Below are 72,089 nucleotides of genomic sequence, written 5' to 3' on the forward strand. Positions count from 1 at the left end.
GGACAGGGGAGCCTGGTGGGCTGCCATCTATGGGGTCACACAGAGTCAGACATGACTGAAGTGACTTAGCAGCAGCAGCATGGAGGTGAAATGTCCATTCTCTTAATCGCTACTAGCACTCGGATGCTTCTTATTTGGGAAATTGCCCAAAGCAGCTTTACTTTGAGAAGCTGAGATCCTGAGGGAAAGTGTGTGAATGGAGGCAGTTCTATCAAAGAAGACTAAAGAGCTCCGTGTGGTACCAGAGGAGGGATGCAGGATAGCTATGCCTGAGAGCAGGAAGAGGAGTGAGAAATAAGTGGGGAGAAGAGACTCCAGCATGTGGTGATGCTGGAATTTAGGGTCAGGGAGGAGCCAGTAGAGAATGCTGTATGTCCTGGAGGCTGGAAGAAATTCCAAGATGCCCGAGAGTATTAATAAACTGACAACTTTTGTGTAACATTATTGGAAAGGCTTCTTGTCCCCTACACTCCTCATAGCATATTGTGTGGGTGGGATATTTTGTGCATGGAAAACAAAGCCAATGAGCTGGCTGGATGTCCAGGTTGACATGGAAAAAAAGCAGGAATCGGGGAGACAGAAGTCATTATAGGAACAAAAAGGCCATGCATACATTTAGAAATCTAGGACAGAACTTAAGACCTCCACTGAGTGTTGAGGGAGAGTTTAGGCTGAGCTTATTTAGCTTCCTAAGACAAAGAGACCTCAGCGAGTGCATTTCTTTGTGGTGGTGTTCATAGTCATTGGGCTTTTCTGTTGTCTCAGATGGTAGAGAATCTGTCTGCAGTGCAAGAGACCTGGGTTCAGTCCCTGGGTCAGGGCAGGCCCCCTGGAGAAAGGAACGGCAACCCACTCCAGTATTCTTGCCTGGAGAATCCCATGGGCAGAGGAGCCTGGTGGGCTACAGTCCATGGGGTCACAAAAGAGTCAGACACGCCTGAGCGACTAACACTTTCACCTCCACTTCATAGTCATGGGAGTTGTGGGAGTCGCTTTCTTCAAGTTGCAGGAATACTGTGCGAAAACTAATGAAAATGATGGTCTTCTCTCTAGACCAGAGCTGGCTGATAGAACTTTCTGCAGTGATGGAAATGTTCTTTATCTGCACTGCTCAATTCAGTTACCATTCGCCACATGTGGCTACTGCACACTTGAAATGCAGCCAGTGAACCTAAGGAGCTGAACTTTTAAGTACATTTAAATTTAAGCCATTCCATGTTGCTATCATGCTGGGTACACAGGTAGAGAAAGATTGGTATTTATTCTAGAACTGATTGAGCTAGACTTCCAATTTTATTCTCAAAGCTTTTAGAAATGTTGTTTTGTGATTATTTTTAAATTTCTCTGTATCAGCGTTTCCCTTTTAACATTTTACTTCTTTGATAGTTCCATATTCTCACCTCTTTTCCCTAAGTGAGTTATTTTTATAGTGTATTGTTATTTTAATACAGTTCTGTGTTGAATGTGTTGGAGATTTCTTATGATCTCTTGTTTTCTTTCTGATTTCTAATTCCTTATTTGACTTTCTCTTTATTACCATTCTCTTCTGTTCTCCTTTAGCTCATTTTATTCTTCTTTGTCTTTTTTGACTTAGGTGTTTATTTAATTATGTGTTTCCTAATAATTATATAGTATTTAAGAATTTAAACCTTTTTATGAACTAAGCTTTAGCTATAATAAATTGCTCTTTCTCTTAGATATTTTTGGCTCTTTTATTCAGTGAATTTTTATTTTCACAAAGTATGCCATATTTTTCTTCCCTTTCATTTATGATGGGGTCTTTTTTGTTGACGTCTACTTTACTCTTGATGGTGTCTTTATTATTTTGTATGGCAAAAAAAAAAAAAAATTGGGGGCAATCTATTCTCAAACTTTCAGAATTTTCCACAGTTTATTGTGATCCACACAGTCAAAGGCTTTGGCATAGTCAATAAAGCAGAAATAGATGTTTTTCTGGAACTCTGTTGCTTTTTCCATGATCCAGTGGATTTTGACAATTTGGTCTCTGGTTCCTCTGCCTTTTCTAAAACCAGCTTGAACATCTGGAAGTTCACGGTTCACGTATTGCTGAAGCCTGGCTTGGAGAATTTTGAGCATTACTTAACTAGCATGTGAGATGAGTGCAATTGTGCAGTAGTCTGAGCATTCTTTGGCATTGACTTTCTTTGGGATTGGAATGAAAACTGACCTTTTCCAGTCCTGTGGCCACTGCTGAATTTTCCAAATTTGCTGGCATATTGAGTGCAACGCTTTCACAGCATCATCTTTCAGGATTTGAAATAGCTCAACTGGAATTCCATCACCTCCACTAGTTTTGTTCGTAGTGATGCTTTCTAAGGCCCGCTTGACTTCACATTCCAGGATGTGGCTCTAGGTGAGTGATCACACCATCGTGATTATCTGGGTTGTGAGAGAAGGCTGAGCACCAAAGAATTGATGCTTTTGAACTGTGGTGTTGAAGAAGACTCTTGAAAATCCCTTGGACTGCAAGGAGATCCAACCAGTCCATTCTGAAGGAGATCAGCCCTGGGATTTCTTTGGAAGGAATGATGCTAAAGCTGAAACTCCAGTACTTTGGCCACCTCATGTGAAGACTTGACTCACTGGAAAAGACTCTGATGCTGGGAGGGATTGGGGGCAGGAGGAGAAGGGGATGACAGAGGATGAGCTGGCTGGATGGCATCACGGACTCGATGGACATGAGTCTGAGTGAACTCCGGGAGTTGGTGATGGACAGGGAGGCCTGACGTGCTGCGATTCATGGGGTCACAAATAGTCGGACATGACTGAGCGACTGAACTGAACTGAACTGAACTGATTCTCAAACTGCCCCTGTAATCCTCAAGTTCTGGGTAGATTACCTTTGTTTACACAATTTAATTGAGATATATTTGACATTTAATATTATGTTAGTTTCAGGTGTACAACACAATGATTCAAAATTTGTATATATTATGAAGTAATCACCACAGTAAGTCTAGTTAACATCCATCACCACACATAGTTACAATTTTTTCCTTATTATGAAGACTTTTAAGATCTACTTTCTTAGCAACTTTCAAATATACAATTCAGCATAAAATATAGTTACCATGTTGTACACTAGGTCCTTAGGATTTACTTGTTTTATAACTGAAAGTTTGGTATATGACTTTTGACATAAGTTTTTTAAATTATCTATTTATTTGGCTGCACTGAGTCTTAGCTGAAGCTTGTGAGATCTTTTAGTCACAGCATGGGAGCACTTAGGGCATGTGGGACCTAGTTCCCTGATCAAGGATCGAACCCCTGTCCCCCACACTGGGAGCATGTGGTCTTAAACACTGCACCACGAGGAAAGTCGCCCATAGCTAGACATGACATGCAATCATGTCAACACATTTTTGGAGGATTTCCTTGGTGGTCCAGGTGGTTAAGGTTCCACACTCCCAGAACAGGGGACATGGGTTTGATCCCTGGTTGGGGAACTAAGATCTCCCATGCTGTACAGCACAGCCAAAAGAAGGAATGTTTTTTATTTTGTTTTTAATATAAGGATGTTGTGATAAGTCTTTTTTTTTAATTTTTATTTTTTATTTATTTATTTATTTAATTTTGATAAGTCTTGAATAAATTTACAGCTTTAAAAAAGAAGTATAGTACATATGAAATTTAGCCTCAAACGGAGGTGTGCCATACATGCAATGTGATTTTCTAACTGAAATATCTGATGACTCTGCACCCTGTCTCTAGTACAATTCAAGCCAGCCCCTGTGAAATGCAGTGATTCCTCTGTCAGCTGAGCCTCATTTGTATTTGTGTCCCAGTTGCAGACCAGAGCTCAGAAGCTCTGTGCCACCTAGACAGTTCTAGCACCGGGGATATTAGCAGAGGCTCCTGTAGAGGCTGAACGTGTCCACTACTTGTTGGCTAAAGTGATATTGAAATCAGTGATGCACAGGTGGACCAGGCGGAGTTCCACTCCCACGCCAGGCCTGGCTGCACTAGGTCTTAGAGCTGTGACTGTTTCCCCCAGCTCTTAATCACGGCACACTTGGATGCAATAAAGCATATCGTGTTTCACCATGTGACCCCAGAAACTGTCTCTCCATTTTTCTCTCTCTCATTGTCAATCTCACCTTTGTACTTGCTCTCTTTCTGCAAACCTCATACCAGGGATGGAGTCATGATTCACAATCCTCTTGGATGCAAGGGGAGGGCAAGGTCTGGAACACCAAAAATTGCCAATGATGCCAGGTCTCTCAGTGATGCCAGTTCTCTATCATGCAGGTAAGAGGAACAGAAAATGCTGTGTTTCTATCCTCTTGAGGCCCAAGCAAGAAAAGACCCCCAATGTCAAGACAGACAGTTCAACTCCGTCCAAATTCTTCTTACACAGCTTTCATCTCCTTTTGCCTTTCAACTCTTTTCTCTCATCACTTTAAATGTTTCACTGCCCTTTCTTCTTGTTTGCATAGTTTTTAAGCAGAAGTTAGATGTGATTTTTTTTAATATAAATTTACTTATTTTAATTGGAGGTTAATTGCTTTACAATATTGTATTGGTTTTGCCATACATCAACATGAATCCGCCACAGGTATACACGTGTTCTCCATCCTGAACCCCCTTTCCTCCTCCCTCCCAGTACCATCCCTCTGGGTCATCTCAGTGCACCAGCCCCAAGCATCCAGTATCATGCATCGGTTTGTTATTCTACAGCTAAGGCATTTTTCTCCAGACTGGCTTCTCTCAAGATTGGTTAAGTGAGGCCACAGCTCAGCGCTGTAGATGGGCAGGGCCATTGGCTGGATCTCTGCTCAGAAATGGGGTCCAACAAGATCTGAGGACCAGTCTTTGTATACCCCTCCCTCTTCTCCACAGTCTAGTTCAGTAAGTTCCCCCAGTGACCCTCTTGAGCCCTGGCGAGGTGTTCCCCAATATTGGGGGAGCTGAATGTTCATCTTTGACTCTTTTCCTGCTGGAGAAGCCACAGGCCTGGGGACCTTCTTGGGGCAGTGCTGTACCTGCCTGGAGGTGGTGTGATGCATTCAGAATGCAGGCTTCTCTGTCTCTGTGGTCTGGGGAAGCTTCAGCCCTAACTCCGAGTTCTGGGGTCTTCCCACTGGTGTCTTGTCCATAGCTGGGTAGTTGTTGGTGGGTCTCCTTGTGTTGTGCTGGGGACCACCTGTGTCTCCGCATTAATGATGTCACTTCTGTCTGCCTTTTATCAGTGGGACTTGCTCCAACTTCCACTTGAAATTTTCAGTGTTATTTTTCAGTGGCAAAGTTTGACTCTTTGCAACCCCATGGGCTTGCAGCATGCCAGGCTCCCCTGTCCTTCACCATCTCCTGGAGTTTGCTCGAATTTAGGTCCTCTGAATCGACGATGTTATCTAACCATCTCATCCTCTGTCACCCCCTTCTCCTCTTGCCTTCAATCTTTCCCAACATCAGAGTATTTTGCAGTGAGTCAGCTCTTCTCATCAGGTGGCCAAAGTACCGGAACTTCAGCTTCAGCATCAGTTATTCCAATGAATATTCAGGGTTGATTTCCTTTAAGATTGACTGGTTTGATCTCCTTGCAGTCCAAGGGACTCATTGTATATCACACTCTTTTTAGAGGCTTTTTAGTTATGCCAGCCTTATTTGATCTGTTATCTTTGGGCTGTGGGGGTGTTGGGGGTGTTCATTCACAGTATGAGCTCTTCTTCTCAGCTCCAGAGTAGATCTTTATTTTTAATCATAAAATTTCTCAAACCGATAAATCATTTAAGCAATACAGAAATGAAAAAGATAACGGTCCTTATGCTTGGGTTTGGAATTAACCTGGGACAAGAGGCTGAAATGGAGTAATATTGAGATAACGTCAATCATATCCATCATCTAGTAATAAGCATCAGTTTCACATTTTGACTCAGCTGAGAATGTAGCACAAAAATAACTGCCCTAAACCAACTCCACAGTCGAATAGGAAGCCTTCTGTTGTAAACTTGGCCGTGACAGTAAGAAGATAGAGCAATACTTGGATGGGTTTGCAGAGTTTATCTTTTTTTGGTTGTTATTCTTAATTAAAGGTGACTCTTGGAATATGTGAAAGCTGAGGAGAGGAGAGACTCTTCCAACACAGCTGGGATCAGATCTGCAGATGGCAAGGAGCACAGAGCCAAACCTGCCCTCACCCTTCTGCTGTGCGGGGCTGATGTTCCTGGCTTTCTTTAAGGTGCCAGATGGAAACCACCCTTGAGCATCCCCCTCCTGGGTGACTCACTGGCTCATTAGCCCATGGCCAGCTCATGTATTTATACCCTTGGTCATTTGATCTGGTAAACACTCCAGCACACTGGGACCTGATGGTCCATTTTATTGGCTCCCTCACTGACTATCGAGCGCAGTCTTTAACTGAGGAGATGTTTCCAATGCCTTGTGAATAGTTTTCTTATATAAAGGTAAGCATTTGTTCGAGGCAGTTAGTTACAGGGAAGCAGTGCTTAGTCATCAGTCATACCCACCTATCCCTTCCCTATGTCTGCATCTCTATCTCTGCCCTGCAAATATGTTCATCTGTACAATTTCTCTATGTTCCATATATATGCATTAATATACAATATTTGTTTTTCTCCTTCTGACTTACTTCACTCTGTATGACAAACTGTAGATTCATCCATGCATGTACGTGTGCTCAGTTGCCCAGTCATGTCTGACTCTTTGGGACCCTATGGACTATAGCCCACCAAGCTCCTCTCTGCATGGAATTTTCCAGGCAAGAATGTGGGAGTGGGTTGCCATTTCCTTCTCCAGAAGATCTTCCCAGCTCAGAGATTGAACCCCTGTCTCTTGCATCTCCTGCACTGTCAGGTGAATTCTTTACCACTGAGCCAACTGGGAAGCCCCTAGGTCCAGCCACATCACTACAAATGACCCGATGTTGTTCCTTTTTATGGCTGAGTAATATCCTACTGTATATATGTATCACATCTTCTTTATCCATTCATCTATCAATGGACATTTAGGTTGCTCCATGTCTTGGCCATTGTAAATAGTGCTGCAGTGAACAATGGGGTACATGGGCCTTTTAGAGCTATGGGGTTTGTGTGTGTGTGTGTGTGTGAGACAACAAGGATTGAACCAATAACTTAGTCTGGAGTTCAACTAAATGAAACAGAAGTCTAGGTAATATGAAACCAAGCAAGTACAACTCCTTTTGCCCCAATTATGGACTTCTCTAGGACAATACAATGAGAAATGCCACATGCATTGAAGTAAACAGCAAATGGGGCAAAGGCATGTGTGGTCTAGAGAGTTCCACCTGGAGGAAGGCTAGGGAAGAAGGAAGAGAGGTTTGCTTAGTAGGAAAAGGAGATCATGAGGGGAATGGACTTGGGTTCTAAGTAATACCCAAGCATTTACCAATGTCATAGATTTGAGAGGCAAATTAATACAGTGTTAGAAGGTGTAGATCCCCAGTTCAGACTCCTTGGGTTCAAATCCTGGTTGGGTAAGAAGCCTAATCTTTTAGTTTCCTTCATAGCAAAATGGTAACAGTTGGGGGTGATGACTGTGAGAATTAAAGGATACTTAAAACAGCACTTGATCCAAGGAAAAGTAACTAAATATCAGCTATTATCATTCCCCAATGACTCGGTCATAATCAGTGTAGACAAACTGAGGGTGTTGGAGATACATTGCTTCCCTTGGCTGTTGCTTCCTGGAAGATGCTTAAGGATTAAGTATGATCTGATGGACTGCCTTAGTGGGTTTTGTGGAAAGATTCCACTTACCAGCAGTCTTAATGACTTTTTTCAGCTTAAAATTGTTATTATTTTTGCTGTTCTTTCTGACTAAAGGCTTAGGACAGTGAGATGAGAGTCAATATTTGTATATTGTAACATACACATGATTTGATTTTTGCTTAATATTATAATAAGCCTTCTCCAGTGCCAGACATTTTTATAATGTTAATATTGTTAATTCATTTAGCTCAATATTCCACCAATGGAATTGCTACAATTATGATTTTAAACTTTGGTAATACCAGTGATGACTTTCAAGACACTAGTATGCTTAGCACACTAGTGATGATGAATGATATTTGCATCTAGTAATTTCTAAGGGGCTGCAATCACTTCTCTGGCTTTGTATTATGCTTATTGGAAGACTTAAGTTGAAGAAAGTAGGGAAAACCACTAGACCATTCAGGTATGACCTAAATCAAATCCCTTATTGTACAGTGGAAGTGAGAAATAGATTTAAGGGACTAGATCTGATAGACAGAGTGCCTGATGAACTTTAGATTGAGGTTAGTGACATTGTACAGGAGACAGGGATCAAGACCATCCCCAAGAAAAAGAAATGCAAAAAAGCAAAATGGCTGTCTGAGGAGGTCTCACAAATAGCTGTGAAAAGAAGAGAAGCAAAAAGCAAAGGAGAAAAAGAAAGATATACCTATTTGAATGCAGAGTTCCAAAGAATAGCAAGAAGAGATAAGAAAGCCTTCCTCAATGATCAGTACGAAGAAATAGAGGAAAACAATAGAATGGGAAAGACAAGAGATCGCTTCAAGGAAATTAGAGATACCAAGGGAACATTTCATGCAAAGATGGGCACAATAAAGGACAGAAATGGTAAGAACCTAACAGAAGCAGAAGATATTAAGAAGAGGTGGCAAGAATACACAGAAGAACTGTACAAAAAAGATCTTCATGACCCAGTTAATCACAATGGTGTGATCGCTCACCTAGAGGCAGACATCCTGGAATGTGAAGTCAAGTGGGCCTTAGGAAGCAACACTATGAACAAAGCTAATGGAGGTGATGGAATTCCAGTTGAGTTATTTCAAATGCTGATAGATGATGCTGTGAAAGTGCTGCACTGATTATGCCAGCAAATCTGGAAAACTCAGCAGTGGCCACAGGACTGGAAAAAGTCAGTTTTCATTCCAATCCCAAAGGAAGGCAATGCCAAAAATTGCTCAAACTACTGCACAATCGCATTCATCTCACACGCTAGTAAAGTAATACTCAAAATTCTCCAAGCAAGGCTTCATAGTACATGAACCATGAACTTCCAGATGTTCAAGCTGGTTTTAGAAAAGGCAGAGGAACCAGAGATCAAATTGCCAACATCCATTGGATCATTGAAAAAGCAAGAGAATTCCAGAAAAAACATCTATTTCTGCTTTATTGACTATGCCAAAGCCTTTGACTCTGTGGATCACAATAAACTGTGGAAAATTCTGAAAGAGATGGGAATACAAGACCACCTGACCTGCCTCTTGAGAAACCTGTATGCAAATCAGGAAGCAACAGTTAGAAATGGACATGAAACAACAGACTGGTTCCAAATAGGGAAAGGAGTACATCAAGGCTGTATGTTGTCACCCTGCTTATTTAACTTATATGCAGAGTACATCATAAGAAATGCTGGGCTAGATGAACTGCAAGCTGGAATCAAGATTTCCGGGAGAAATATCAATAACCTCAGATATGCAGATGACACCACCCTTATGGCAGAAAGTGAAGAAGTAAAGATCCCCTTGATGAAAGTGAAAAAGGAGAGTGAAAAAGTTGGCTTAAAGCTCAACATTCAGAAAACAAAAATCATGGCATCCAGTCCCATCACTTCATGGGAAATAGATGGGGAAACAGTGGAAACAGTGTCAGACTTTATTTTTTGGGGCTCCAAAATCACTGCAGATGGTGAGTGCACCCATGAAATTAAAAGACTCTTACTCCTTGAAAGAAAAGTTATGACCAACCTAGACAGCATACTAAAAAGCAGAGACATTACTTTGCCAACAAAGGTCCATCTAGTCAAAGCTATGGTTTTTCCAGTGGTCATGTATGAATGTTAGAGTTGGACCATTAAGAAGCCTGAGCACCAAAGAACTGATGCTTTTGAACTGTGGTGTTGGAGAAGATTCTTGAGAGTCCCTTGGACTGCAAGAGATCCAATCAGTCCATCCTAAAGCAAATGAGTCCTGAATATTCACTGGAAGGACTGATGTTGAAGCTGAAACTCCAATACTTTGGCCACCTGTTGCAAAGAACTGACTCATTGGAAAAGACTCTGATGCTGGGAAAGATTGAAGGCAGGAGGAGAAGGGGCCGACAAAGGATGAGATGTTTGGATGGCATCACCAACTCCATAGACATGAGTCTGAGTAACTTCTGGGAGTTGGTAATGGACAGGAAGGCCTGGTGTGCTGCAGTCCATGGGGTCGCAAAGTTGGACCTGACTGAGTGACTGAACTGAACTGTTGGAAGGAATTAAATAATAATGAACAAATAGCCCCAACATTTTATGGAAAAGAGAGATTGTTCTCCTATGAAGATCGATTTGTTTTAAAATGAACAAAAGGAGGGCAAGACTGTCTGAAAAAACATTTTTTCTTAAAGTCCTAGAACATTAACTGTATGCAAAGATCTCAAACATGTTTTTTACTAAAATAATGGCCATACATAAATCATTGAGATTTACATTAAAGAGCGTGACATATAAAATGGCAAAGTATGAAGGCCCTGAGATTATCACCTCCCACGGGCATACTGAAATTACAGAGCAAGTCTTTGCAGAGCATTTTTTTTTTTCCTCTTTTTTAAAAGTATGTAGTGAATTTTGTTACAATATTATTTTTTTTCAGGTTTTTTGGGTTTTTTGGCCGAGAGGCATTTGGAGTCTTAGGTCCCAGATCAGGACTGAACCTGCCCTCCCTGCCCTGGGAGGTGACATTGTAACTGCTGGATCACCATGGAACTCCCCAGAGCAACTGTTGATGAGAAGCACCAGAAGACTAGTAGAAAATATATAAATATAAACTAAATACATTAAGAAAGAATCACGGTGGGAGGGTGAGAGGGGCAGAGTCATGGTAGAGTCAAGACTAGCCCCGAACCAAGGTGGGTGGCTCTCAAGCTAGAGGATAATTACAATTGCAGAGGTTGTCTCAGGAGTGAGGGGCTAAACCACAGCTAAACCAACCACAACAATAGATGCTTCACTTCGCTGTACAGCCGAGACTAACACAATATTGTAAAGCAATTTTACTCCAATCAAAAATGGTAGATACTACCCAAAAAGGGGGAAAGGGAGGAAAAAAAGTACTGGGATGTAACATACAACATAATGAATACAATGCACACTGCTCCATATTGTATATGAAGGTCATTAGGAGAGTAAATCCTAAGTATTCTCATGACAAGGAAAAATATTTTTTCTGTTTCTTAAATTTTGTACCTATATGAGACGATGGGTCTTCACTAAACTTGTTTCGAGAATCATTTTGTGATGTGTGTAAGTCAAAAAACTAGGTGCTATATGCTTTACATTTATACTATATACTATAAACTTTTACAAGTTAGTGAAACTTGAAGAAAAATCACAAACATGCAATTTACCCATTTTGATGGGTATGTGGTACAGAAAATAGAGTCACAAAAGAATCATATTTGCTTTGCTCAGGCCACCATCTTGGGTTGAATGAACATATCCTGAAAAAAAAAAAACAACTGGAGAATTAACACATTACCTTTGAAGCTTTTAATGTCATTGTCTGATGATTTTAATTTTTTTCTAATGACAAAAGTAATAAATCCTCAAAATGCAAAATGTGAAAAAATACAGAAAGACACAATAAGAAAGCATCATTCACTGATTCAGTTCAGTTCAGTTCAGTCGCTCAGTCGTGTCCAACTCTTTGCGACCCCATGAATCGCAGCATGCCAGGCCTCCCTGTCCATCACCATCTCCAGGAGTTCACTCAGACTCACGTTCATCAAGTCCATGATGCCATCCAGCCATCTCATCCTCGGTCGTCCCCTTCTCCTCCTGCCCCCAATCTCTCCCAGCATCAGAGTCTTTTCCAATGAGTCAAGTCTTCGCATGAGGTGGACAAAGTACTGGAGCTTCAGCTTTAGCATCATTCCTTCCAAAGAAATCCCAGGGCTGATCTCCTTCAGAATGGACTGGTGGGACCTCCTTGCAGTCCAAGGGACTCTCAAGAGTCTTCTCTAACACGACACTTCAAACGCATCAATTCTTCAGCGCTCAGCCTTCTTCACAGTCCAACTCTCACATCCGTACATGACTACTGGAAAAACCACAGCCTTGACTAGCCGGACCTTAGTTGGCAAAGTAATGTCTCTGCTTTTGATAATACTATCTAGGTTGGTCATAACTTTTCTTCCAACGAGTAAGCGTCTTTTAATTTCATGGCTGCAGTCACCATCTGCAGTGATTTTGGAGCCCCAAAAAATAAAGTCTGACACTGTTTCTACTGTTTCCCCATCTATTTCCCATGAAGTGATGGGACCAGATGCCGTGATCTTCGTTTTCTGAATATTGAGCTTTAAGCCAACTTTTTCACTCTCCTCTTTCACTTTCATCAAGAGGCTTTTTAGGTCCTCTTCACTTTCTGCCATAAGGGATTACTCAGAGATAATTTCTGTTAACATGTTAGCCAGTTTCCTTAGATGTTGAGTCTAAATTTCCCTGGGATTGCAGAAATAGATGTTAAGGATAAAGAGATATTAATAAATCAGAAAACCAAACTTTCTCTGTATATAGCATTACTGTTGCTATGGAAACCAACATCTGACCTGAAGGTAACGAGGAAGCTTGCTTGATGAGGAGGAAATGTGGTTAAGGAGGGCTGCTGGGTGGAGGAGCCTTTTCCCTGTGGGAGCTGACTGCACCCCAGACAAGGACCCCTAGAGAAACACACAGGGTACCCAGATGTCAGTGTCAGGACTGAGGGATTGTGAGGTCTGGTGTCTGATAAGAGGCCGGTCTTCCTAACCCACTCACAAAACCTGGCCCCCAGAGCTCTGACCAGACCACGCAGGACCATTTCACCACTGTTATGGCAAAGAAGGTGTTTTTTACATTATCTGTTGAGTGTGTGAGCAAAATAGGGAGAGTGACCAGAACCAAATGGCCTTTTCCAAATCCTTTCTCTTCCATTCATAAATGGCCTCTAACCAGTGTGTGATTGTTATTATGACTATAAATTCAGAAGACTCGCTATAATGTGCTGGTTGAGTTTTACCTGAAAACACATCTCCCTGGCTCTAGTGAAGCTCTCAGAACCAGGAACTCTGAACACAATACAACTTTGCACTGAGTTGCCAATTAGAAAATGATTAGGCATGGATGACCTTCATCCTGGAGAAGTAATTTAATAATAGTATGCTCTGGCTGGGGCCTATTTGCTATAATCCCAACAAAGAAAGCAATTTTACAGCTGAATGACAGTACCCCAAATTCATGGTGGAACCCTCTTTCCATAGCTGTCCAAAGGGTAAAATCCTGACTGAGATTTTTATAAGAGCCTCCGGAAGGTCACTTTCACTGCCAGTTGCAAAATTTATGAATTTTTATTAATCCATCCAATTAAAGAAATACAGTCTCTCTCAAAATACAGTCTAATTTCCTTCTATTTTTATTCCAGTTGATTCTGTTGATGGAGGCCAGATAATAAGGCCCACAACTTTCTTATGATACTGAAAAGCAAGTGAAAACAACTCCTTTTGAAAGTCATTTACTGACTATTTTGTAAACGAGGGTAATTTGTTTCTGAATGATTAAAAAACATAGTAAAAAGGAAAATGTGGGGTCCTAATTAAGAGAATAGCCTGAATAAGACCTATTTTAAGGTCATATCTATAAGCTGTTGTAGCCAGTTAGAAGGTAAGAATTTGAGGGTTCTGTCATCAGCAATGATGGGAGAAGAGCCTAACCTCCCAGGCAGGGCACACTTGTACATGTCATCTGTGTCATAGGAGTCATTAATTCTTCTTTTAGTCTCATCAGAAGCATCAGCCCATTGTCTTGACAGTGGTTTTCAAGGTTCTCCTAGTTCTCTGAGAGGTTTACCACTGGAATCTAGATACACACACACCTGGGAGCCAGTGTGGTATAATGAAATCCACACTCAGCAGGAAACACAAAAGTGAAAGTTGCTCAGTCGTGTCCAGCTCTTTGCAACTGCGTAGACTACAGAGTCCATGGAGCTTTCCAGGCCAGAATACTGGAATGGGTAGCCTTTCCCTTCTCCAAGGGATCTTCCCAACCCACGGATTTGGCTTGCAGGTGGATTCTATACCATCTGAGCCACAAGGGAAGTAGGAAACATGAAAGGGGGTGACAAGGAGATTTGTGTGCTGGTATTTAGTCCCCTGTGTGTCCTTCCTCATCATCCAGGCTGCCCCCATGACTTCCAGATGTTTATTCTTGTTTGGGCCTCATACACCTGCCTGACTCTCTTCCCCAAGCCTGATGCCTTGAAGATCTGGTTGTTAGACCTGCCACCAATTCAGGGCAATACCGCTTGACTAATTCCATAAAAGTAGGGCCTTTGAGAAATCAAACATCGCCTCATGAGGCCATCCTTGTAGATTGTGAAGTGACTTGCGGCCATCCTGTGCCAAAGGAAGCCCCAGGAAGGGCCGGAAAGAATCCGCCTACCAGAGAATGGTGTAGCAGTTATGTGAGGGTTCTGGAGTCAGAGGTGACACGGTTTATTCATTTTCTGTGCAACTGTTCTCTGTGCTGCCAACTCTTGGTCTGTAAAATGAGGCCCCCACCTCAGCTGGTTGGCGGGGGTTGAAAGGATTGATGCATGTGACGCTGTTACTCAGAGACAATGGAGTCACTAAGAATGACGTCACTAACCAATGCTGGTTCCATCCACGTCAGACCCCAGGCTTGAAGGCCCCATTCCCCCAACTTCAAGCTCCTAGGTGCTAGTGACTGAAGCACCCAATATCCGATCCTGTCTGATACTGGACACAAGCTGCTCAAAACCAGGGTCAGGAAACCATCGCTTCAGTAGCTTCCTATCCAAATAGAAACAAAGCCATAACGTTGGACACATACAGAAGCTATATTTGTAAATATAGTTGGAGCCTGAAAAAAATACACATGCACACGTAAACAGGGACATTCCGTGAATCATTTCCTGATTCAAGCATCAGGTCAGCCACTGGTTCCATTGCCCCCTGAATCACTTTAATTTTTACAAAGAGCTGGCTGGTCCTCAGACTTCCCCCAGGGATGGAAGGCTTCGCAACTGAGAGCTATTGGTTCACCTTGCTCTATTGTGGATTTACACCTGAATGATTTGGGGGCATTTCAGGAAAGATCATCTATCCAGCTGTGGCCATTTTTCCAAAGTCTCTAGGCACAAATGAGATCAATTGTGATAATAGCTTTTAGTGAACAGTTTATTCATCTTCATCATCTGTGATTATTGGTAGTTCCTGACAGGGTTTCTTCACCAGGGGTCCCCAGGTTCATAAACAGATATCAGGGGAGTCTGTGAACTTGGGTTGAAGAAAGTCTTTATTTTCCTCACTGATATGCCTCATGTGCCTCTGATTTAAAGCTTGGGAACAATCCAGAGCACTATTGGCAGTATTTGTCATTTTGTCACTAACAGAAGTCATACATATTTTCACACCACACTTTAGTTGCTGCGTGTCACAAAACATCATTTGTGCCCATTGCCACCTCAAAATTAGGATAGTTATATATTAAGCGCGTTAGTTATTTAATGCACTAAACAGATAATTGGGACTTCCCTATAGCTCAGATGGTAAAGAATCTGCCTGCAGTGCAGGAGACCCAGCTTTGATCCCTCGGTCAGGAAGATCCCCTGGAGAAGGAAATGGCAACCCATTCCAGTATTTCTGCCTGGAGAATCCCATGGCCAGAGGAGCCTGGCGGGCTACAGTCCATGGGGTTGCAAAGAGTTGGACAAGACAAAGTGACTAACACACGAACACAATCAGATTATTATTAATATTTGCTGCATTGATTAAGGTAATTGATTACTGGTTATTAAATGTACTCATAATCAGAATTATTTTGGAATTTTTTGAAAACTACAAATGCCCAGACATGGCTTTTTCCCCTCAGAGCTCCAGATATGTTTCTGATGAGCAGCCATGTTTAAAAGCAACTGGACTATATGATGATCTTTATTTTTATCCAGTTTGTTTGGCTTTTTCTATTTCATATTCAGGGTGCCTATTTAATTTAGCTTATGTTTCCCAATTTCTCCACTTCTTCTCTTTTTTGATGTGCCTTCTCAAATCTTTATCAAGTATAGTAGAAAAGCTTTTGTACATATAAATATACATATAATATGTATGAAACTTGTGAACTTTTGCCTAACTAAAATGTTTATGACATTTTGATTCCACTTGTTTGACTTAGTATGAATAGAATGTTAGATTTCTAATTTTAAAAAATAGATATGCAACAAGCAACAAAGGTTTACTGTATCACACAGGGAACTATAGTCAATATCTTGTAATAACCTGTGATAGAAAATAATTTTGAAATAATATACATGCATATGGATAACTGAATCACCTTGCTGTGCACCTGGAACACTGTAACTCAACTATCCGTCAATGAAATGTATATATATTAAGAAAAAAGAAAACACATCTTGTAACAAATGCATAATCACAATCTAGTCATAAGAAACACCAGATAAACCCAAATTAAGTGCCATTCTAAAAATAACTAACAAGTATTCTTCAGAAGTGTCAGTGTCACAAAAGACTAGGGAGACACAGCAACTAAATAAACTAAACCCTGGATTGGATCTTGGAACAGTGGAAGGACATTGATGGAAAAGCCAGTGAAGTTCAAATACAGTGCACAGGTAAGTTCAGAGAATTGCACCAATACCAATTCCTTAGTTTCGATAAATGTACCATGGTCATCTAAGATGTGAACATTAGGGTAATCTGAGTGAGGTGTGTATTAAATGTGCTATACTGTTTTTGCAACATTTCGGTAAGTCTAAAGTTGTTTCAAAATAAAAGCTTAGAAAGAATTACATTATTTTTTATTTGAATAAAAAATAAAGAACCACATCTACTACTCTACCACAGTTTGTTTTTATAATAGTTTGGCAAAAGTATTTTAAAGAATCATTTTCCTTTGAAGTCCTGTGCACTGTACTTCATGATTTAAAATATTATCCTGAGAGGGACCACTGACTCTCTCAGACTTCCAAAAGGATCATGGAGCAAAACGATGAAGAATCACTGATTTAAGACAATCGAAAGCTGCAGACACCAAATGTCAGTGATTGGATTAAAGTCTATGGGAAACCAGTAGCCAGAGGAGCCTCCTCACTTTGGCTTCAGTTTTGAATGAGTTGGTCCAAATCCAAGGTCTTTTCTTTAGCCTCCTTCAGTTCTCCTCGATGTGTCGTGGGGGGAAACTGACCTTGGATGACAGGCAGGACCCGCACACCACTGGGAGCCATACATGGACACTCGTGTCCTCCTTCTTGCCCAGCACCACACTTCACAAGGCTCATCTTTCTCTATCATCCCACTTGTGTTTTGAGCTTGGGTCAGGGTTTAAATTATTAGTCACTTTCTGGGGATATTTGTTTCTCAAGTCAGTTTCCAAACCACCTGAACTTGTTCACACAGGTTTTATCCTTCTGCCATGCAATGATGTAAAAACAGCTTTGTCGCTGTTACTAGCCCCTCTGCAGGTGCTGGTGATGCAGCCAGATCCACAGAGGAAACTAATTGGAAACAACATGTCGGATGCTTTGAGGAACAGTGTTTGTTCAAATGGCTGCGTAACACAAGAGGCAGAGAGGAGAAAAAGCAGTGCCAAGAAAGAAGGGTGGGATGAGGAACGTGGCTGCAGCCTTGGATCTACTGTTAGGCTGGCCACAAAGTCTGCCCCCAAGAAGGGATGGGCATCTGGGCACCACATCTACACCCTTCCCTCTCCACTTCTGACCCAAAGAGGCCAGGAAGCCTTTACTGGGATGAACTCCAGTGTCTCAAAATGGAAATATGGTTTTCAAACAGTGTAGAAACAGTTCTTTTAAAATAATCTAATTAAATGAAATGGGAAAACTATAGACTGCTGGTTTTACAGTAGTGAATTATGGTTTGGCCATCATGTTCAGAAGTACTGTGACATGTGTGCTCAGTAGCTCAGTTGTGTCTGACTCTGCGACCCCATGGACTGTAGCCCACCAGTCTCCTCTGTCCATGGGAATTTCCTGGCAAGAATACTGGAGTGGGTTGCCATTTCCTTCTCCAGGGGATCTTCCCATCCCAGAGATCGAACTTGTGTCTCTTGCATCTCCTGCATTGGCTGGTGGATCCTTTCTTGCTGAGCCACCACAGAAGCCCCTGTTCAGAAAGGCAATATTAGAACAGTGCTGTCAAATGACGTGGGCCTGTCCACAACCCCTCCCTACTTAGTAAATCCCTTCTGTCAGACCTCCAGAGTGTGGATACCTACAGAATTGTGCCTATGTGTGGCCAATTCCGTGTTGTGATGTTACAGCTGTAGGGACCTTTAGTATCCCTGAGAACTACCGAGGTTCACGCAGATTCAGACTGACAAAACCTAAGGGAAGTCTCAAAAGCAGAACTGCAGATAAACACCAAATAAGGGTCTGGAAACATCCAATTCGGAGACCTGGAGGGAGGTATTTGAATGAATGCTGGATGATTTTCTTTGTGTATGAAAAGAGGTTTAGGGCTTTTCCAGGGCCTCAGCAACCTTACATCCCATAGGGTTTTATAACCCCTCTGCGCTTTCTCCAGAGAGCGCAATAGCACCCCACTCCAGTACTCTTGCCTGGAAAATCCCATGGACGGAGGAGCCTGGTAGGCTGTAGTCCATGGGGTCGCAAAGAGTCAGACACAACTGAGCAACTTCACTTTCACTTTTCACTTTCATGCACTGGAGAAGGAAATGGCAACCCACGCCAGTGTTCTTGCCAGGAGAATCCCAGGGACGGAGGAGCCTGGTGGGCTGCCGTCTATGGGGTCGCACAGAGTCGGACACGACTGAAGGGACTTAGCAGCAGCAGTAGCAGCAGCAGCAGTGCTTTCTCTATTTAACAGAATTACAAATGAAGCAAGCGTGTCTTGCATTCTCTCAAGCAACTCTTGAAACTACTGAATGGAAATTTAGGTGGATCACTTACCAAACGCTGCTGCTGCTGCTTAGCTGCTCAGTCAAGTCTGACTCTTTATGACCCCATGAACTGTTGCACGCCAGGCTTCCTTGTCCTTCACTATCTCCGGGAGTTTGCTCAAATTCATATCCATTGAGTCGGTGATGCCATCCAACCATCTCATCTCTATCATCCTGTTCTCCCCCCTCAATCTTTCCCAGCATCAGGGTCTTTTTCAATGAGTCAGTTCTTCGCATCAGGTGACCAAAATATTGGAATTTCAGCTTCAGCATCAGTCCTTCCAATGAATATTCAGGACTGATTTCCTTTAGGATTGACTGGTATGGTCTCCTTGCCGTCCAAGGGACTCTTAAGAATCTTCTCCAGCCCCACAGTTTGAAACCATAGTGCCAGGAAGTGATAACTATTACACAGAGATTAAACTGGACTATAAATAGGAGAGATACTTGGTCCTTTTGACATAGACACAACCTCAGAGGAGCAGGTCCCTCTCGATGCATCAATCACAGCTGTCACTTGACTACACATCTGTCCTGGAGACTCCCTTCTGCCAGCCGACTGGCCAAGCAACTGCTCTTTTGCTCCACAGGGCAGGGAGCGTGCTTTGTTTCCCCTCGTTATTCCAGCCTCTGCACCTGGAACTCTGTGCTGGAAGGGAGTACGGGAGAAATAGAATTAATATGACATAAGAGAATGATTATAAGTTACTGGTACATGCAATCCTAGAGGTTGAGAAGTTCCATGGTCTACCCTAGGCAAGCTGGAGACCCAGGAAGGCTGGTAATTAGTTCTAAGGCCTGGAGACTGCAGAGCTGATTGTATAGATTTGAGTCTGAGCCTAAAGACCTGGTAAGCAAGAGTGCAGAAGGCAGGAGGTCCTTGTTCAACAGTCAGGCAGAGCGAGCACTCAACCTCTCCCAGCCCCAACCTTTCTGTCCTATTCAGGCCCTCAGCAGATTGGAGGAGAGCCACCCACTGACACATAGGGGTGGGGGTTGCATCTGCTTTACTCAATCCACCAATTCAGATGCTCATCTCTTCCAGAAACACCCTTATAGACACACCCAGAAGTAATATTTAGCCAGCTATCTGGGTAACTGTGGCCAGTCCAGCTGACAATAAAATTAATTCTCCCAGAGGGAAGCAGGGAGCAACTTTTCTCCATCACTTGGTCTGCCTGTTTCACTGCCCTTTATGGAAATTCCCTGTCCAGTCCTTCCTCCCCACGGTCTATTGCAGAAGAAAGTGAGAGTTGACCACAGAGAGAATTCACTACCTTTTATCTGTGAGAATTCATTTACCTTTTATCTTTTAAAGTTTGGCCTTTATGTCCAAACTCCAAGCAAGCTGATCTTTCCTATGCTTACTGCTTGGTGCAGGCACTAAAGAAAAATGAGCAATTATCTTTCTGGACCAACATTTCCAAAATGTGCTGGGCTGGAGGTTTAATTTGTCTGAGAAAGATGCCAGCCTTGGTGGGCCAGGCGGACTTTGAGGCCAAGGGATACTATGAAACTATCGAATCGCTTGTTATGGAGGGGACCCCCTCCAGACATCCATGCTCAGGCTGTGGGAGTGCTTCTCTGCAGCCTACATCCTTGTTCTTAGAGGATCCGGGGTGTGGGATGGGGCTGGGAGTGGAGCAGCAGGGACCAGTGAGAACCATGCAAACTCCCCAGCTCCGCCCCCAGAGCTTGAGGGCCACGCCTTCAAGGTGGTAGCGGGCTAACCCTGAGTCGCAAGACTCACCTCTACCATAACCATTTTCATATACATATGTTATATATATTTGGCTGCATCTGGTCTTAGCAGCACTTGGCATGCGGGATCTAGCTCCCTGACCAGAGATCAAACCCTGACGCCTTGCATTGGGAGCACGGAGTCTTAGTGGACCTCCAGGGAGGTCCCAGCCATGAGCATTTTCTTCCTGATATTCTGCTTGATGGATCAGTCATGCGGCCTCTTTGTATGTGCTCAGTCGCTCAGTCACATCCAACGCTTTGTGGCCCCATGGACTGCAGCCCACCAGGCTCCTCTGTCCATGGGATTTTTCAGGCAAGAATGCTGGAGTGGGATGGCCTCTTTAGGCTACAGGATTTTCATTGTTAAATAGTTCTTGGAAACAACTCTCACATCCTGAGCGTGTGCTGAGCACCGGGCATCGTTCCAAGCACCCTCGTGGGTTACCGTGTGTAACACTGATGGCTGCCCTTGAGCTACAGATGAGTCTCCTATCCATTTTACAGACGAAGATGCTAACCTCGTGCCATACCTAAAGTCCACCTAGATAGACAGCAGTGCCCTCCTTGCCAGGCTCCCTGTGTTGTGTGGAAATGTAATCTCTGTCTGTTCAGAATGCCACTGGCTGCCTCCTGCTCCCCCTTCCCCCTCCCCTCTCCTAACGGATTCTGGATTTGTTCTAAGTGAAAACACCAGGAGACCAGGGATTGGCAGCATTTGTACACAGGATGTGTGGGGAGACAGGTTGCAAGGGTTTTCTCTCTCCAGTTTTCCAATCTTGTTTCCCTTTTTCCTTATGGTGTGTTCTTCATCTTGTCCACTCACAGCATCTTTCTCCTTCTCTCTGGTCACCCCAGAACCATAATTGATGCTCTTTCATTACTTCCATTAAAACATCCCCTTGCCAGTAGTATATATATATATATATATATATATATATATTTTTTTTTTTTTTTTTTTTTTGAGCCTCCCTCAGATAGGTCCATGAAAGAAGGCAAAGATCCCAGATTCTATTGGGGGAAATATTGATCTATATGTTAATTATGCACCTCAATTTCCATAATGTGTTACTTTGGTTGCAAACCCAGCTTATGCCAGATCCAAGGTAAGTGGAACAACTGAACACCCTGGGAAGGACAATGATGAGTGAGAGGTTTTAGGACCCTCTGCCCCAAATACAACACCATGGCATTTTGAATATTTTAAGCTAAAGGAGTTTGAGAAAACAGCAGAACCACCCTTCTCCCCTGAAAAAGGTCATAAAATCCTCGTGTGATGGACGCCCTCCCTCTACTCAGAAGAAAGAGCATCTTTCTCCCAAGACAAAAGGACGCCAAGAGGAATCAAAACAAACAGGACATGCTGAGTCTTCCCCAGTTCACTAGCTCTGCTCCTACATTTTAACCTACCATACTCCTCCACGACTGTCTTCTCTTCATCAAATCCAGTATAAAAACAGCAGTTGTTTCTTTGGGTCTTCATTGCCTTATGAAGGCTGCCATGTCATGTAAAACTTGAAAAAATTTGAACCCTTTTCTCCCGTTCATCTGTTTCTAGCATTCTATTAATACATTTCAGACCCAGTCAGGCACCCTACGAGGATCCAGGAACATTTCTCTTCCCACGGGCTCTACAGGATGAACCCACGGCTCAGTAGCCCTGAAGCGTGCTCCTCTGTGCTTGAGTTTCATGTCTCTTTCTCTGATAGTTTTGTTTCTCTCTCATGAGAAGGAAAGCATGGCTGATGGCAGCTCCCAGGCTTTCTATTTAACAACTTCACAGACAAACTTGCAGTGTCCCTTTTCCTTCCTCTGGGAGGATTCACTGGGCCAATCAAAGACTCAAGATAACAACATGGCAGCCATTGGGATCACGGGGCTCTGCAGAGGAGAGTAGGGCATAGGGAACCTTAGATATCCAGGACAGCCCATCATCTTCATTAACATCTCAGCATAATCTCTAAAGTCAGCATATTATTGGATTTATTGAGTATTGAATTATTTTTGGACTGTTAACAAGCATCCATTGCCTTCTCTTTTGATGTTAGCTTTGGCCAGGAAGATTCCAGCCCTCCTGCTACCCCATTTTCTGCATTTGTTCCTTTCCCATGTCTCCCCCACCACACACCTCCCTGGATTGTACTGATTCAAGCTGCCTGAGTTTTTCTTCTCTGAAGACACATTATTATCTCACACCTTTCACTTCATTCTCACTTCCTGCTTCTATCTCCTAATTAGCACATTTTCTATAATTTATTAAGCCAGAACATAATGCTGACAGCATGGTGCCTCACTAACTGGATAAAGGGAGGCAGCAAAGCATTGAGACCAATAATCCCACCCGTTCAAAATCATCTCATCAGCCTCTTAATCTCACCTGTCCTCTGGCCTCTTCTGAACCCCAGGGTAGTGCCTGGCTGGGTCTGTCTCCTGAGACTCCTCACATGTCCTGGCATTTCCTGCAGGAAAAACCTCTGTAGTAGACTGTCTTGGGCCCACCATGCAGCCATTCCTCAGCTGCGGTGAGTGTTGACTGCTAAGGCTCAGAGCTGTCCCCCGCTACCCCCACCCCTGTCTCCACAGAACCACTCTCTGCTAATTCGATGCGCCACTCTAGGAAGGGAACCCAGAGACATGACTGATTCATGCAGAATACAAAATCCAGCCCCATGCCCCAAAGTGAGGACACCTTGGCAATATAACTTAGCTTCCAGAATGTGCCTGTGGATCAGGTCAAGGCTAAGTTTTCTTTGAGACTACATCTTTGTCCCTTTTCTATCCTGTGTCTCTTACCTCATTTGCGGTTTTCTCCTAAGAGACGGTCTTCGAAAAACGAAATGCACTGCAGTCTTTTTCTCAGGCTCTACTTCTAGGGAAGCTGACCTAAGACAATGCCCATTTTTCTGAAATCTCTTTAGTGCCCCAGTACCCTGCCACAAACTGAAGTGCCTGAGATGAACAAAACATTTAGAAATTTCCCTTGCTTAGGTTGGATGTGTGAAGGCTCCTCAAAGCCTGTATTCAATATTTCTAGCCATCTACTTCATTTCTTCATCTTGACCACATGGTCACTGCAGTTCCTCATACAACATCTTATGTGACCTGTGTATACCTAGAGTGTCTTCTCACACGTCACTTCCAGGAGGAGTTGTGTTTAGTTGAGTGTGTTTTCATTTGGAACCTGGAGTTTTGACTAGGAACCCCTGAGGTTCCTAGTGACCACACTCCCTTTTCTTTCCACACAGAGATGTTAGCCTGGAGGTCCAGGACAGGGGAGGCTGATGTTCACAGAGGAAAGAAAGTGAGCGTGGACTTTGGAAATGACAGATCTGTGTTCAAATCCTAGTTCTGTCCTTTATAAAGCTGTAGCTTTGACCAAGTTACTTAACATCTGAAAGTCTCAGTTCAGCTTCTATACATTAAGTATAATGGTATTTGAATAACAATGATACTCTCCTTTGCACTCAGGGAAAAAAAAAAATGGTTACAAAGGCAATCTCCTGCAATGTTATGCGTTGCTTTTGAGCAGTGTCCTGAATCTCAGGTGTGTTTCACATAGAGAAAATGGGATGACACACCGGTGTCAGGCAGTTCTGGGGCATTACTAGCACAGTGACAGCTTTCAGGCCTTATGTGCTTATGATATGTCGGCCACTATGCTCACATACGTTCTCTTGGAATCCTGTCAACAACCTGGCATTGTTCTATCTCCTGCCTCTTGGTGGCTATGGGCAGTTGATCAGCCAATGACCTTGAAAATGTTCGCGACTGTTAACTTCCATCTCAGGAAATCAGGATTTGGGAGAAAGTGAAGGAGTCAGACTGGAAAGTGGAGACGTATGTTGCCTGGAAGGACCAGATGTAATGAAAGAGCTCACCCACTGCACTCAAAGAGCATCTGAACTAAGAGGTTTTTTACTCCAACTGTGCATCCTAGGATCCATTTTTGTTTTCTTTCTGTAGAAATCAGTCTTCATCATCTCTTCAAGACTAATTGGTTCCATCGGTTCTCCTAAAACTTATTTCATCTTCCTTCTGTGTGTCTAGAGACTTCCCTGGTGGCTCAGATGGTAAAAGCATCTGCCTACAATATGGGAGACCCGGGTTTGATCCCTGGGTTGGGAAGATCCCCTGGAGAAGGAAATGGCAACCCACTACAATACTCTTGCCTGGAAAATCCCATGGACAGAGGAGCCTGGTAAGCTACAGTCCATGGGATCACAAAGAGTCGGATACGACTGAGCAACTACTTTCTTTCTCTGTGTATCTAAATCCTTTCCCCAACCTTGCCTTCACATTCAGATTTCTGCCTTCCACAAATAAAATGCTTGGACTTTGGGGGGATAGAACCCTGACTTGGAGGAAGAAAAACCAAAAAGTTAAAAATACCCTCCTCTCCTGTACACATAGGAAACTGTGATTACAATTGCCATTTTCCACAAGGCTAAGAGATCCTGGTTCCCTGGTGCCTCATGTCTGGATCTGAAATGATAGCCAGTTTTTTTCCATATCCATGACTTGTCTTGGCACCAAACACAGCTGTGTAAATCTCCAACCACTAAATTCAGCTCTGCAATTCCCCAGGCTGTTCATTTATTATTAATTACAACCATTATTTATATAGAACTGGAGAGTTTTATGTCAAGGCCGAGGCCCAGCTAGAACATAAAGCTGAATGGGGACCGGTTCAGAGGCAGGGACACGAGGGATCAGTAACCTTGTCCCCCTCATGCCCCATCCCCCCAAGGACAGAGGTGGAAAAAGGAGGCATGAATGGATGTAGACAGGAAGCTGAGGGAGACCCATGCCTTTCATGAGCTTTCATGCTCTGATAAGTTCCCTTTTGAAGCAAAGGGAGCAGCTTGAGTAGGCAGAGATGGCAATACATTCTGAAACTATGATTGGAAGGAAGGACCATTTTATTCATGAATTTATTTATTTGTTCAACAGTGAGTCACTGAGCGTTGATTATGTACTAGGTGTGGGGAATACTGAGATGCACAAAACAGACATGGTCCCTACCTTCCTGGAACTTACATACTGGTTGCATTAAGGCATGCAACTGAAACTAGGGCAGTGGTTTGGGTGTTGGGGTCAAAGAGGGTGGTGGAGTAGAGTGGTCAGGGTGGCAGGAGTGGGCTAAGACACAGACTATTACTTAAGAGCAAACACAGCACAAACACCCTTTTCAAAGAGACCCATTGCATCTCAGCATGGCCATTTGGTAGGCTTGTACTTCTGTTCTAACTCTCTTGGATGAATTCAGAGGCTATGATTCCAACATCAATAGGGTATGGTGTTGTTACTTAGCACACACTAATTTAGCTTTCTACATGCCAAGTACTATGCTTAGTGTTTTATACATATTGATTCATTTAATTGACATAACATTATCTCAAGGTAGATTCTATCAATACTATTGTTTTCACGTTATTGACAGGGAAACTGAGGCACAAAAGCTTAGCTGTCTTGCCGAAGTATGCAGATGGTAAACTTGGCATCCCTGAATCCAGAGTGATCGTTTTAGTCACCTGTGCTTGGATTTGAAGCTGCTGCAGCTCCACTCCCTGAGTCTTATCACAGTAAATTATCACTTGTTCTCCCTCTAAAGAGAGTACCAAATGCTAACTACTTACATAGGAATACAGAGAGACAGAAAGCAATTTGATGGATGCCAGGAGCTGAGGATAGGAGAAAATTGGGAGCAACTGCCTACTGGCTACAGGGGTGGGTTTTCTTTTGGGTGATGAAAATGCTTTGGAACCGACTGATTACACAGCCTTGTGAATGAACCACAGGCTATGAAATGTTTACTTTTACATGGTTAGTTTGATGTTATGTGAATTTCATCTCAAAAGCAAAAAAGAAAATAAGGATGGCCATAGGCTACAGTCCAAAGGGTTGCATAGAGTTGGACACAATTGAGTGACTAAGCACAGCACCTGACAGGATGAGAGAGGGGTGCCCACTTTGTTCCAATGTCGTGATGGATGGATGCTAAGAGAACCTTCACACATCTTGTGTATTGATACGGAGAGCCAGAGGATGCAGGAATTAATTCAGCCTCAGTGGTCAGGGAAGCTTTCACTAAGGTTTCCATTTGAGCTAAGCCATAGCAAAGATCCCTGATGGCTCAGCGGGTAAGGAATCTGCTTACAATGCAGGAGACACAAGAGACACAGGTTCTATTTCTGGGTCAGGAAGATCCTCTGGAGAAGGAAAGGGCAATCCACTCCCATATTCTTGCCTGAGGAATGCCATGGACAGAGGAGCCTGGTAGGCTACAGTCCAAAGGGTTGCATAGAGTTGGACACAATTGAGTGACTAAGCACAGCACAGCAAAGATTATAAATCAGGAGGCTCTGTATGGGACGGGACGTAGTGTAAATAACTTATCAGCAGAAAGGTGACAGGAAGGGGTACAGACTCTGTCAAGTGTTCATGTCCCACTCTGTCCTTTCTTGTAACTATCCAACAGACTCCACCCAATCTTGCCACCAGGGTTGTCTGCATGCCAACAAGACATTTGCCTGAGACTCACCAAGTCACAGTGAGACCCTGTTTTTCACTAGATATGTTGGGAGTGTAAGCGTAAAAGTTAAGAAACTCTGAGACAGATTGGAACCAAGCTGGACAGTCTGCAAACATGCATTTCCATAGATTTTAGAGTGTGGTGTCACTGACTCTACACTCCTCAAAATCAGGATCTGAGTTGTGTAGAGGACTTGAGCCTGTGACTTGGGGAGTCGGAGCCAGTCTGCAGCTCCTCTTGCTGGAGCTTCTCTTGCAGCTCCTCTTCACTGTCAATTGTAGCCTCTCCCTTTTCACTTCCAATTTTGTTGATTTGATTCTCCTCTCTTTTTTTCTCGGTGAGTCTGGCCAAAAGTTTGTCAATTTTATCTTCTCAAAGAACCAGCTTTTAGTTTTATTAATCTTGACTATTGTTTCTTTCTTTTTCATTTATTTCTGCTTGGCTCTTTACAATTTCTTTCCTTCTACTAATTTTGGGGTTTTATTTTTGGTTGTTGTTGTTCTTTTTTCAGTTGTTTTAGGTATACTGTTAGGCTGTCTATTTGATGTTTTCTTGTTTCTTGAGGTAGGATTATATTGCTATAAAATTCCCTCTTAGAACTGCTTTTGTTGAATCCCATAGGTTTTGAGTTGTCGTGTTTTCATTGTCATTTGTTTCTAGAAATTTTTTGATTTCCCTTTTGATTTCTTCAGTAATTCTGTTATTTAGAAATGTATTGTTTAATCTCCATGTGTTCGTGTTTCTTACAGTTTTTTTTTTCCTTGTAACTGATATCTAGTCTCATAGCGTTGTGGTTGGAGAAGATGCTTGATATGATTTCAATTTTATTAAATTTACCGAGGTTTGATTTATGACCCAGGATACCATCTATCCTGGAGAATGTTCCATGCACTTGAGAAGAAAGTGTATTCTTTGGATTACACCTTGCATTTGGATGGAATGCATTTGGATGGGATGTTCTGAAGATATCAATGAGATCCATCTCATCTAATGTATCATTTAGGACTTGTGTTTCCTTATTAATTTTCTGTTTTGATGATCTGTCCATTGGTGTGAGTGGGGTGTTAAAATCTCCTACTGTTATTGTGCTACTGTCAATTTCTCCTTTTATGTCTGTTAGCGTTTGCCTTATGTATTGAGGTGCTCCTAAGTTGGATGCATAGATATTTACAATTGTTATGTCTTCCTCTTGAATTGATCCCTGATCATTATGTAGTGTCCTTCCTTATCTCTTGTAATGTTCTTCATTTTAAAGTCTATTTTGTCTGATATGGAGATTACTACTCCAGCTTTCTTTTGCTTCCCATTTGCATGGAATATATTTTTCCATCCTCTCACTTTCAGTCTATATGTGTCTTTAAATCTGAAGTGGGTTTATTGTAGACAGCATATATATATATAGGTCTTGTTTTTTGGATCCATTCAGCCAGTCTGTGTCTTCTGGTTGGAGTATTTAATCCCTTTACCTTTAAATTAATTATTGATATGGATGTTCTTATTGTCATTTTCTTAATTGTTTGGGGTTGATTTTGTAGATATTTTTCTTTCTCTTGTATTTCTTGACTATATAAGTCCCTCTAACATTTGTTGTAAAGCTGGTTTGGTGGTACTGACTTCTCAACTTTTGCTTGTCTGAAAAGCTTTTTATTTCTCCATCAGTTTTGAATGAGAACCTTGCTTGGTACAGTAATTTCAGCTGTAGATTTTTCCCTTTCAGTACTTTAAATATATCCTGCCATTCCCTTCGGCCTGCAGAGTTTCTGCTGAAAGATCAGCTGGTAAATGTATGGGGTTTCCCTTGTATGTTACTTGTTGCTTTTCCCTTGCTGCTTTTAATATTCTTTCTTTGTGTTTAGTCTTTGTTAGTTTGATTAGTATGTGTCTTGCCATGTTTCTCCCTGGGTTTATCCTGCATGGGACTCTTTGTGTCTCTTGGACTTGATTGGCTATTTCCTTTTCCATGTTGGGGAAATTGTCAATTATAATCTCTCTAAAAATTTTCTCATACCCATTCTTTTCTTCTTCTTCTTCTGGGACCCCCAGGAACATCTTCAGAGGCATCGTTTGCCCCTCAGATCTGGGTCTGAAGCCCAAACAAGGATTATGGGGCCTGTTCCAGGACCTCAGCCGTGTCCTAAAAGATGAAATGTGTTAAGAGTAAGTTTAAGTACTGTTAACCCAATCATGATGAATTTAAAGTTTGTCTTCCTTACAGAGAAACTGTGGGCATCACATGGGCTCCTCAGAGCATGAGTCCAGACAGAGTTGGCTCACTTGTGAGATGATTCCAGGAAGTACCAATAGGAAAGTAAGGAAGTGAGATAGGGAAGGGAGAAAGCAAAAAAGGATGGAATGTTAAAGGAGGTGAGTGATTGGACCTACCCCAAACGAGATGCCAAGAAGTAATGTGGAACAGAAGAGCTACCAACCAAAGGTAGAGGAAGTTGGAGCATTTCCCTGCAGACCCTCCAGTCATTGGCCACTGAAGGTTGCTTCCATGGTTACGAGCTCTTCACCGCCTCTGGCTTTTCCTCAGTGATTGTAGAGAAGGCACTTTCCTGTAGCCAGAAATGAGACATACAAACAAGAAACTGTTCAGGCAGAATCTGGGTGTGAGGACCCCAAGAATATGGGCAGGGCTCTGGCAGCTCTGCTGGGATTCCTGGAGCTGAAGTGAAATGGTTTTGTGCGTCATAAAGCATTGGGCACATTATAACACTGTTTCTGAGTTCACATCATCTGTCTCCATTCACTATCTTTTTTTTCTTGCCACCCCAACCAACAATCATAATAATAATCCATCACAGGCAGAGAACGTTTCTTCCAGTAATACATCACAAGCACTGTACTCAGCTCTATCCATTGATCAGTTAATCGTTTATTCAACTATTCAAACAAATTCATCAAACATTCTCCATAGCCAGGAGCTATGACAGGTTCTGTGAACAATGTCATGTGCAAAACAAGTCCAGCCTCTGTCCTTACAGAAGAGTAGACAAGTTGGGGGACAGGCATGAGCTGAACAATGCTATAAATAAATGTCTGTATACTAGGGTGAGGGTTCTGATGGATAAAGTGCACTTTATGGGGATCCCATCCATTAGCCTGGGGATTTAGAGGAAAGTGCAAAGGAAAAAGGACATGTAGGCTGAGGCTTGGAGGAGGAACAGGAGAAAAGGAGGTAAGAAGTAAACTCAGAACACAAGTATAGGCAAAAGCACATGCAAAGGGCCTGAGGGAAGAACATGGGAAATTGGAGAAACTGGGAGCAGGCCAGTGAGGCTGGAAAATGATGAGTGAGGTGGGGATGTGGTGAGTGCTAGACTTGCAGACCATGAAGGACACATGAAGGGTAAATGTGGTAGAAGCTGCTGCCAAGTTCAAGCTAGAGCCAAGGGGTAGAGAAGGAGGAAGAGTTTTGTTGCATTTTAGAAGGTTGCTCTAGTTCCAGAGTTCTGAAGGGTTGGAGTAGATCAGCCACAATTTGGGAGATCGATGAAGAGATGACCCCAGCAACTTAGCAGCAAGGTAAAAGGAGCCTGTGAGATATGGCAGGGGAAGAAATGGGGAGATGTGAGTGAAATGGGGAGATCTCAAAAAAGGAAAATGCACAGAACTTGATGAGTTCATAGGTGTTGGGAGAGAGAAGAAGAGTTGCCCAGAAATACTCTGAGATGCTGGCTTGCGCCGTTTGCACAGATGGGCATGCTTAACTCTTCAGTTCTTACTCAGCTTCTGGAAACAGATACTAACATTATCACTCATTTACTAAATGAGGAAATGGAGCTCAGAGAGGTTAACAAGTACCCAAGGCCATAGAGCTAATAAGTTTCCAAGTAGGAACACAACTGAAGAGCCAGTAGTTACTAAAATCCATGCTCTGTCATGCTCTGTGTGGCATCTGCTCTGTCCTGTCCACCTCCATCACCTTGCATATGGTGCTGTTGGTAAAGCATCTGCCTACAATGTGGGAGCAGAGAAGGCGATGGCATCCCACTCCAGTACTCTTGCCTGGAAAATCCCATGGACAGAGGAAACTGGTAGGCTGCAGTCCATGGGGTCGCGAAGAGTTGGACACTGAGCGACTTCACTTTCACTTTTCATTTTCATGCATTGGAGAAGGAAATGGCAACCCACTCCAGTGTCCTTGCCTGGAGAATCCCAGGGACAGGGGAGCCTGTTGGGCTGCTGTCTATGGAGTCGCACAGAGTCAGACACGACTGAAGCGACTTAGCAGCAGCAACAATGTGGGAGACCTGGGTTCAATCCCAGGGTTGGGAAGATCTCCTGGAGAAGGAAATGGCAACCCACTCCAGTAATCTTGCCTGGGAAATCCCATGGATGGAGGAGCCTGGTAGGCTACAGTCTATGGGGTTGCAAAGAGTCAGACACGACTGAGCGACTTCACTTTCACTTTTCACTTATGCTGTCTCTTTAATTAAATCACCCAGCACCATGCAGGTGTTGTCCTCTTGGAAGTCAGCTCTGTGCTGGGTTTTGCTGTTGCTTAGTTGCCAAGTTTTATCCAACTCTTTGCAATCCCGTGGACTACAGCACACCAGGCCTCCCTGTCCCACACTGTCTCCCAGAGTTTGCCCAAGTTCATGTTCATTGAGTCGGTAATGCTATCCAACCATCTTGGAAGCCAGCTCTGTCCTGGGTGCAATCCAATAAACAAATCAATAGAACTAATTTGTGCTAATCAGACAAAATGTATCCCCTTGACCTAAGGCTTTCTGACTAGCACCTTTGTGCAAAGTTACAAGAACAGTATTCAGGATTTTGATATCTTGGCCGAGTGGCTTGTGACCCCACCCTTGGGCAGCAGCGCTGGCTTTGCTAGAAAGAGGTTCAAGGTCTGGTCAGAGCTCCCAGCAGACCGCCTTGATCCTAAGATCAGGGTCCAGAAGAAACAATGTGTGGTGTCTGTCGTGTGTGCTCTCTTCAAATCTCAACAGTTCTCGTACTTAAAAGCAGACTCTAGAAATGCACATGGGCTCACCTGGGTTTTCTAGAAGCTGGCAGCTGGTTTGAAGACAAAAATCAGGAATATTGAATGGACTCTGAACACTAGAAGGAAGGTTTAAAACAACACTGAACTATGAAAAAGTAATAGTCATGCTCATGGACCGATTCATTCATGTATTGAAAACACGAAGATTTTTTTCCCATTCTCAGGAATCATCTAAAGCAGACAACATCTGAATAGCTTCATAGTGCTTTTCAGGTCTACTTTATCCTTCTACTTTTCTGTCTATTCATTCTATTAATTTTTGAGAGTTTCGTATTGAAGCTCCAACTAAAAATCTTAATTTATCGACTTATAGTAATATATAATGGAATTATATGTAGTTTTGTTCTGTTATTTTCCAAGTCACCTGGAAATGTGTTATTATACTGTCATAATTTTAAAAACTTAAAAAAAGAAAGAGAACAAAGCAAAGTGAGCAGCATAAGAAATCACAAGGAGGATTATTGTCCAAGTTAAAATAGGAGGCTCAGATGAGCTGACCTTGTTCTTCAGTTAACTCAGGACCACAAACAGTGGGCAAAGGTTGGCTTCTTGATGTTTCAAATATTCTGTGTCTCCTCCTGGAGACACTCATCCAACTGGAGTGGGACCTCAAAACTGGAGTTAAGTACCAAGCCCTCTTAAGTGGCCATAGGTAGCTGAAAGCCATGAGTTCAAAGGAGAGGTATATGTCACTAATACCATTTTACATCACTGATTCTCAGCCTGTAGGAGATGTCACAGCAGATGGCAGCCATTAACACCCCACGAAATTGTCATCGCCTCCACTCTAGGACACACTGTTGGACCTCGGAAGGCAAGTGCTGTCAGATGCAAACTTTATTTGGCTGCTTGTTTTCTCGTGTATAGGTTTCCTGCTTGCTTTTGACTTCTTTGCCTTCTGTGATTGGTTAACTGTCAAAGGATAAAGAAAAACACTCCTAATAAAGCCCTTTTCATGTATTTCATCTTCTGAATAGATGGGAAATGATGTTTATGAAGACACCCACCAGTGGACCCCTATAGAGAAGTTATTTTGTGTCAAAAACCTACACTGATTGAGAACAGTGCAAAAACATTTAAATTTCTTCCCCCCTGAAGCTTGGAAATTATGTTTTTCAAGATCCTTCAGGGGCTTTGATAAATAACATCTAAATCTGAACAATCTTGTGTTTATTATGGGTTCTGATTTTTAGAAATGTAAGTTGTTATTCTAGGGCCCTGCTAAGCTCTTCTCCATTCCCCTGGAAAGAAGAGTAAGGAGAAATGAATGCATATTTCAGCAAGAAGCCTATCCGTGTTCAATAGGAAAGACTTAGAAACACAAAAATGCAAGTTGGAGTGGGTCTTCCTGATACATGTTCCAAATGAGTTACACAAATACTTACTGCCATTTTAGAAGTGTAAACAGGGCCTCATTGGCCATTGGAATGATCTACTAAAGGAATTATGTTCACATTGGAGAGGATTCTTTGTATTTATTGTATATATGGCATCCTGGGCAAATGTGACTAAAACACAGTTTACTGCTATGGATTCAAAGAGGAACACTTGAAATTCCTATTTAATGTTAATAGTTAACCTTCTTGGCACTTGTGAAAGATGGCCTATGGTTATTCATCTTGAGAACTTTGTTATTTTAGGAGATACTTAAAGCCCAGGACATCCTTTGTTCCATAGATCAGCACTTCTCAAGCTTTCTTGTGCCCACAAATCTTTTGGGGACTTTGTTAAAATGTGGGTGCTGAATCTGCAGTCTGGGGTGTCTCCCAAGAGGCTGCCTTTCTAACCAGCTTCTGGGTGATGCTGTAACTGGGATCAGTCCTGAGTGGGAAGCTGTAGATGGATCATGTGGATTCAGTCTGTCAGGCACCGCCAGTCTGTTCTAGGAAAACTGGACAAGTTGTACACATTCAAATTCTCCTTTAGGTTGTGAAATTCACTCTATTTCTCTCTTTAAAAGAAAAGCAAATTGGAAATGATTCCGAAATGTATGTATAAGAGAAAGGAGCAAAGACTACATAATTCACATGTAACCACTCTTACCTTTATAGCCTTTCTCAGTGGGCCTCAACCTCTCCCAGCATCACAGCTGCAGAGAACTTTTCATACACCACAGACCCTGGAACGCCCCTCTCTGTATAACCCTGGACTAGACCTACAGCAATAAATGAACCCAAGAATGGAATAACTGGGATATAGCTAATTTCTATGTGCAGAAGAAAGAGGGTTAGAGAAGAGGGAGTCTTTGAAAGAGAATCTTAAGAGACTAGACTTGGAAGTGATGCTGGGCATGGAGGGTTCTGGAAGTAGGCGTTATAAACATAAAAACCTCCTGATTTCTAAGATAAGCTCTGTTCCTTCAGGGAACCTTCCAAGTGTGTGATGTGTTGTCTGCAGAGATACTGGCCCCTCGGTGGTCTCAAGTGGAGTCCTTTCTGGTGGGAACAATGTCACTGAGATCCAACATCATTGATACAATTCCTGATGCAGGGCAGGTCACGCACAGCCATGATTCCCTAAGAAAAAAATCCAGGCAGCCAACAGGACAGGGTTATACGTTCCCTTGTTTCCCTTGTTGGAGACAATGGCTGACAGCATTCCCAAGGGTGAATATGGAAACAGTGGAAGGAGTTACACCGCATCTGTGTGAATGGTTATTGGGTGGACAGAGGATACCTGCTTTGTTTTGAATGAAAAGAACAGAACCCCAGAGGATCAGATGGGTGAATATATGACATTACTGTATAAATCAGTCTCAGTTTCACAGAGGGCTTTTGCCTTTGACTCCTGCAGAAAATATGTACAGACTTTTGGCCAGTAAAATATAAAAAATTATAACATTGGCCCAAGTAGTAAGAAGTTACCATAAAATTTGAAAACATTTTGATGATTTTATTGTATTAATTAAAGGAGAAAAACTATAGTTACCTTTCTAGTTTCAAAAAGATTTTTATAAAATACTCCTAGAAATTAATAAAACAAAGCAAATAAAAATAGCTAGAAATAAAAAAGAAGTTACTTTACCTAAAAACATGCCACCACAAATTATTCTCATTTTTGAGTGGAGTATTAGAAACATTACCTTTATTCTGGAATAAAACATAGATGAACACTCTAGTCATTTCTCTCTATAGAATCAATGGCCAATGCTCTAAGTATATGAAATGACATTGAAAAAGAAGAAACAAAATGCTCAGTATTTCTGATTATATGATTAGCTACACTGAAAGAAAGCACTCAGTTCAGTTCAGTTCAGTTCAGTCAGTCAGTCGTGTCCGACTCTTTGCGACCCCATCAATTGTTGCAGCACGCCAGGCCTCCCTGTCCATCACCAACTCCCGGAGTTCACTCAGACTCACGTCCATCAAGTCAGTGATGCCATCCAGCCATCTCATCCTCTGTCGTCCCCTTCTCCTCCTGCCCCCAATCCCTCCCAGCATCAAAGTCTTTTCCAATGAGTCAACTCTTCTCATGAGGTGGCCAAAGTACTGGAGTTTCAGCTTTAGCATCATTCCTTCCAAAGAAATCCCAGGGCTGATCTCCTTTAGAATGGACTGGTTGGATCTCCTTGCAGTCCAAGGGACTCTCAAGAGTCTTCTCCAACACCACAGTTCAAAAGCATCAATTCTTCGGCACTCAGCTTTCTTCACAGTCCAACTCTCACATCCATACATGACCACAGGAAAAACCATAGCCTTGACTATATACATATATATACACTAGTATATATATACTAAATAATACTTGTTAATACTACAAATTCAATAAGATTTCTGGGTACATGATCAATAATCAGAAACAAATTATAAATATAATAATAATGATAATGATATTAATAAACCTATCAGCAAAGCAACATGAATTCTAAGAGGCAAGAAATATTTATCTATCAAGATAAGTATAAAACCATTATGGAGAAAAATGTAAGACTTTAGTGAAATACATATAAAGTGAGCTAAATGAGAGGAAAATATACCATATCATAGTCAGGACATCGAAATTACAGTTACATTTAAGCATATATCACCTAGAAAAAGTCTCAGCCATAACCACTGAAATATGTTCTAGAATAGCATTGCAGAACTAATTATAAAGGAACAATAAAAATCAAGTAGCTTAACTGTTAATCAATAGGAGAAATGGATGCAAGCATATATATGTTATAGTATTTAAATAGCATACAGCCTTTAAAATTAATGAGCTAGGTCTATATATATCAATATGTGTGAGTCTAAGACAATGTTGAGTCAAAAAAAGGAAGTTGCGGAGAACTATGTGTATATAATGTAATGTTATAAACCAAGAAATAAGACTAAATGCTTTCCAGTAGATACATATGCACCCAGTAGAAGCAGAAAATTATGGCTGAGAATAATGCCCACTGAATTCAGATTCTGAAAGCTCATCTCTGGCTGAGAGGAAAACTTAATGGGTGAGGGCTTCCCCTGCATCTGTGGTATTTTATGTCTTAAAAAAAGAGGAGAATCTGAGGTTAATTTGTTGATATTCGTTAAATGTGAGTGACATGTTCACAACAGGATGTTTCTCAACTGATCTCATCCCTGTTTGTTTCATTGCAGAAGCTCCGTCTTCCCACAGATCAGAATCACCTTCACAGCAGAAGCTGTATACTAAACTTAACCTTCTCCCAAAGCAAAAGAAACCTCCTAGAAACTGTTAGTTGTTTTCTCACTGGAATACTAGCGTGGCTTTGCATGAGACCTCTCAAGGTTTCTACTCATTGACAAGACTTTAATCCAAAATAAATAAGCAGCAACTTTAATGGTGCTCGCTAGCATGAGCACCATCAAATGATGGCTTGGCTGTTGTGAATCTTTGCAATTTGCACTAAGTGATCTCCTTGACAAAGAGGTCAGTTTTGGATTAACCCACATTTTTAAGAAATCCTGAATAGTTTTGTTTCCCCCCCGCCCCCATTACAGTTCTCTTCTCCATGGTTTAAGAATTAATGGTAAATCTTTCACCAATCTTCAGAACAGAAAAATCACAATGGGTCCTCTATGCAGACAAGTCTACTTGAAACACAGTTGATTATGAATGCAGTGTCCATCATGGTTTATCTACTAAATGTCTGTGTTGATCACATTTGTAAAAAGGACAACTGGCCATGGGTCACAACCTGTCCCCAAGTGAGTGTTGAAGGGGAACAGATCACCAAGAATGGGGCTTAGTGAGGAGGGGTGTGCTTTGTATGCAAATAATCAAGGCTGACCAAGTAGGTGGGCATGGAGAACCAGGAATCTAGACAGTGCCTGGCCAGGGGCAACCAAGAGCAGGGATCATCTGATGGAGCTGTAGGTATCGAGTTTGAGGGTGCTCAGTAAAAAAAGAAAAAAAAGCCAAGAGCCTAGCTACTGTCTCCATGAGGCATAACAAGATAGAAAAGTAATGAAGAGCAGAGACCAACAGTTCAGTCTATCACACTGAGCCCAAGGTACCCAGTCCTCAAGACACACACACACACACACACACACACACGTATCCATTTTACCAACACACAGTAACTTCTTCAGACTGAGACATTATTTCTGATAAAACTCTTGCTAACATGCAAATCTCTTACCGGAGACTGAACGAATGAAAACCTTAATAGTTATAAAGAAACAGAAAGTCATATTTATTGCTCCCTGTCTGCACAACATAAAACTTAATGAAGGAGCTCTTAGTATCCCCAGGTTTTATAAAAGGAAAACTATGTTCAGTCATGTAATTAAATATTGCTATCAAGAACAGGGCCATCTCTGAACAAATACCGGTATGTTAACAAATGTATATGGAATTTAGAACAATGGTGCAGATGAACATATTTTCAGGGCAGGAATCATGACAGAGATGCAGAGAACAGACTCGTGGGCACAGAGGGCCACAGGGAGCCACAGGGAGGTGGAGACGAATTGAGAGAGTAGCAATGATGTATCTATGCGACCGTGTGTAAAACAGCTAGTTAGTGGAAAGCTGCTGTATACCGCAGGTGCTCTGTGATGGCCTATAGAGATGGGATGGGGTGGGGGGAAGGTGAGAGGGTTAAGAGGGAAGGGACATATATATACGTATAGCTGATTCACTCTGTTAGACAGCGGAAACTAACACAACATTGTAAAGCAACTATACTCCAATAAAATCAATCAATAAGTCCATAAAGGACAAGATCGGTCTCTGAAATCAGCAGAGGACAGCAGGTTTGATCGAGGGCCCTGTGGGGGAGGCACAGAACCCCCCAGGAGGGTGTGGGAGGAATCTGCAGCCTGACAGGTACACCAAAGTGCAACACAAGTCCACCCACAACGTGACTTCCTGCTGTTCCTACTCTCGAGCTTGCTAACCTCACGGGTTGCTAGGTGTGGTACTTCTTCTCAGACACTGCCTGTTGCTCTTGCTGTTGTGATGATCTGTACTTTCCCCAACATTTCAGAACCCAGAGTTCCTCTCTCCATCAGGCTTTGGGTACACCACGGGCAGCTTCCTGGGCCTCGTGGTCTAAATTTACAGCATCAGCAGACAGCATCTGAGAACAGCAATTTGAAGAACTATTGGTTGGTTCCTAGCTCTAAGATTAGCATCAAAGGCTAAATCAATAATGGAATGTCCCTCATCACAGAGGCACGCAGACAGCAATTAGGACTACATTACTGGGATGACGCACCACTCCGCTCTCTGTACCTGAGATCAAACTCAGCTCATTTGCCACTCTTATTTTAATTCTGTCAATTAGAGAAATAAATTGCCAATAAAAGCTCATCTTTTAAAAAGGTTTATTGTAACCTTTTATAAAGTACTTGGGCAAAAGCATAGAGAAGAGCTTCCTAAGTGACTGCTAATTTGTCAGGGTTGGGAGACAGACGCTGTGAAAAATACTGCTTCAAACAACAGCTGAACACTGTCAACCAAAGGGGGAAAAAAAAAGAAAAAGAGGAATGCGTTTTCTAGAGCTTTCAGAAACAAAGCATTTTAGCTTAAAATGGAAATATATGGGACAATTGAATATTGGGTTTAGAACATGGTATTAATATGAGCTGGCAGGAAAATATCAATCCTATTTTCAAGCATCCATTCTTTGTCAAGTATTTATTGAGCACTGGCAGTGTACTAAGTTCTAGAAAGACAGCGATAAACTCCATGGTCATGGTTCTTGCATTTATAGAACTTGCAGCCATGTTGCAGAGATAGTCATTAGACAGATGGACACACAGATATGAACAAAATGATGGTGTTCAGAGACGGCAGTGATGTGGTCGGGCAACCATGGTGGCATCTAGCAGGATGACACAAATTAGAGTGAAAAGATCAGAAGAGGAACCCTAAAAGGGAGACTTGGATAAGGGATTATATTTAGTAACTCAGTCGTGTCTACTCACTGTGACCCCATGAACTGTAGCCCAGCTGGCTCCTCTGTCCATGGTGATTCTCCAGGCAAGAACATTGGAGTGGGTTGCCATACCCCCTTCAGGGGTCTTCCCAAACTAGGGCTCAAATCAGGTCTCCCACATTGCAGGCAGATTCTTTACCATCTGAGCCACCAGGGAAGTCCAAGAACACTGGAGTGGGTAGCCTGTCTCTTCTCCAGGGGATCTTCCTGACCCAGGAATCAAACCGGGGTCTCCTGCGTTGCAGGCAGATTCTTTACCAGCTGAGCTACCAGGGAAGCTGGATAATGGATTAAAGCTACCCAAGTGGAAGGGATCATTCCAGGTGGAAAGAATGGCCCGTGAAAAGATCAGGAGGCAAGAGAAGCATGGAGGGATCTGAAGGACCCTTGCTTGGAGGGTGGATGCAGGGAGAAAATAGAAAAATGTGAAAACTATAGCTTGAGACAGAATCTTAAAGCTCTGGAAGGAACCTCACTCATCACCCATCCTGTCATCCTGATTATACAGAAGACAAAAATCCAAGTTCCCAAGACAGGACTGAATTATCCAAGATGTCAGAGCTAGGGTGAAAACTCTAATATTGAGTACGTGGGGTTTTTCTAGACATTAGATCCAAAGTGTTCTTTCTAAGCTTATTCCTGCCTAACTTCCACTGTGACTGTCACCGTGATGTTGTAAAAGACTGAAGTGTCTAAGATTTAAGTTGGAAGACCTAGAGAGGAGGTGGGGCCAAGGGCACATCCTCCTACTCTATGCCTCACCGCCCCCCATCCCCATTGCACTGTATATATGTGGGTGTAAGTTATACTCATATATATATGAGTATATATGTGGGTGTAAGGTTGTGACTGATGACTATTCACAACTAGAGTATAAGCTCCATAAAGGCAAGGAAAAGGATTGTGCTCTTGGTTTCTACAGCGATGGCAGTGCACCTGGCAGACAGTAGACAACCCAGGCTTCCCTGGTGGCTCAATGGTAAGGCATCCACTTGCCAATGCAGGAGACTCACGTTTGATTCTTGGGTTGGAAATACCCCCTGGAAAAGGGAATGGCAACCCACTCCAGTATGCTTGCCTGGAGGATTTCACAGACAGAGGAGCCTGGTGGGCTCTAGTCCTTGGGGTTGCAGAGAGTCAGACTGGACTGAGCAACTCACACAGGCAGTTAGAACTAAGCAGTTTCTTTTAATCCCAGGCTTTGTGAAGGAACAACATGCATTATTTAAGGAGCAACAACAAAAATAAACCCTTGTAAATATTGCACATCCATTTGCAAGCAGAAGATTAATACAATAATAACATCTTGGATATGAAAAACAGTCAGTGAAATGCAAACCTTGCTGAGAGAAATTGCCTTCCTTCTTGGAGAAAAGTCACAGGAGACTGGAGAGAAAATTATTTTTCTCAGTTCTGGTCCTTTAGGGCATCTGAGCTTGCTGAAAAGGATTATGCATCATGGAAAGTGTTAATGTACCTTATTATTCCATTTGTCTCCTATGAATTCTTTGGAATCAATAAAGGTACTTAACAGTTAAGAATTACATTAGGCCACATTGCAATACCAGGAATCTCTTAGATTAATATAACACCTATCTTCAGCAAGTTCTTTTGAAGCAATCACAGAGGATGAATAGGTTTTCCTGCTGTGCGAACCCAGTGAATCATGCCGATTTAGGGTGTTTTTCTCCTTGCGGACTTGTTGAGCTCTGGGTAACATGGAGCTTATGCAAGTACTGCAAGTTTCCTGTATGTTTAACTTTCTGTTGGTGTGTTTTTGAAATATGTAAGTTCATTAAGCATGAGTCCAAAAAGTGGCTGGAAAATGGGAGAAATACTACTACTACTCTGGGACAGAGAATTTGATTTAGTTTGTAGCTGGGAAGATGAGATGGAGATGTCACTGCTGTTCAGTCTCTAAGTCATGTCCAGGTGTGTGACCCCATGCCGGGCTTCCTTATCCTCTACTATCTCCCAGATTTGTTCAAATTCATGTCCACTGAATCAGTGATACTATCCAACCATCTCATCCTCTGCCATCCCCTTCTTCTTTTGCCTTCAGTCTTTCCCAGCATCAGGGTCTTTTCCAGTGAGTCAGTTCTTCACATCAGGTGGCCAAAGTATCAGAGCTTCAGCTTTAGCATCAGTCCTTCTAAGGAAGATTCAAGGTTGATTTATTTTTGGATTGACTAGTTTGCTCTCCTTGCAGTCCAAGGGACCCTCAACAGTCTTCTCTAGCACTACAATTTGAAAGCATCAGTTCTTCAGTGCTCAGCCTACTTTATGGTCCATCTCTCACATCCATGCATGACTATTGGAAAAACTATAACTTTGACTACATGGACTTTTGTCAGCAAACTGATGTCTCTGTTTTTAATATGCTAAGTTTGTCATAGCTTTTCTTCCAAGGAGTAAGCATCTTTTAGTTTCATAGGAGAGGGAGATAGGGAAGGTCAAATAGCTCTGCAAGACAAAAACAAAAAAAAATGCCACAAGGCAGTCCTTTGAACAATCAGTTTGTGGAAGATAAAGCTGGAGGTATTGAGAGTTTGGGAGGGCATTACCCATGGGGTCTGTTGTGTTCTTGAGAAGAAGAAATTGACCCTTGGAGGAGAAAAAGATGAGTGGCAGAAATGAGCACTGAGATTATTCTGAGAGGCATCCAAGGATGGCATACTATTTGTGTTGATTATGCATTTCTTGCAAAACTTCTATCTACTTCAAATTCACTCCCAAGGGCAATAATCACTGATGAAATATAAAACTTGCATGAGGATCATCAGGAAAAGAAAAGAAAATTGAAAGGAAACATTTTACCAAAGCTGGGAACCAGCTTGAGCTTGAGAGGCTCCTGCTATGCCATGTTTTTCTACCTTGACTATTTTGTAAACCTTACTGCTCTAGAGGATCCTGTAACTAGACTATTCTGTGGTTTTGTGAATTAAACCATCCTTTGATCACTCAATTATTCTGGGGTCATTTGATAAAACAGCCTGATCCAGCATGAAACAGGTAGAACAGGTCTTCCTTGATACCTACTGATAAATATGCAGCTAAAAACTAAAAAACTGAAAGCTAAAGAACTTCCTCCTTGTAATACTGAACCACCTATCACAACTTGCACCCATTCACAGATTTGCACGCATTTGGCAAAACTTACAATAAAGCCCACTTCTCTGTATGTTGCTGAGTGTTGTGTGAGATATCACAGCCCTGAGTCCAGCTGATTCCTTGGAATTGTCAATGTTTTCTACACAGGAACATGCAGGGGAAAAGAGAGGCAGTTATCTGAATGATACCTCCAAGAGAGCTGCCAAAGGCTGTTGGAGAAACAGAATGCTTTGTTTAAGTCCACTGTATACTTCTTCTTTTTTTTTTTTTTTGCATCCTCTTTGCTTGTATGTGTATAGGGTATCCTTAGAATGTTCTCATTTAGAGAAACAGTACCTGTCTTTCCTTGTAGAAGAGGGGTTTTTTTTTTTGTTTGTTTTTTGTTTTTTGTTTTTTCCTCAAGTGCAATCAAAACACAAGGATTATTTTGATGACATTCTTGGTTTCTGGGGCAGGCTTCTTTGAATCAGTCTTATCCCAGTGCATTCCAACTTTGATCTTCTCCAATTTTTCACCTCTGTGCTACATAGGCATCACTTTCCTAAAGTTAATAGGAAGATTATAGTCTGATCTATCAGGAAACATCTATGTCTTGATAAACACCTCCTCCTCCACCTCCAAACTGATTAATTTCAGTCCTAATCACTTTTTCTTTGTGTGAAACAAAACATCTAAATTTGTTCCTCCCAATCTATGTCTACCTTCAGATTCCTAAAAATATCTCAAAATATGCATAAACATAAGGTTCTGAGAAGCAAGCCTTCTCTCTTAACCCTTAGCATTTTTCAACTTGATATCTTGTCAGAGAAATTGGATGCAACATTCTCTCGTTAGCCAAAGGAATATCAGCATTTCCCGTATTTGGGGATGTTGTTTCTTCAAGGTAGATTTTCTTGCTTTGGTTTCAGATCACATTAATTGCACTATTTATCTCTCTTCCCTTGAAGCTTCTTTTTCATCTGTTCTTACTGTCTCCTGAATACATTTCTGACTAGCAGGAAGCTCTAAATGATAAATAAGGTAAGAGTCTTACCTTATCAAACTTTAAGGCACTGGTGTCTAAATTTTGTGTTTTCTGATAGCAGGAGGCTTTTTAATAGGGAAGGAGGTTGTAAGCATCAAACTGGGTGGGAGGAAGTAATTGTCTCCTGATCAAAGGCTTACATAACAATCTGTGAGTTTTAGAGAAGTTGATCCATGGCCCCCTAAGGGCTTAGATGGTGTGTTGTCAAAAGAAAGTAGCAAAAAGCCCCATGGCTACCTCTTAGATCTGCCTAGAAACCCTGAACAAGGTTTCAATCAATCTTTCTACTTGTTAAATAAAACACTTGGCCAGAATACAAACAATGCTCCAGAGAATAATGTGTCTCATGGAAAGACCTCTTGACAGAAAGTCAGGAAGCCTGGGTTCTAATCCCTGACTGACCCCTAACCTAGACATTTGACCTTTGGCTTGGTTTGTCACCTCTCTGAGGCTTGGCTGCTTTCACTGGTGTTACAAGAAGGTGAATGAAAAAAAAAAAAAATCTCTAAGTCCTTTTGTAGCTTTAATACACAGTGAGGCCATGATTCTAACGGACTAAACAATAAAATGAAGGGACTGAATTTTGAGTCTGAGTTTCTCTCTCTTTGCATTGTGCAAATCTGGACACCTTCAGCATATAGACAGGGGAGGACCACATCCTACAGTGTGATTAGTTAGCCTACTTTTGGAGTGAAGGGAAAATGCAGGGAGCTGGAGGATGTGAAGATGGGAAACTCTTCCCATGTAATCAGGGGTACTGAGGGCTGGGCAGGCATGAACACTGCAAAGATAACTCCAGCCTTTGGCTAAGCTTCTGAATTAGTGTGTTTAAACTCTTGTGACTGCTAAGTGTTAAAAATACCAGAAGCATCTTTTGTTCAAATATGTGGTCTTTGTCCCTGCTTCTGGGTACGCCTGCACGTGCACTCTCAGTCATGTTTGACTCTTTGCAACCCCATGGATTGTAGCCCAACAGGCTCCTCTGTCCATGGAATTTTTCCAAGCAAGAATATGGGAATGCAGAGCTCCTAAATCTCTTAGGATTTCCTGAGTGGTAGGATTGTCTTTTGTTCTAATGAGTCAATACTTGGAGGGCTCTTGGATGAAGAGGAGTCACTAGAAAAATCTAGCCATGCGTAGAATCCTGGAACTTTCAGCCACCTCCCATCCTCCAGGAAGAGGAGAGGGGCTGGACACTGAGTTAATGATGCATCATGCCCACGTGATGAAGCCTCCACAAAAACCTCAAAGGTACAGGTTCAAGGAGCTTCCAGGTTGGTGAACACATCCACGTGCCTGGAGAATGGGGATACCCAACCTCATGGAGACAGAACCTCCTGGACCTTTCTAGACCCTGCCCTATGTACCTCTTCATCTGGCTCATCATCTGTATCCTTTATTGAATCCGTTGTTACATAGTAAACTGGTAAACATGTTTCCCTGAGTTCTGTGAGCTGTTGTAGGAAATGATTGAATCCAAGAAAGGAGACGTGAAAGTCTGACTTGGAGCCACATCCTACAGAAGCTATGGGACACCTGGGGACTTACAGTTGTAATTGGCCTCTGAAGTGGGGAAAGTCTAGGGATCCAGCCTTTACATGTGCAGTTCGTAATAACTCTAGCCTCAGAATAGAACTCAGTTGTAGGGCATCCTGTTGGTATCACAGAGAATTGCTTGTGGAGGGAGAACCCACACAGCTGATAATTAGCAATCAGTGTCAAAGGTGAAGCTTGCTTTGTGGGCAGTAAAAGAATGCTTTTTCCTTTATGGGAGAATTCTGCGGAAATCTTCACTTTACCTTTTAACCACGTCCTGAAGGTCCCAGTATTTCTAACTCAATCCAAGTGTATACTTCTGTATTTTCCCGGGGTGGGGGTGCAGGGGAGTGATGGATTTTGTCAAATCCTGCCATGGTCTAACTCTGTAGCGCAGGAGCAAAACCCAAATGGGAAAGTCTTTCATTTTTAGGACTCTCAGGCTATCTTCAATCTCCCTCTGGGTCCCCGTGGGTCCTTTCTAACTGGCCTGCATCTCTTCTGTCTTCCGCCAAAGTGTTGTCTCTCTGAGAAATGGAAAAATGTGGGGCAGCTGGCCACTGCTGGTGAAGTATCTGACTTTGTCTTCTGCTATTTTTATTCCCCTGCTTCTAAGGCATCAAAGTGTACTGGTGGGCTGTCAACCTCTGGCTGGTGAGCACTTTGTCAGGTTCACAAGACACTTGTTTAGTGTCTTGCCTCGAATACTTCCTTCCCCTGCCTGAGGCTGGCTTTACTTGTGATGTGGCCCAGCTGAGCTATAGGCATGCAACATCCTCTGAAACAGGTAATACCCTTGAGATACATGCCTTATCGGTTAGATGGGTGGAAATAGTCCTGTAGCGGAATTGCTGGAGTACCCATCAGGGTCATTTGATCCACTGGCCTTGAGCCATCTACTTACTAGTATCATTTATGATCAAGGCAAGTGTCCATAATTTTTGTAGTATAAACTCTTTCACTATGACTAAGGATGGGAAAAAAATGGAGACAGAGAGTTGGTAAGGAAAATGGTCATATGGAACAAGATTGAGCTCTCCAGGAGGTCACATTCTTTGTGTTAGAAAATGAAATTATCTTCCATACACCTTTATAGATATAATAAGCACAATTTGCCTCTTTAGAAGTGCATTCCTATTTTAGTTAATCCTGTGACATGCCAGTGCTCTCTAACTATCTGATTAGTGTCATGTCAGTCTTAGAATGTTCTACGACCTTCTTTCATGAGTGAGGTAGTGTTGAGATAGTTAGAGAAGGATTCCTTTGCCTTCCCATTATTGTATAGTTAGGTCTTACCAGGAATTTTACCTATGTCTCTTTGATTCAAGACAGCTCTGGTTTATGCCTGTTTGCCCTATAATAAGTATCAATAGCATCCCCTTTTTCTATCAAAGTGTCCTGGATTGGATATTAAGTGATATAGACATTCTAGCTTTGCTTATCATGCCGGGAACCATGCTAGTGCCAAGAAGTTCTGATTACTCGGACTCAGATGGTGACTTTAAAGTATTTTTCAGCCCATATGTATAAAAGGCTTATGAGGTCACCAAATAAAACAGTCTCCTTGGTGATAAATGTCCATCAATTGGGTACAAAAGCAAATCAGAAATAAGATTCATTTTCTCCATTTTCAAGATGATCTCCTGCTTAGTATGGGGTGCAGGCTTTTATGTGATGGAGTGAAGCTCACATGGAAGATAGTTGGAAAAGATATTGCACTATGGCCTTGAGACATCACATCACTTATTCCCGTGATGTCTGTGAACAGTGGCTAGTTGAAAAAGTAGGCATGACTACTATGGAACCTTGGTTATGACCACGTCAACATCCCAAAATGCAGAGCTAGGTGAGACTGGCCTTTCCCAGGTTTAACTCTTCTTTCTACTCCAGTCCTCTTTCTCTTCCTTCTATTCATCATGCCCAGAGGTTATATGAAGGGAGCAGGAAGCCTAGCTCATTCAATTTTGGCTAGTGGCTAAATCAGGACAGTGTCTATGGAGTTGAATTAATGATATGAGTGTTGAGTTGTTGGGGCTGCTCTACAGTTGATACAGTCTGGTTGGGTCTTTGCTTCCACATTTGATATTCTGCCATCAGATAATATCAAACTCAATTGATTATCACAGGGTGGTTGAATCGATTGTTTTGTATCCCAGTTCTGTTTAATCAGTCACTGTCCTTATATTCATCACTGATATTTGGCAGCATGGAAATAAGGCACTGCTTGCACTGCTCGTACGTAGTGAATGCTTGAGCTCTAGAAACACAATCATCCATACAAATTCAGTTTATTTTAAAAATTTTCCCAGGTTATGTCTTTTTCAGAAAAAAAAACATGAAATACTCTTCTTTGTGTGCCTGCGGTTTAAAAATGTAATTTTCAAAATGGACCAGTTCTTTGCCTAGCGATACATAAACCAAGGTTCCTCATAGTTAGGTTATAGGGGTACATTTGAAGATGCTGGAATTGACAGTACAATTAATAAATGCCTGTGGCTGGAAAACATCCAGGCCACTTGTGCAGCATCTCTCAAACTAATAGTGTGTGAAATCATACTGGAATATTTGTGAGCTTTGTCTTGCTATCATTTTGAAGCAATATACATATATATATAAGCAATTATATATATATATATATAATCTCCTTCTATATTCTGCACAAATACAGACCATGAGTTTATAGTATGGACCACAAATATTGATTGAGTGAGTGAGTGAGTGAAAGTCGCTCAGTCTTGTCCAGCTCTTTGTGACTCAGTGAGCTATAGAGTTCATGGAATTCTCCAGGCCAGAATACTGGAATGGGTAGCCTTTTCCTTCTCCAGGGGATCTTCCCAACCCAGGGATTGAACCCAGGTGTCCCACATTGCAGGTGGATTTTTTTACCAGCTGAGCCACGAGAAGCCCAATATTGATTGGAATGCCTTCTATTCAAGTAGTGATGATCAATGATGATCAATTTATAAACCTGCTGTACATGTGCACCTTCATATAATTCTTTCAACTGTGAAAGTGAAAGTGAAGTCACTCAGTCGTGGCCGACTCTTTGTGACCCCGTGGACTGTAGCCTACCAAGCTCCTCTGTCCATGGGATTCTGCAGGCAAGAATACTGGAGTGGGTTGCCATTTCCTTCTCCAGGGGATCTTCCCGACCCAGGGATCAAACCCGGGTTTCCCGCATTGGAGGCAGACGCTTTAACGTCTGAGCCACTAGGGAAGCCCCCTGTATGATGAGATATTTGTGCCAGTGAATTTGGAGGTTGGTTTTAAGCTGAAGAAATAGATTTGGGGGTCAAATCTGTTCAGTTTTAGAGAGTAACAGACTATGCAATGTTCCAGAATCCTACAAAGAAGTAATGGTGTGTTGTCCTAGGAACTATTTGAAGAAACGAAATGCTGTTTCCTTTAGCTTATTTGTCATGAGAACTAGTCTTATCGGAAGAAAAGCTATTTTTGGAAGTGCACTTATTTATTTTATTATTGGGAATATAATTGCTTTACAATTATTGTGTTGGTTTCTGCTGCACGACAAAGCGAATCAGCTGTATGTATACATATATCGTCTCCCTCTTGAACCTCCCTCCCACCCCTCTAGGTCATCACCGAGCACCAAGCCGAGCTCCCTGTGCCACACGGCAGCTTCCCACTAGCTGACTGTTTTACACATGGTGGTGTATATATGTCAGTGCCACTCTCCCAATTCACTTATTTTGTAAAAAGGGTGAGCTGACCTCATTCATTCAAACGTCTGGGATACAAGCTCCTGGCTGTGAGGTTCTTAGGCTCTTTCTAGCATGCGGACTGGATGTAAACACAGTGGCAGGCAAAGCATCTCTTTCCAGCCTCATACCACTGGAGCAGTTGAGTCATGTTCACTATGAGACGCCCTGTTTGCTGTGCACCTGGAAGACTTAATGAAGCCCTGTGAGCGCAGGAGGGCTGATGCTGCCTGCTGACTACTGGGCTGGAAAGCAGGTGGCGGAGGAGCCCATGACTGCTGGGACAGCGCAGGTGGAACTATGATTTGATCCTACTTGTTTTCCTTTGAAATTCTCTTCCTGCCCTTTTTCTGGCATTTTTTTGTCTTCCTGCTAAAGGGCCAATTGTCCCAGAACAGTTAAGGAGTATGTGTGAACATGCATGTATGTGTAAATGTGTCTGAAAAATTGGTTTTGCTCCATAAATCTATTTCTCTCAAGAGAAAGATAATAGACCAGGTTGGGAACGCCCTATTAAAGAACACCCACAGAAAAAATCAAATACTTTCTAGTGAAAGGTGAAAGTGTTAGTCACTAATCCATGGAATTCTCCAGGCCAGAATACTGGAGTGGGTAGCCTTTCCCTTCTCCAGGGGATCTTCCCAACCCAGGGATCAAACCCAGGTCTCCCGTATTGCAGGCAGATTCTTTACCAGTTGAGCCACCAGGGAAGCCCAAGAATACTGAAGCGGATAGACTGTCCTTTCTCCAGGGGATCTTCCTGACCCACGAATCGAACTGAGGTCTTCTGCATTGCAGGTGGATTCTTTACCAGCTAAGCCCGCTAGTCACTCAGTCGTGTCTGACTCTTTGTGACCCCATGGACTATAGCCTGCCAGGCTCTTCTGTCCATGGGATTCTATGGGCAAGGATACTAGAGTGGGTTGCCGTTCCCTTCTCCAGGGGATCTTCCTGGCCTGGGGATGGAACCCAGGTCTCCTGCACTGCAGGTGGGTTCTTTACCGTCTGAGCCACCAGGGAAGCTCACCTTAGATACTAAGAAGAACCAAATATTTCAGTCATTGAACAGCTCAATGCCAGGTTTAACATTCTTCCCTTTCCTTTCCTCCTCCATCTCCCTTGTCGTAGAAGCATCTGCAGAAAGATGTTCTTCGCATTGAGCAAGTCAGGCAGGCCCTTCTATGCGTGGCAAGAGGAAGGTCGGCTTTATCGTCTGATTCATTCTGAAGGTTCTCCAGTTAGAGGCATGTGACAGAGCACTGAGATATGTGTTTGTGCATCCCTCACTCTCTCTCCCATCTCCCTCTTCCCCAGCTTCACTGTTTCCTAAGCACATTGAAAACATTTAAGACTGTGGTAGATCTTCAAAGAGCCACTTGGCTGATAAATTGTCCCAATTGTTCTCAGACGCAAACGCAGTTGCCAAGTGGGCTGTCACTAAGTCTGGATTCGTTTCAGTACATGTGTAGCTGCTTGTTTGAGAGTTCATAGAAAATTAGGATTCCAGAGGCAATATTTTCTTACATGGAGGGGCCATAGGATCTGGACTCACATGGCCAATGTCAGGTCTGTGGTACTCAGTAAAAAGAGAGAATCCAGTCTTGGGATCAGGCTTTGCAGGTTCCCAAACACACTGGAAAGTGAAAGAGCTGCCATTGTCAGTCCCATGAGTGCAGTTCTTACAAAAGAGAGACCCTCAGACATGAAAGAGCCTTTTATCACTTTGAAACCTCTGTTACTGTTGAGAAGCAGAACTTTTGTAACTTCTCATGATTTAAGTACTTAGCTCACTGAACAGGCACCTTTTAAGTGCCTGAAATAAATCATCTAACTTTTAACCTCTCTGAAGAGTCAATATATGTGTGAAACTTTACATAATGTTAATGAAAATAAGGACAATTAAATGCTCTTTGATTTTACAAAGGTGATGATGCTTATTTGTAATGTCCACACAGGGTGCAACCTGTGAGCAAAACTTTCCTAGAGAACCACACCCACAATTAGTTCTTCTAAAAATATGAGAGCATCCAGCCAATGATCCAGGCAGATGAATGCATACAGGCTTGTACTTCCAATAGAAGTTATGTGCTCTTTGTACAGTGTCTCAGGAGTTAATCAAGTACCCTCTCTAGACAACTGGCAAAGGGGACTTGAGACCTTCCAACACTGATGTCTTTGGAAGCACCTTTGCATTTCTTTGGGGCTTCCCTGGTGGCTCAGATGATTAAGAATCTGCCTGAAATGCAGGAGACCTGGGTTCAATCCCAGGGTCAGGAAGATGCACTGGAGAAGGGCATGGCAACCCACTCCAGTATTCTTGTCTGGAGAATTTCCATGGACAGAGGAGACTGGCAGGCTACAGTCCATGGAGTTGCAGAGAGTCAGACACAACTGAGTGAGTAACACTTTCACTTTGCATTTCTATATAAAGACTGGACACTTGCCAACCCACAAGCAGAAGAATATGTTGTTGAGTTTTTCATTAGCAGTGGAGATCAGTTTTCACCAAGCTGCTCAAATTTTCTTCCCTTGTCTCAAATGTGACCTGTCACACATGTGTAGACATGTTCATGGGAGAGAATGACCGTAGGTCTCGTTAGTTGTGGCTCTCTCCAAAGAGAGCTGCAATGATATCTCCCAGTCCATGTGGTCTTCTTACAATGTAACTCCAAGGCTTCTCCCACTGAGTGTTGGACTCTATGTCCCTTGTCCTTGAACATGGATGGGACTTTGTCATCGCCATGACCAATAAAGTATGGCAGAAACAACACTGTGATTTCCCAGGATAGAATATTAAAATGCTATGCACTCCTGCCTTGTTCTTTGGGCATAGTTAGTCTTGGAATCCAGTTCTGTCCAAGCAAACCAAACTGGCTCCTATGGAGAGTCCATTTGTAGATGTTCCAGCAAAGTCCCAGCAGGATCCCAGGGATCTGCCAGCAAAACCACCAGACATGGAAGTGTTGATGCCTCCAGGTGATCCCAGTCACTCTTTTTCAGTCTCTCAGCTAGGTCCCAGGCACTGAAGAGAGAGAGAAAAGATAAGGACCCCTTATCATCCAAACTCCTGATGCACAAAATCCATGAGCATAATAAAAAGATTGTTTTATGCCATTAAGTTCCAGGGCAGTTTGTTATGCAGCAGTGATAACTGGAACACTGTCAAAGCTTAGACTTGGATTGCCTTCAAGCCCTGAAACAGAAATCGTATTCCATCCTCAGAGTATTTCCATGGCTCAGAAATACCCTCATGTTTCCACAAGGTGAAAGCTTAGATAGTAGCCAGTGGAATGAAATATACAAGCTCAAAGTGCTTCAAGACAAAGATGAGGCTCTTTTCTGAAATATAAGATTTTTGAAGTAAATAAAAGTCCATTTCACTCTTATTTAAAACTTTTTTCTCTTTTTAAAAGATTTTTTTGATGTGGACCATTTTAAAGTCTTTATTGAATTTGTTGCAATATTGCTCCTGTTTTATGTTTTGTTTGGGTTTTTTTGGCCCCAAGACATGTGGGATCTTAGCTCCCCGACCAGGGATCGAACCCCTGACCCTTGGGTTGGTGAAGCATTGGGAGGTGAAGTCTTAATCACTGGGCCATCAGGAAAGCGGCTAAAACCTTTTCTTAATCCTGGTGCCTCGATGATAGCTGTCTCTTGGAGGAAAACCTTAAAAGGGAGATGGATTCCTCCTCTGTGTACAAATTTGTAAGGTCTTCTCTGCATTTAAGATGACCGGTCCTCTGTTCCTGTACCACTTTCCCCAGTGTCAGAAGACTCAAGCTCTACTTCAGACCCACACAACCTGACAGATTTTAGACTGATTGTATGCTTCCACAAGCCTTCATTTTTATGGTTTCAACTATTGCATGGAAGAGGATTGCCTCCTATCAGAGCCACTGATACTTCTTGATTGAGCTGACATTAATCTTCCTCCCTGACTAATCTTCCTCCCTGAACATACATGCAATGGAAAAAGAAAAAAAAATCACTAATTCCCTCCTTCCCCCACCCTCACATGAGTCAATGCTGACTTTTGCCCCAAGACTCCTCTCTCTCTCTTTTGTTTTCTCTCTCATGGGAGTCTCCTTCGAGGCTCTCAAGGGAACCCCATGGTGTTTTATCTTGTCCTGAAGCCCAAATCTGCCCTGTTTGATGGTAAACAACATCCACATGCCCAAGTGCCCCCTATCAACCCAAACCAGGCAAAGGCCTCTTCAATTTCCTTTACTCATCAATCTCAGGGGACAGAAAATACACAGTTTCCTCCAACATCAGACCATTAGGAAAATGCATCCTATTCGGAACTAGACACTTGCTCCCTAAGATGACAGTTTGATTGGAATCAGAGAAAGCAATCAAAGCAGGAAGCAGTTACAAGCCCCCGCAACTGCCAGGCCACCAACCAAGGTCACTCTTGGGATTGTCTTTTCCCAGGGCAAGAAGAAAACATTTGATGAAAGGTAAGATTTCAGTGGCAGCTGAAGAGGCACCTGTAATACAGATGGAAGCATCCCCCTGGGGAAAGCAGAGGAAGAGTTCAAAAGCCAGGGAATGACTTAGGACAAAGAGAAAAAACTATAAGCTGCAGTAAAAGCTCAAAGTACTAGCTGTGATGCTAGTCATTGTTTGAAAGTGTGAAAGTGTTCATCACTCAGTTGTGTCCAGCTCTTTGTGAGCCCATGGATGGTAGTCAGGTGACTCAGAAGGTAAAGACTCCACCTGCAATACAAGGAGACCCCGGGTTCGATCCCCGGGTTGGGAAGATCCCCTGGCGAAGGGAATGACAACCTACTCCAGTATTCTTGCCTGGAGAATTCCATGGATAGAGGAGCCTGGCAGGCTACAGTCCATAGGGTCTCAAAGAGATGGACATGACTGAGCAACAAACACACTCATCGTCTGCCAGTATCTTAGTTGAATTCAACCAAGTTCTTTTTCAATGATTGTGTTGATGTTATGCATGCCCCAGTGTAAGACAGCAGCAAAGATTTCATCCATTTTGTGAGCTATATTTAAGCATCTTCACTCACATTTAATTCACAGAAAGGACCATTAGACCAGGTGTCAGAAAATCTTGGTATTAAACTAATTCTATTTAAAAAGATCCATATGATGAAACCTAAATATCCAATAGGCATTCGTGGCTCGCCGTGACCTGTATACAACTGCCTCACTCTCCTTTTCTTAAATGCTGTAGAATTCCACAAATTCTCATGCTTTCTGTAAATTTCTGGGCTAAGGTAAATGTTGCCTTGGTACCTCTAATCTTGGTTCATCTTTCAGTATGTGTTATCTCTTCTAAATCCTTTCAGCTCATGTAAAGCCCAGTCTCTTCCTCCGTATCTACATAACGTTCCTATTCACATCAAGCATTTGGGGAGAAGAACACCATGCATCGTGTAGCAAGCAATATAGAAACACAAGTCAGGCTTTCCTACTCTAAAATCTTTCTGATTATCTGCAACCTGAGCTTCCTGGCCCTCCATCATCACCTTCAGCTCTGGGGCTGGACACTCTGCCCACCACTCCTTCCTCTCGCGTTTTTCTTCCTCCTCTTTGCCGAAGGACAATAACTTTCCCCATTTTATCCCAAAGAGCACTTTAATAATTTCTCTTATAACTCAGTTGGTAAAGGATCCGCCTGCAATGCAGGAGACCTGGGTTCTATCCCTGGGTCTGAAGATCCCCTGGAGAAGGGATAGGCTACCCACTCCAGTATTATTGGACTTCCCTTGTGGCTTAGCTGGTAAAGAATCAGCCTGCAATGCAGGAGACCTGGGTTCAATTCCTGGGTCTGAAGATCCCCTGGAGAAGGGATAGGCTACACACTCCAGTATTATTGGACTTCCCTTGTGGCTTAGCTGGTAAAGAATCAGCCTGCAATGCAGGAGACCTGGGTTCAATTCCTGGGTCTGAAGATCCCCTGGAGAAGGGATAGGCTACACACTCCAGTATTATTGGACTTCCCTTGTGGCTTAGCTGGTAAAGAATCAGCCTGCAATGCAGGAGACCTGGGTTCTATCCCTGGGTTGGGAAGATCCCCTGGAGAAGGGAAAGGCTACCCATTCCAGTGTTCTGGCCTAGAGAATTCCATGGACTGTATAGCCCGTGGAGTCACGAAGAGTTGGACTCAACTGAGTGACTTTCACTTTCACTTATTGTCAAAATCTAGCAAACAAAAGATCCCATTAAAAAAAAAAAAAGAAAACTACTCCATGGGACTTCTGTGGTGGTCCAGTGGTTAAGACTTCATCTTCCAATGTGTGTTCAATCCCTGATCAGGAAACTAAGATCCCAAATGTTTTGTAGCCAAAAAGTCAAATCATAAAACAGATGCATTATTAGAACAAATTCAATAAAGACTTTACAAATGATCCACATCAAATAAAAATGTTAGTCCTGTGTCTAACTGAAATGATGGCAACTGGGCATTGAGAAAGACATGTCCCATCTTGGTACTGGAGTTTCTCTTCCTTAGGATGCCAGAGTGGAGCCCTGATTCCCCACTGTGGAATTCTCCTTAAGCCCACTGGGGACCAACATTGTGCATGTGGAAAAGAAATGCCAGCATATTGGCATCCGGGAAAATAAACATATCTACTAATCATGCTTTACATGGAACGTAAAATTCAAGGAAAACCCAAGGGGATATTAACGGTGACAAGCAGAGTCCTGTGCTGTTTAAAAACATACTTTCCTCCTGTTCTACCACGAATCATCTGTGAACTTTGGGTAATTAGTTGGCATGTCTGAACTTTCCTTTTTTCAATTTTGCATCTGTAACATACGGTGATGAGTTTGGGTATCTCTAAGGTGCATTGTAACCACTTTGAACGACTGTTTGATGAGATGTAATAAAGCTCAAATAACACCCTGTGGCTTACACTACTACTCCCAGGAATAAACCCAACAGAAATGCACACACATGCCCCACAAAAGATGCATATGAGAATGTTCACAAAAGCACTATTCACAATTATCCTAGGGTGGTGGAATGTTGGCACCTATAAGATATGGTGGTGGTGGTTTAGTCACTCAGTCGTGTCCAACTCTTGCGACCCCATGGACTATAGCCCACCAGGTTCCTCTGTCCATGGGGTTTCCCAGGCAAGAATAGTGGCATGGGTTGTCATTTCCTTCACCAGGGGATCTTTCCAAGCCAAGGATCAAACCCAAGCATCTCCTGAATTGCAGGTGGGTTCTTTACTGCTGAACCACCAGGGAAGCTCCCTCAATAAGATATATTCACCTTTTAATCCCCAGAACCTATGAACATGACCTTATTTGGGAAGATAATCTTCGTAGATGTAAGGTAAGGTTCTTGTGATAAGATGATCCTGGATTAGATGGTGGGCTCTAAAGCCAATGACAAGTGTCCTTTTGAGAGACAGGGAGGAGAATAGAGATGAGAAAGAAGGGAGGCCATGTGAAGACAGACAGAGATCGGGGTGATAGCGCCAGGAGCAAGGAACACCTGGGGCCGCCTGAGGCTGGAAGAGAAAAAGAAGGAGTCTCCCCCTGGAGTCTTCAGGGGAACACGGTCCGGAGGCACGTTTATTTCAGACTTTTGGCCTCTAGAAAGAAATCCCATGGACACAGGAGCCTGGCAGGCTACAGTCCACGGGGTCGCAAGAGTTGAGCATGACTTAGCAACGAAACTACCACAACCATGAGATGAAGCATTTCTGTTGTTTTAAGTGACCGAGTTTGTGGTTGTTTGTTACAGAAGCCCTCAAGAACAATACACATGGACAGGGCAGCCCAGAGCCACTGCCTCCCTCCCTGCAGCGCTGGCCTGGGCACAGGAAGAGTACACACCTGCCACTCCCCTGAGTTCCTCCCACAAAGCTGGGCTTAGGTGCCCTGTATCCTCCAGTCACTCCAAGCCTATCAAAATCCAGGGGGCAAAAGGTAACGAGAGACAGGGCACGCTGTCCTTTCTCAGGGACACATGGCATACAGATGCCCTGTTCTCTCCTTGTTTGGAAGCTCATGACCTGTAGGCAGTTTGCCTGAGTTGGAATCCCAGCCCCTAGTATAACTGTGAGCTTGCTTGCTTGCTTGCTCAGTCACTCTGTGGTGTCTGACTCTTTGGGACCCTTTGGACTGTATTCTTCCAGGCTCCTCTGTCCGTGCGATTTTTTTTTTTTCCAGGCAAGAATACTGGAGTCAGTTGCCATTTTCCTCCTCCATGGGATCTTCCCAACCCAGGGATTGAACCGGCGTCTCCTGTGTCTCCTGCATTGCAGGCAAATTCTTTACACACTGAGCCATCAGGGGAAACCATAAGTGTGAGAGTTTGAGCAAATTACTTAACCTCAATAGCTTACTTTCCTCGGGTCTCAAATGAGAATAATAGTCACATATACCTTTGCAATGATTTTGAGAGTTTTGTTCAGTTCAGTCGCTCAGTTGTGTCTGACTCTTTGAGGGTTAGTTGAATTAATACATGATGTTAGATGAATAAACATGGCCCATAGTGAGCATTCACTAAATTTTTTCTAGTTTTTTATGATCAAAGTCAGGGCAGAAACCTCATCCAGTAACAAAGACAGAGAGAGGCACATTTACTGTGAAACTAAGGAAGCTCAAACTCCAGGGACCCTCATTTAATTTGTGTTAGTAATGTCTTATCACTTTTCTTATAGAGCACCTCCCAAACTTCTGGATCCTACAAAATCTGGCTTCACTCTTGGAAATGAGCTATAGTTTCCCTTCGGCTTCATCTCTTCGAAACTTGAGCATCATTGAGGGAGTAGGGGAAAGTGATGAGGACCCACCATCAATACCTTCTGACTAGGAAGGATCCAGCGAGACCGCCATCTACATCCATGCTATCATCCTCATCAAGCTTGTCATCACCATCCTCCCCATCCCGTCCTGATTGTCATCAACTCCACCATCACCATCAGCATCCTCATTTTCACTTGCACCTCCAATCAGAATCCTCTTCTTCTGCTTCATTATCATTCATTTAACGGTATTTCTGTTCCAAGTTCTCATTCATTCTCCCACCTCCTGTGAAAAAAAAGAAAAGGAGCTAGGGTCTTCATTTTTGAGTCAGATAGAGAGGGACATTGACTGATTGTACCATGGTTTACTCTCCATATCAGGCCGCTTTCAGCCTTGCTCAGAGAAGGCTGGGTGGGTCACAGGAGTCAGGGTCCAGGGTCTCTTGACCAGAGGTCAAATCCAGGCTCTGCCATGAACAGTTAGTGCATCTCTAAAAGGAGATGAAACAGGACCTAGAGCACAGTGAGGAAATGCAAGTCTAGACCCATGTATCTATGTGCTCAGTCATGTCCAACTCTTTGTGACCCCATGGACTATAGCCTGCCAGGCTCCTCTGTCCATGGGGTTTTCCAGGCAAGAATACTGGAGCTGGTTGCCATTTCCTACTCCAGGGGATCTTCCTGACCCAGGGATCGAACCTGCATCTCTTGTGTCTCCTGCATTGGCAGGCAGATTCTTTATCAGTGAGCCACTTGGGAAGCTGAGATAAAGTATCAGTGCAGGAGACCTATGTATATAGCACTGGCCAAAAAGTTCATTCATGTTTTTCCATTGCACCGTATAGAAAAAAATAAGAACTTTCCAGGCAACCAAATAGTTACAACATGGAAGGCACTGACCAAACCTCTCGAATCAGCTCCCTGTCCCCACTGGACCCCTTCCAGAGGACAGATTTACATGATAGAATAAGAAAACAAAGAATTAGACTCACAAAAGGGAAGAAAAACCAAGTACAGAAACCACAAGAGCCAATTTAATTCTAACTGCTAATATTTGCCTCTAGGTTCCCTGGAAGCCAGGGAAGCAATGAAATAAACAGGAAGCTTCCCCTAAAAGAAGTACATCATTCTTCAACAGAAATGAGTTTACCTTGACATCATATTCTAAAAGATGTTTTCCTTCAGAAATTTTACATGTGATTTTCTGAGCCCAGTTTAAAAAAAAAATACAAAAGAGTTTTCAAATGGCTGCTATTTATGTAGACCTTAAATCTACTGGGGGCCTAATATTAAAATCCAAATGATCAAGGTGATTCTTCAGGGAATTATGCAGATGTAGCTCAAGAATAGGAACTGATAGTGATCAGACTTAATATTGGGACAGAATTCAGACAGCATGGAGGAAGCCAGGATTTTGTCCCTTATACTTTCTTCCCTCAGTGTTACTTCTCTCAGCTGCCTTTTCAATAAAAGAGATGATGATGGGAGGTTCAAGGTTTAATTCTTTGATAAGAGGTTCATGTACTAATGTTCAGATTCAAGGTAGGCCCACATGTTATTATATAATAGTAAATAATAATAAAGGCAATGGTGATATTAATAAAGCAGGTTGTTCAATATCCCATGAATTCTTGAATTTTGGCTGATGGAACATAAAAGAATATCTGCTAATAACCTATGTGTCAAAATGATTAGCAGGAACCCTTATTTCTGGTACTCTATCCCAGTGGCTCAGTGGTAAAAATCTGCCTGCAATGAAGGAGACGTGTGTTCGATCCTTGGGTTGGGAAGATGCCCTGGAGAAAAGAAATGGCAGCCCACTCCAGTATTCTTGCCTGGAGGATCCCAATCCAAGGGGTTGCAGAAGAGTCAGACACAACTGAGTGACTAAACAACAACTTTTTTCTGGTAGGGAAAAAAACCTTATGATGCTAGTTAAGAAGCACAGCCTTCTAGATTCAGTTTATGTCTATTGAGCTCAAAATATACCAAGAAGTTGGGACTGGTTTTCTCAGAACTTCCTTCTGCTTTCTGAAAGCCAAATAATTATTCAAACCATTCAGATAATTGAAGGGTTTGGGGAAAATGTGTTTCTTTTTCAGGTTCAGACATTTCTCTCTTACCCTCTTGGAGCTTTTTCTCGTCACCAAAATGACATCCAAAAAGAACACCATCAATTAACATTTCTAAAATTTTAGCTGTTTTTGCTTGTTTATCTCCCAGTTCCAATCCCTCCCAGTTAGCACTTTGTAACAGTGGGCGCTGTCAGTGGACACACTTCAGCAGCAGCCTGTACCCTGCCTGTGTTATAGGACCTTGGCAAGAAAGTAACTTCTAGAAAGTGAAAAGTGAAAGTCGTGTCTGACTCTTTGTGACCCCATGGACTTTGGGATCCCATGTCATCTGTCCATGGGATTTCCCAGGCAAGGATACCAGAGTGGGTTGCCATTTCCTTCTCCAGGGGATCTTTCTGCCTCAGGGATCAAACTCAGGTCTCCTACATTGAAGGCAGAGTCTTTCCTGTCTGAACCACCAGGCAAGCTCAACCTGCCAATGTGGCCATCAAAATTGCACAGCTAGGCTTGGCGTGATTGGGCACGATAAGTCTCTGGGGTCTTTGAGCCACTCACTCTAATTATTCCAAGTGAGTGACCAAAGTGTGTTTGTCGGTATCTGTGGAAAGGTTATCCCTGAGGAGCTGGAGTGTCACGTCACAGGGACATCTTGGAATGAATATGACCTCGGGTGGCCCCAGCCACAGCCACTTGAAGCAGGGGTTCGGTTCCCAGCCAGAGACTGAGGTTGGGTTGCAACAGTGAAAGCACCCAAACCTAAGTCCTAGACCAGTCAGTGACAAGGCCCTGGCCCCTCAGCTTTGCAAAAAAGAATTTCCACAGAAGGAAAGTAGTGAAAAAAGTCAAGTGTTTATTAGGAAGGAAAAAGAGTACCGTAGATGTGGATAGACACATGGGCAGGTTCAGAGACAGGATCTAGCCTTTGTGCTAGTTTGAATCACTTTTAGGGAGCATTTCTTCCAGGTTTCTTTTGGCCAATTTTTCTGAGTTCCCTGGTTCTGAGTCCATTTGGTACATCTCAGGGCCTTCCCGTGTGTGCCAGCATCTCTCAGCCAATATTGATGCCAGTGAAAAGCCTATGGTAGGTTGATCCCACTCCCCTTTTGACCTTCAAGAAATTTTCCAGTTGGGAAGATCTCCTTGACCTTGAGAATGAGAAATATTTGGTCTCTTGTCTTCTATCTGGGCAGGGCTCAACCTCCTCTCTCGATTGTCCTACTATTGATATTTTGGAGTTTTCTATACACAGGAAACAAACTCTAATGGGCTAGAGGCGGGGGTACCTTATCTACCTCCTGCCTCAGATGGACCCCAAATTTTGCAATTCCTTGAGTCTTAATTTTTTTAATTTGGTAAACAAATATCCTACTTTCGTTCAGCTGTAAGCATGCTCTGTGCTGTCTCTTGGAAGTCTCAGCAGGATAAAGCCCCCAGGTACCTTGGTGAACCCTACTCACTGATGCACTTGGGACAGACTTCCTTCCCCACCTCACTGTCCACAGCCTTTACTTCCTTGAGGTCTTCATCCAGATGATCCTTGTCACAGGATTACGTTTTTTTTAATGGCTCGTTCTTGTTTTAAAAAGTTGTGTTGAGGTGTAATTGACAGATGACACTATATTAGTTTGAAGTGTCCCACACAGTGATTCTACCTGCATATCTTTTAAAATGTTCACCACAATAAGTCTAATTAAAAGTTGTCACCTCACTTAGTCATGAAAACATTTTTCTTTTGATGAGTTCTTTTTCAGGTGATGAGAACTCTTAAGATCTACTTTCATAGCCACTTTCAAATATGCAAGACAATATTATTAACTCTAGTCACCAAATATTAGCTTCAGGAGGAACAACAAAAAAAAAAAGAGAGAGACACTCTTCATGCACTTTTGATATACATTTTCATTCCCAGTTTACAGAGAAGTAAACTAAGACTTGGAGTCATTAAGAACTAGCCCAAGGTCAGACTTCCAATAAACAGGAAACCTTGAGTCAATCCCACAGGTCCCTGCCCCTTGCCATTACATCAGTGCCTTGTTGAATTGGAAGAGCTTATTTGCCCTGTAGCTAGTACACAGATATGGCTTTAGGAGTACAAGCATCTAGAACTTGCAAGTCCTTTTTCATTAAACTAGTTTTCAAATTTTAAATATCTCTACAGGGCATTTTTCTCCTTTCTGTTTCATTGGCAACAAAGTATATTTGGTTGCTGCCTTGGAAGTTATGCCTTAGTAGCTACCCAATGAAAGTACTTGCTATTTCATGTTAGCATAATAATACTCTTCACCTGGTACACTGGGTGAATTCTCTCTGTCCCTGGCAGATCCTCTGTCCCCCTAGTTTGCCACCCTGGGAGACCGCCCAATAGAACTGATGAAAATCCACATGTGAGCAAGAAGGCATGGGATTCAAAGGTAATGGGTTAAGCTTTTTTCCAATCATGCTGTCATAATAACTGAAATCAGTTTTTCAAAGGAGTCAAAATTAGGAAGTAGGATGTGATGAGCAAACACATCTTTGCTTATTGTTAGAAAAACAGAATTCCTTGTTTCATATTGTAATAAAAATGCATTTAAAATGTTACAGGAAAAATGTGATCAAAGAAAGAGAAGCCTGCCTTTTTAGATGTCCCCAGAGCAGAAGCACATGTTAAAATGTCATATTTTTTAAGTTCTGGAGATAAAAGGTGAGGCTGAATGCATAAAAGTGCAAAACGGGTATTTCTAACTGTGGAAATACGTAATGGAAAAAGTAGGTAGGAAGGAATTGATTAGGTAGGCAGAAAAAGAGCAAATGTCCAAGCAAATACAGGACATTTGTATGAGCAAAGCTGTTGAGAAGGGAGAGGAATTAGTATGTCAAGCAGAAATAAAGCCACTTTCCACAAGCCTCCATCTTCTGGAGAAGGCAATGACACCCCACTCCAGTATTCTTGTCCAGAGAATCCCATGGACAGAGAAGCCTAGCAGGCTACAGTCCACAGGGTCACAGAGTCAGACACAACTGAGCAACTGAACACACACAGAGACTCCATAGTCTTTCCCAAGAGAGAAAGGAAACTGTCTGGGAGGGTGACCCCTAGAATGCCCTTCTTCATTTAAGACAATTTTACCCACCCTGAAGCCTCAAATCCAAAGCCTTTTCCTCAGTTGGTTGACAATACCCAAGCCAACTACCTCTTTGGGTTTCACTCCTGCCCTTCTTTCAGAGCAAAGTCAGCTTCTTAGCAGTGGTTTGCACTTTGCAGCAGGCTTACTTCTCTGGCTTCAACCAGACACAGTCCTCTGGTACAGCTCTGTCTGTGCTCAGCCATTCAGTCGTGTCCGACCCTCCTGTGACCTCATGGACTGTAGCCCGCCAGGCTTCTCTGTCCCTGGGATTTTTCAGGCAAGAACACATGTGGCTTGCCATTTCCACCTCCAGGAGATCTTCCCGATCCAGGGATTGAACCCTGGTCTCCTGCATTGCAGGCTGCTCCTTTACCACTTAGCCACTGGGGAAGCCTATGGCTCTGCTTCCTGGCAATTCCATAGCTGTGCCATGTGATGTGGAGATAGTCCATCCTCTCTGTTGGCAATATCTTCACCACCCTGTTGCCCCATCCACCTGGCTCATTCCTATTTGTTCTTTAAAACCAGTCCATGACACCTTCTGCAGAAAGTCTTTTTGATTAGCTTCATTCACCAAGCTTTCCACCCCCTCTTAAGTGTGTTTGAGCCTAGGGATGATCACATGGAATCCAATTGTGTATTCACTTGTCTCTCTTCTAATACACTGGAAATGTCTTAAGGGCACTGGGCTGTATTTTATTTATCTTTGTGCGTCCAGAGTTTGACTGGGACACTGAAGCTAGTAGGAGGGGGATATTTGTTGAACTGAATCAGGTTGAGTATATTTAATATGGACTTTGGACTATGGAGATGTGGGTTCAATCCCTGGGCCTGGAAGATACTCTGGAGGAGGAAATGGCAACCACTCCAGTATGCTTCCTGGAAAATCCCATGGGCAGGGGAGCCCATCAGGCTATAGTCCATGGGGTCGCAAAGAGTCAAACATGACTGAGCACGCATGCCCAGTGTGGTCTTTATGGTATGGTATAAAGTAAGGCAAGTGGGGGTAAGCAGACTGTACCCACATTCAGCTGAGTCCCAAGAGGCAAGGAATGTCCACAGTCCAGTAACTCAAACTAGAACTCTTTTAAATGAGGCTAGCAGATACTTCCATAAAGAGGTTTACTTCCGTGGGTGCTCCTGTATTTTATGACTATGGTGGCCTGAATTACCTGACTCTCAGCTGTGTGTCTTTCACATGGTCCAGGCAGTGCTCGGCTCCCAGGAAAGTGGGTCGCCTGTGATACGACGTCACATCTGTGAGATCTGGCAGTTGGGAGGGAGCCGGCTGGGCGCTGCAATCAGAGGGAATTTTCTGCTGGTAGATGGCGATTTGCTGCATTTTGTATTCTCTGAAGTACAATGTCTTTGATTGCCAGCACTGTCATTTCAGGTTTGACATCTTTCTATGGGAACATCTGTGGCATGCGACTTTCTGTACTGGCAAAAAGACAGACAAGACTAATTTTTTTTTTTTTTAATCACATGATACAGTCTGACATATACAGTAACAGCTAGGCTGCATCTAGGCTGCAATTATTTTCCAATTTGACAGCTAACAGTTGCTCATCTTGTCTTTTCTTTTGGTTTTTCTGACTCTTGTGTCCACCCAACCTTCCAGGGTTCTGAGCTGAGGCCAAAAAGATGGGATATTTCTTTCTCATTTCTTCAAGGGATATGTCCTTTTCACTATGACCCTTAGCCACACAGGAAAGCCAAGAAGGGTCATCAGGACCCATCTTTCCCCTAGTCTTCCCCATTCTTCTGTAAATGTCCTCCTTTTGACATCCCCAGCCATACCTGCATCACAGACTCTCCCGTGTTCTTCATTGGTTCTTGGCTCTTGCAGACAAGAGGGCAGACCTGTGTAAGAAATGGTTCTACACCAGACCTTGGTAACTTTATGTTTTAACTCCCCCCCAGTCTCCTTACACACAATGGCATTCACTTAATGTAATTAATTACTCTTTACCAGGAATAACACCAAAGCATTCCCATGGGAAGAATTTCAGGCATCAGTGGTGGTTTTTGAGGAATTATGAGTAGAAGCTCTTCCACATTCCCATTGTAAAAATGGTCTTGCCTTTTCCCTAGTGGGTAACGTGTTGAAGGAGCACCCAGCCTCAGATTGGTTCTGGTTAATACACTGAATTACTATGGGATCCTGGACAAGGGAGCTTAATGCTCTGGCCACAGCTCTGTCAAATGAAAAAGAAGGGAATAGGAATTTCCCTCGTGGTCCAGTGGCTAAGTCTCCATGCTCTTAGATGCAAGGGGCCTGAGTTTGATCTCTGTTCAGGGACCTAGATCCCATATGCTGCAGAGTTCACATGCTGCAACAAAACCCAGTGCAGCCAGATAAATAAATAAAAATTTTTTTTAAAGAAGGGAATGTATATTAAATAGCAGTGAATGAGTGTTTCTAGAACATTTCAAAAAAGTTTCCCACACTTTGACATAGGGACGGTAACACAAGTAACAACAAGGCAGCTTACTCTGGAGATTATCATGAAAGAATCAAGATGATAAATGATGATGAGACCTATGTGTCAGGTCTCTTTAAGTTGGAATCAACAGGACATGGATCCTTCATGAAGTCAAATATTTGTCCCTGCTAATGAAGTTGGAAGGCTTTCCATTACTAATCATTTGGAAAAGTTTAATGGGTCTAAAATCCCAGGTGGTGTGTGTTTGGACAGAACTATGGATGACTTCTTCTGCTCTGTGCTGCAAAAGCATGAATCGGCAGTAGCCGCTTTGTTTGAGGACAGGGTTCAAGGAGTAGAAGTAACAGAGACAGCGTCTAGGTGGCCACAGGTAACTCTCCTCTGAGATGCTCCAGTATGCGCCTTCTTACCAGGCAGAGACCCTCCATGCTAAACTTTGTTCTGGAGCTAGAGAAACTTCGGCCAACTTGAGACTTTTATCATTTGTAAAATCCTTTCTAGGTTTCTTTTCCCCCTGTATTCAATTTTCAATAGTAAATTCTTCTAGCTGCAATTTTTTTTTGGGGGGGGGGTCTTTAAACATTTTAGATTTATTAGCTTTTTCTTTTGTGTGTATGCTTTCCTTTAATTAACAGACTTCTTTGGATACAGTTTTAGGTTTAAAAAAAAAAAAAAAAAATGAGTGCGAAGAGTTCCTCTAAACCCCTGACCCCCAACCAATGTTCCATGTGATTCAAATCCCACATCGGTATGGCACATTTGTCACAATGAAAGTTCAATGTCAATGCACTATTCCTCACTAGTCTAGCAATTGCATTAGGGCACACTCTATGTTGTACATTCTATGGTTTTGAAAAATGTGTGATGACAAGTATCCACCATTAGAGCATGACACAGTTCCAGATTTACAGAGTTATTACAAAGACAGCACAGAGTTTGTGTATTCCTCACACTCTGTTTTCTGCATTATACATGTCTAACATTATTATGGTACATTTATAATGATTAATGAACCAGTATTGATGCTTATTAGCTGAAGTCTATCCTTTATTCAGATGGCCTTATTTTTCATCTAATGCTCCCTGTTTGTGCCAGGATTCCACCCAGGATCCCACATTATATTTGGGCTTCATGTCTCAAGCTCCTCTTGGCTGTGACCGTTTCTTAGACTTGGTTTTTGAAGAGCTCTAAAATCGTCAGGTATTTGGTTAAATGTCTCTCGGGATTTTTTTCATACTGTTAAACTAGGATGATATGATTTGGGGGAGGAAAACTACCGAAGTAAAGTATTCTGCTATTGTTGAATGCAATACACACTCCATAGATGATGTCAATCAGATCAATTTGATTGATAGCACTTGTGAAGTAAGCTATTTCTTAATTGATTTCCTGCCTGTTTAACACATCAATTACTCACATGGGTGTTAAAGTGTCCAAGTGTAACAGTGGGTGTGTCTTTTTCTCCTTCAGTCATATCAGTTTTTTGGCTTGTGTATTTTGATGTTCTATTGTCAGGTATATATCCATTAAAATTTTTTATATCCTCTTGAAGAACTGACCCATTTATCATCATGTACTGACACTCTTCCAGAGAAGGCAATGGCACCCCACTCCAGGACTCTTGCCTGGAAAATCCCATGGATGGAGGAGCCTGGTAGGCTGCAGTCCATGGGGTCGCTAAGAGTCGGACACGACTGAGCGACTTCACTTTCACTTGTCACTTTCATGCACTGGAGAACGAAATGGCAACCCACTCCAGTGTGCTTGCCTGGAGAATCCCAGGGACAGGGGAGCCTGGTGGGCTGCCGTCTATCGGGTCGCACAGAGTCAGACACGACTGAAGCAACTTGGCAGCAGCAGCAGTGACACTCTTTACCCCTAACAACTTCCCTTGTTTTGAAATCTGCTTTGTTTGAAATTAATACAGCTACTCCAGGTATCTTTTAATTAATGTTAGCATGGTATATAGAGTTCCAACTCTTTACTTTTAATCCATCAGAGTCCTTATGCCTAAAGTGGACTTTGTTTGCACAATATGTACTTGGGTCCAATTTTTTATCTGACAATCTAGATCTTTTAGTTGGTGTATTTAGACCATTCGTTTAAAGAAATTATTGAGATATTTGGTTGAACATCACCATGCTTTTAACTGTTTTCTATACCTCCATACAAGAATGCGTGGTATTGCTTTTGCTTTTTGGGATTTATTCTGCTTGATGATCTCTGAGCTTGTTAGATCTGTGGATTGGTGTAAGTCATTAATTTTGGAAATTTCTCAGCTATTATTACCTCAAACTTTTTTTCCTGCTCTTCTATTTCTTTCTTCTCCTTCTAGTATTTCAATTATAGGCATGTTACATCTTTTGGAATTGTCCCACAGCTGTTAGATGTTCTGTTTTTTTATCATTCTTTTTTTCTTTGCATTTCAGTTTGAGGAGTTTGTACTGATCTGCCTTCAAGCTTGCTCACCCTTCAAGCCTTGACTTGACAAGTTCAGTTCAGTTCAGTTGCTCAGTCGTGTCCGACTCTTTGCAACCCCATGAACTGCAGCACACCAGGCCTCCCTGTCCATCACCAACTTAAGCCAACCGTATTTTTATTTCCAGCATTTCCTTTTGATTATTTCTAAGAACTTCCATCTCTCTGCTTATTCTATTAATGTCTTCTTGCATCTGATCTTGTCTACTTTTTCCATTAGATTCCTTTACATATTAAACAGTTATTTTTAATTCCCTGTCTAACTCTAAGCTCTATGTCATATCTGAGTCTGGTTCTGATGCTTGGTTTATCTTCGCAGACTGTGCTTTTCTCATATTTTGATAAGCCTTGTAGTCTTTTGTTAATGATGGACATGTCACATCAGGTAACAGGAAAGGAGATGAATAGCCCTCTAGGGTGAGGATTTATGTGATTCTAACTAGGACCTGGGCTTTGTTTAGCGTTTCCAATAGCTCTAGAGCCAGAAGCTTCAAGTTCTTTTAGTTTTTCTGTTTGTTTGTTTTGTCTTTCCTCTTGACTTTGGGCTTCTTTTAATTGCTCCTCCTCGGAGAAAATCCATGTCTTACAACTCTTCCAGCTGTGATTCACTGTTATTATACAAGAACCCAGCTGGTATGATGGCAGGTATAAGGGGTGGGAAGCATTCTGTAATTACATCTTGGTCACACTGTGGGGGTCTATGTCTCTGGACTGGAACCTTTACCCATGTTTTGTCCTGTAGAATTTCCTCCTACCTAAGGAAGAGAGGAAGCCCAGCAGGGGCTTGTGTGAGAGAACTGCCCTTCCCCCACAGCTCTGAGACAGAGCTCTGTTTAAGTTTTCCCCCTGGGGGGTGGGCATTTATAGAGAAAGCTCTGGGCATCTTGCATTAAAGTTTCTTCTTCCCTCCCCCTGCCAGTTTCACAGTAGGGTCTTTATCAGATCATTAACACAAAACATAGTGGATTCCTGCAAGTAAAGTCTACATCAATGTAAGGGCCCCTCATACAGTGGCTTCCAGGAATTTCTCCCTCTCATGCCTCCAGAAATACACCAAAATTGCCATTTAAATATTTCTTAATGCTCAACCCATTAATGGCTCCTGGCTTCCACTCCAGGAAGATCTCAGCCGTGACTCTCAGCTTTATCTTTTCGCTTCTGAGCGCAGGGCAGTTGATTTTCCCTGCAACGTCAGTTCTCTTACGGGCCCAAGAGAAGTTTATTATTTTAGTTTGTCCCAATATTTCTTATAAGAATAGGAGAAACAACTTCCACACTCTTTATGTCAGAGGTTGTAGGGTCTGCAGGTACGGTATTTCTCAGGCAAAGTCAGGGTTGTGCCCTTGGGGAGAAGTTGTGTTAGGTCAAAATACACTGCACTTTTCTTTTAAAAACTAAAACCTTAAACACAGCATGAATACATGAATCTGCAATGTCAACCAATATAGTGAACTTCCCCAACTGTCCTGATAATCTGTTCTAGTATTTTTCTAACATTTTCTAGAATTTTTCTAGTACTTTTAAAATACTTTAAACAGATGTTATTAAGAGTCTATTTTGGAAATTTAGTGACTATTTTGGAAATTTAGTAAGTAAATCATAATTTCCATTAAAATGCATGGCTCTATCCAACTTAAACCCTAATGTGCTCAGGCAGAACATTCTTTAAAGAGGAAGCTTTGCTACTCATCAAAGCCTGATAACAGTTTCACTTGAGAAAAATCACAGGAATCTGATAAACCAGATGACATCCAGGAGATTTCCCTGAATTTTCTTAAGGCTGCACTGTGGAAGAGGAAATAAAATACTTCCTCTTCAGCCCCTTCTTTGACTAGTTTTGTTTAAGTTTAGATAATCATGATGGTGTGATCACTAATCTAGAGCCAGACATCCAGGAATGTGAAGTCAAGTGGGCCTTAGAAAGCATCACTATGAACAAAGTTGGTGGAGGTGATGGAATTCCAGTTGGGCTGTTTCAAATCCTGAAAGATGATGCTGTGAAAGTGCTGCACTCAATATGCCAGCAAGTTTGGAAAACTCAGCAGTGGCCACAGGACTGGAAAAAGTCAGTTTTCATTCCAATCCCAAAGAAAGGCAATGCCAAAGAATGCTCAAACTACCGCACAATTGCACTCATCACACATGCTAGTAACGTAATACTCAAAGTTCTCCAAGCTAGGCTTCAGCAATACGTGAACCGTGAATTTCCTGATGTTCAAGCTGGTTTTAGAAAAGGCAGAGGAACCAGAGATCAAATTGCCAACATCCGCTGGATCATGGAAAAAGCAAGAGAGTTCCAGAAAAACATCTACTTCTGCTTTATTGACTATGCCAAAGCCTTTGACTGTGTGGATCACAAATAAACTGTGGAAAATTCTGAAAGAGATGGGAATCCCAGACCACCTGACCTGCCTCTTGAGAAATCTGTATGCAGGTCAGGAAGCAACAGTTAGGACTGGACATGGAACAACAGACTGGTTCCAAATAGGAAAAGGAGTACGTCAGTGCTGTATATTGTCACCCTGCTTATTTAACTTATATGCAGAGTACATCATGAGAAACGCTGGAGTGGAAGAAGCACAAGCTGGAATCAAGATTGCTGGGAGAAATATCAATACCCTCAGATATGCAGATGACACCACCATTATGGCAGAAAGTGAAGAGGAACTAAGAAGCCTCTTGATGAAAGTGAAAGAGGAGAGTGAGAAAGTTGGCTTAAAGCTCAACATTCAGAAAACGAATATCATGGCATCCGGTCCCATCACTTCATGGGAAATAGATGGGGAAACAGTGGAAACAGTGTCAGACTTTATTTTGGGGGGCTCCAAAATCACTGCAGATGGTGATTGCAGCCATGAAATTAAAAGACGCTTACCCCTTGGAAGAAAAGTTATGACCAACCTTGACAGTAGATTCAAAAGCAGAGACATTACTTTGCCGACTAAGGTCCGTCTAGTCAAGGCTATGGTTTTTCCTGTGGTCATGTGTGGATGTAAGAGTTGGACTGTGAAGAAGGCTGAGCACCAAAGAATTGCTGCTTTTGAACTGTGGTGTTGGAGAAGACTCTTGAGAGTCCCTTGGACTGCAAGGAGATCCAACCAGTCCATTCTGAAGGAGATCAGCCCTGGGATTTCTTTGGAAGGAATGATGCTAAAGCTGAAACTCCAGTAAACTGGCCACCTCATGTGAAGAGTTGACTCATTGGAAAAGACTCTGATGCTGGGAGGGATTGGGGGCAGGAGGAGAAGGGGACAACTGAGGGTGAGATGGCTGGATGGCATCACGGATTCAATGGACATGAGTCTGAGTGAACCCTGGGAGTTGGTGATGGACAGGGAGGCCTGGCATGCTGAGATTCATGGGGTCACAAAGGGTCGGACACGACTGAACGACTGAACTGAACTGAAGAGCTTAGAGATAAAATCGTCCTTTCTCAAAAGATAAAGCGAAAGCTCTGGAGGAGCTCAGAGATCCACACAACTCCCACCACAGGCCAACTGCCATTCCTCCCTTGTGCCATCTTCCTTGCTTTTGTAACAGCAAACCCACCAACAGATCAGAACATTGAGTGACTCCTATGTGGACCTGCCTGATTCTCCAGTTTTATTCTATTGGCAAAGGGGAGGCATTTGAGGGAAGTTTGAGCCACTTTTGATTTCAGTGTGTTCTCAGCTAAGTTGTTTTCCTTTGGACTGTTAATTGCCATTGTACCAAACAAAAATAACCCAGGTTCTTAACATTCCTGTTGGCAGCAGGCACACTTGATTACATATCCCTTCAGTCCTGTGGGCAAAGACCACAGTCCTGGGTTCTGCAAGGACTTGTCCGCCCTGGAGCTCCCTTGATGATGGAACAGGGGTACACCTTCCTTGTTACATATCAAGGTCCTTCTCCTATACAAAGGAGACAAGCTCTTGGGCTCTGCAGTGAGACTGTGACCATGCTGACAGCTTCTCTTGTGCAGTCAGAATCAAATATCCCCTCTGTCATGATGCTCCCTGGCTCCAGCCTGGGTCCAAGTCCCTCAGCTCCAATTTAGGGCTGGCTGAGCCTGTATATTGCATTTGGAATCTTTCTCCTTGAGGGTTTGGTTCTGTCCAGCTTTTATCCGAGGAATGTTTGCTCTCTGCACCCAATCCTCTCTCTAATTCAGTCAATATTTGTTTTCTGCATCAGCACTCTTCTTTTTCTAAGTGTTGACCTGATGGCAGTATTTGTCTTTCCTGCTCGCTTTCA

Source organism: Budorcas taxicolor, chromosome 13 (assembly GCF_023091745.1).
Source record: "Budorcas taxicolor isolate Tak-1 chromosome 13, Takin1.1, whole genome shotgun sequence".
In the NCBI taxonomy this organism is placed as follows: domain Eukaryota; kingdom Metazoa; phylum Chordata; class Mammalia; order Artiodactyla; family Bovidae; genus Budorcas; species Budorcas taxicolor.